We start from the raw sequence: 72089 nt of genomic DNA, 5'->3' as shown, positions 1-72089 counted from the left end.
TAAGGGTATACCCAAATCACCCTACAACACCTGGGCTTCGAACATTCAAAATACACTCAAGAGATGCAGTTTTCCTTTGCATTATAGGACATATGGTCCTTGAAAAGATGGAAATAAGTATCAGCGCTTGTTGTCTCTACTCACACCTAACTAGTGATGTCCAATGTTAGACAGTCTGCATCAGTCGAGAGGCCGGGTATGGCATAATAAACAGTACCTTGACCACCACCTGCCCTCTCCGGACAGTGTTTAAGTGCCTTTCACAAAAACATTAGCTATCTACAGAACCGTGAGGCTATTCAGTTCACGTGGACGCTGTTTAACAATTTATACTGAGGGCAAAGCGAAGACACATAATGTTTGTTGTGTGCTTTGTGCTGCTTCTGCCACACACCCCAGTGTCACGCGAACTTGCCTGTAAAATTACACTGTGATGCAGAAGTTAGTTAGCGTCCAGTTCTTTTAATGAATATGTTTTGTTTAGTTGCTTTCAATTTTATCAAACCGGGGATTGGCAGATTATATGATTTGGCCAGGATCACACTTTGCTGCTAAGAGAGAAAGTGTGAATTATTGTGCAAGGCCCTCGGATGCCATTTTCTCCCTCGACACTACTGGCCTCATTGTTATATTAGATAGCTCTGGTTGTGTACTATTAGCACTGGTTGTGTAGTGTTAGCGCTGGTTGTGTAGTATAAGATGGCCCAAGTTGTGCAGTATTAGATAGGGCGGATGTGTAGTATTACATAGAGTGGTGGTGTATCTCCAGCTAAGCTGGTAGATTTGCATTTGTTTAAACGTCAGTGAGCAGCAGATGTGTATTGCAGGAAGCACCGGGTTCCCACTGGGCGCGTGTCCACACCACTAGTCTCCATCGGTGCTGCCACGCTATCTTGCAGCCGTGGTGGAGGAGGTCAAAGGTTCTGTGTGCATATTTAAATATGCACACAAATTTTGCGATGCATTTCACATGTTGTATGCCCGGGGGCGTGGCAGATGTGTCCAGAATTCACAGATGCTACGTGAAAGTCATAAGAGAAATCTGCCAACGCCAGATAGCCACAAGAGAGCGGCAGACTGGAGCATAAGACTGACGCACCCTTGTTGCGAGAGGGAAAGAATGTCCAAACAGAAAAATATAATTTGGTCCCTAGCTTTGAAAATGTCATCTGGTTCATTTATCTGGCTGAGTAAAGCCTTGCACAGGACTCCTGATGGGACGATGCACTGCAACGAAAGCCATACTGAGTTCTCTCCTTCTACTGCAGGTCCCTTTACACAAATACTTCAGGAAGGCCTAAGCATTTATAAATGGACATCGCAAAAACATAATCCTTCACATTTCGTTTAAGGCGCACACAGAGAATTCACCCCCTGCCCTGTGTGATTATGTGCGGTGTGAAGGGAAAAGATTTTTGACTTCCTGAATGCAGGTAAAGGGTACTGACGAGCAGAGCCAAAGGCAGTTATTAACTGTCATACATAAGCATTTATATTTTATCTTTGACCGGGAAATAGCCTTTAGCGGTCTCGAAGTGGCACGTACAAAGGGCGGGCACGGACAACCGAGGGTTGAGTAGACACGTACATTGGGAGCGGTTGGGGGGGCAGATAGCGCATGCTGAGTGTAAACAAAAGGTGGAGGAGTGCAAGGGAGGAGGACACACACAAACAAATATAAACAAGCAGCAGAAACGTGGCGGGTAGGCACACGGACAGCGGGAGGGGGGCGGGGGAAAGGAACGGACAGCGGGAGGGGGGGCGGGAAAGGAACGGACAGCGGGAAAGGAACGCACTCACCTGGACTTCCTCGGCCGGCGGTCGGCCGCCAAATGGCCCAAACAAACCTCGACGAGCAAAAAAAAAGCCCCACCCACCGCCGCATGACGTGGCCAAAAGAGAAAAATTCTCGGGAACGCCCCCGAATCTGGTCCGGCCGTGACGGACAGATCCGGCACCCAATGGCTAGCCTCCATTTATGGAGCTAGCCAATGGGAGCCGGGGGACGTTCCTGAAGTCCTTATTTTAAGCAATGGATTTTGCCTGCGCCGAAAAGCTGCGCAGAGCCAGCCTTCGGCAGGCGAAACCCAAAAACCATAGACATTCATTGAATAAAATCACAGATTACAGAGATGTTTATAGTTATGAAATGGAATTTGAAAAAACGCAGAAATGCACTGGAAAAAAAACGTTACAGAGATGTTATAGTTAGAAAATAGAATTTTTAAACATGTTGAAATTCACTGAAAAAAACAAAGTTACAGGGACGCCATAATTATGCTCAGAGGTCATAGGTACAAAACCAGTGAAATTCAGCAGTTATAGTCAGGGCTACTGGAATTTTGCAATTGTGCTGCTGCAGCAATTTTCGCATAGTTGTAGATTTGCCACATAATTCATCATCTTCCACATCATCTTGAGACTTTAACAAAAAAATGTTTCTAGCTCAAAAGTTACTAAAAATGCAGCAACACATGTTGCTGCACAGTGGAAGACCTTTCCATAGCTAGACTAGTCACTTTTTTGCTGCTTATTCCTATATTTGAGTGATAAATGGGTAATAATGAGGTGCAACTTATGCCCAGACAGTGTTTCCAAGATTAAAAATGACAAATTAATGGGGTAATACTTTCTACAAAATGTACCTCATTACCCTGCATAATTTGCCTTTTTTTGCAGAAATATTTACTCAACTCTACTGCAAAATTTGGCCCACTCCTGCCGCATAATTCTAGTGGCCATGGTTATAGTGACCTAAGCTAACTATAACTTACACCCCTGCAATGCACTGATTTTGATCTCACATATTACATCACTCATGACATCTCAAAAGACATCACTGATGACATCATCCACAGAACCACCCACACACCCACTCAATCAACCACTCACATACCCATACAATCACTCACATGCCCACTCACTCACTCACTCACTCACTCACTCACTCACTCACTCACTCACTCACTCACTCACATATACAACCACTCACACACCAATAGACCTATTGAGTCAGCAATACAGCCTCTCAACAGAGTCACTTGCACACCCACACAACCACTTACATATGCATTCAAACATCCATGCAAGCACTCACACATCTACTTACTCACCCAATAAGCCACTCACACAGACATTCGGTCTCCAATACAGCCATTCACATACCTACCCACTCACCCATTTAGCCATCCACAAAGAATTCACTCACCCATTCAGCCACTCACACACCCACTCACTCACCCATACAGTCACTCACCCACACACCTCCTCACTCACCAATACAGACACTCAATCACACATACAGCTACTCAAACATCCACTTATTCACCCAAGCAGCTACTTACACACCCACTTAGTCACCCATACAGCTACTCAGATAGCCACCCACCCACACATAGTCACTCACATAGCCACTACCTAACCCATACAGCTACTCACATGCTGACTAAGACTCATACAGCATCTTACACATCGGATGTATGACGTTACCACGCATACTTTTACCACGCATACCTTTACAACGCGGTATTTACAGCGAATACCGTTACAACGCATAGCGCTTAGAGGTGCTGGATAGTGGTAAGTATAATTTTCTATTCCAACTCCAGTCCCCGTGGACACTAGGGAAGGTGTTGGATAGAAAATTAAACTTATTCTCTATCCTAGAGCGCCCCCCAGCGCAATGCGTTGTAATGGTATGCATGGTAATGCCTGCGTTGTAATGGTAGTGCGTTGTAAAAACTTTGTTGTAAACGTTGCATACCTACACATCCATCTATTCACCCATACAGCTTCTCACACAGCCACTTATTCACCCATACAGCCACTCACACAGCCACTCACAAACCCAGTTACTCACACATCCACTCACACACAGTAACACAGTAACACAGTTCCTCACATAATATATGTTAAAAATGGAATCACTCATTGGCAGTTCACGACGTATACTAATTTAACTTTTGTGGTACCTTACTATATATGTTTAATACTCAGAAACATTCAGAAAACACTCACAAGCACTGGATGATGTTATCAGTGATGTCATTTGAGATGTCACCAGTGATGTTACAAGTGATGCCACTGACCATGTCATGAGTGATGTAATATGTGAGGTCATAAGCTGTGCATTAAAGGGGGAAATAGGTTATAATTAGCTCAGGTGACTATAACTGCTGAATTTCACTGTATTTTGTCCAAGCGTAATCTGAGCCTAACTGTAACATCTCTGTACAAGAGTACATGTTAGATGTGAGATTCCCTAATACGAGTGAGGTCGATAACAGTATTTATGTGCATATGAAGTTTAAATATAAATCAGGATGCATAATGTGGTCTATAGTGCTCCCCGAGGTAATTAAGAATCATGGTCGGCAACCGCCCATTCAGGGCTGAACAACACGACCGTAAAATGTTTGAATGAAGAATATAACCTCGAACACCTATGTCCACTAGCATGGAGATATCTGTATTGCACATTGACATATTTTATTTTGTTTCAGTTCGATTATGATTGAGCCACTATAAGGTGGCCCTTATGGTTTGGACTCTGAGTCCGTCATTCATGTTTTTGTATATGCCTTTATTTACTTCTGCCTCACTGACGCCAGATGTTGACACTGACGAAGGCAGAAGCTGAAACGCGTTTGTCAATTTGTGCAATAAATCGAAGGAGATTTGATCTACTGTGTGTGCTGGTCTGGTCTATCTTTGGCCGTGGAGCGCTATATATATATATATATATATATATATATATATATATATATATATATATATATATATATATATATATATATATATATATATATATATATATATATATATATATATATATATATATATATATATATATATATATATATATATATATATATATATATATATATATATATATATATATATATATATATATATATATATATATATGAAATACCAATAATTCGCCGCACACGCCTTGATGTCAAATTGCAGTTTTGTTTATTTCAAAACGTGACAAACACCTACGCGTTTCGAACCGTAGTTCGTGTTCACCGTAGTACCGTGAACACGAACTACGGTTCGAAACGCGTAGGTGTTTGTCACGTTTTGAAATAAACGAAACTGCAATTTGACATCAAGGCGTGTGCGGCGAATTATTGGTATTTCATCAAAACGGGACACTGCCCTGGTCCCTTCGCTGGCACCGACTGAAGAGTGCTCCCGCTGCGACAGGACAAGTTGTATGCTATATATATATATATATATATATATATATATCTATATATCTATATATATATTACCTACTGGCGGTCGCCAGTAGGTATATATAGTTAGGATTTTTTCTCTATGGGATATTTGAAAATTCTATGTCTAATAACTTTGACGTTTGTGGACGGAATTGGCTGAAATTTTCAGGAAAATGGAACATTTTGTTTTTGAGCAGCCCCTGACAATTTGGGGGGGTTTCATTAAGGGGGGGCCGAGAAAAAAGGGGGGTCCCAAAATGCGTTTTTCCCATGTTAATTTCCGTAGGGCGGTTGGCCTCACTTTTAGCTCGAACGGCTGAATGGATTTGCACGAAAATTGCCAAAATTGTAGGGACTGTTAGCCCAATGTGCCTTTGCTAGGTCTCAATATATGTGCTCCAGTGGATTTTGAGTAATTTAGGTTCAAAAAAAGATATATATCTGGGCGGAGCCTAACCATACATCTGATCTGATTGGCTGTCAGCACTTCATCCAAGAAGTGTTGGCAGCCATCTTGGGACCAATATACATGATAGCACCTCATTAAAAAGCATTGTAGTTAATAGAGGGTTTTAGGACTTTAGTTACATTATAAATCATTTGTTGATGGTACCATACTCGTTTTAGGAATTGTGGTGGGTTCTAAGGTGATTTTACCATGTGAAAAAACCTTCTGCTGTGATGTCATGAATATTGTTTGAAAGAAAACTAATATCTCATGATTTTCCCACAGTGGTTTGGAAGGGGATCTATAAGCTAAACTGAAAGCATATTTTCTGTAAATTCACATTATCTTTCTCAGTCATGTGAAAATGAAGTCTGACATTCTCAGTAAAACATGTACATCCAACAAGGGCAGAGACTGTCAGTTGATTCCTTTGTGTTCTACTGCAGCCTCCTAGAGTGTTCTAAAGAACAACTAGAGCGCTAACTGTCCTACTTATTACAAAGGTATGGCACACCTGAAGCCATCTTGATTGGAATAAAGTGGTAACTCTTAAAACATTTAATTTAAAAAGAAACAACATGAGGGGGTATATTTTGCCATAGAAAGTATGATTAGTGCTGAAGAATGAAAAATTAGGGCACATTTTGAGTGACTTCTCAAATCCTTTTCTATTTCATTAAAACATTCTGACATGCAGTCTCCCAAAATGGCCACCAGAGACAAAAGAGCCCAAATGTAGCCCAAATATCACCCAGATGTAGCCCAAGTATAGCCCAATAACAGAATGTCCCAGAGTGTTCTAAAGAACAACTAGAGTGCTAACAGTCTTACTTATGACAAAAGTATGGCACACCAGAAGCCATCTTGATTGGAATGAAGTGGTAAGTCTGAAAACACTCAATTTAAAAAGGAACAACATGAGGGGGTTAATTTTGGCATAGAAAGTATGATTAGTGCTTCAGAAAGAAAAATTAGGGATCATTTTGAGTGACTTCTCAAGTCCTCTTCTATTTCATTAAAAAAATTCTGACATGCAGACTGAAACATGCACTTTGAATAACAGCAGTAGACGTCCCTGGTGAGCAGTAGCTTTACTACAGTGATCTAATGTGCAACTAGAGTGCTAACATTCAGAATTTATGGCAAATGTGTGACACATCTGAATGCCTTCTTGATGGAACCAAAGTAGAAAATGCAATAGATCTCGCCCTCGTTTAAGTTAAAGCCATTCTGTTTGTAATGAGGTGGCTTTTTAGCTTTGCTTTTATTAGTGTTTTTTCAACTTTCATGTAAATAACATGCATCTGTATGCATATAAGTATATGTATGCATGCATTTATGTTTGTATTTATATAGATATACAGATGATATATGTTTATATATGTATGTATATATATATATATATATATATTCACTGAAAAAACCATAGGTTATAGACCACATATAGTTAGGAACTAGCATTTACAAAACCTTGAAAATTCACTGAAAAAACCATAGGTTATAGGCCATATATAGTTAGGAATTCGCCTTTACAAAACCTTATTTTACTCACACAAAACCATTGAAATTCCATATATAGTTAGTTGCACTAACTATATATCGCGCACCCGCATTCCACTGCTGATGATGTCACATATTACATCATTCATGACATGGTCAGTGACATCACTGATGACATCACTGATGACAACATCCAGTGACTGTATGTTTCTGTAAAGTTAAAATATGTCTTACATATTGAAGAATGAGTGGATGTATAAGTGTCTGGATGAAGGATTTAGTAAGTGCATGACTGACTGTATGAGTGAGTGATTAAATGTGTCTCACTGAGTGCATGGATTACTGACTAAACTGTCTTAATTTGTGCATCATTATGTCTGTTGTTCTGTAAACTGTTGCATGTGTTGATAAGAAGCTATATGAGTAACTATATGGGTTATTGATTGGTTGCCCAAGTATTTGTATGGGAGACTGAGTGTGTGTGTGGGTGGCTGGGAGGTGTATGACTCTGTGCATAGATGTGTGAGCAGTTGATTCACTAGATGTATGGTTTCAAAAGTGCCTGTGGAAACAGCTGTATGGGCGGTTGACTGTGTGCATGAGTGTATTGGTGAGTGAATGGATATCTCAGTGCTACATGTCAAAGTAAGTACATATGTAAAACACAGTACATGTGAGAGTTGACATATATAAATAACTGTGCATAAGAGCCAGTGAATGTGTGAGTGGCTGAATGGATCATTGTGAACTTGTATCAGGGATTGTATAAGAGAGTAAATATGTGTTAGTATATGTTTGAATAAGTAAAGTTTGTATAACTGTATAGTTGAGGAAATGGAGGTGTGATTGATTCTTTGCATGACTGACTAGGTGTGTGAGTAACTCCATGGATGAGTGACAGTCTGTGAGTGTCTGTTTACACTGATTGTATCTAAGGTTATATTAGAGTCTGAAGAGGTTCATCGTATTATGACATGAATGATATCATCAGTGATGTGATCAGTAATGTCAAATGAGATGTCATCAGTGATGTCATCAGTGATGTCATTTGAGATGTCATCAGTGATGTCATTTGAGATGTCATCAGTGATGTCATCAGTGATGTCACTGACCATGTCATGAATGATGTAATATGTGACATCATCAGCAGTGGATTGCGGGTGCGCGATATATAGTTAGTGCAACTAACTATATATGGAATTTCAATGGTTTTGTGTGAGTAAAATAAGGTTTTGTAAATGCAAATTCCTAACTGTATATGGCCTATAACCTATGGTTTTTTCAGTGAATATATATATATATATATGTATATATATATATATATATATTATATATATATATATATATATATATATATATATATATATATATATATATATATATATATATATATATATATATACATATATTCACTGAAAAAACCATAGGTTTCACACCAGTTATAGTTAGGAATTAGCATTTAAAAAACCTATTAAATTCACTGAAAAAACCATAGGTTTCATACCAGTTATAGTTACCTGGAAATTTTACTGACATAAAACCATTGAAATTCCCACGTTATAGTTAGTTGGACTCACTATAACTTGCGCGTGCAATGCACTGCTGATGACGTCACATATTACATCACTCATGACATGGTCAGTGACATCACTCATGACATCACTGATGACACCATCCAGTGAATGTGTGTCTTTCTGAAAAATAAATATGTTTTATATATGTATATGTAAAGGTCGATGGAAGAATACATATTTAAATAAGTGTCTAAAAGGATGTTTTTTTAAAAAAAATTGATTGGTTAACTGGCTAATTAAGTGTATCTTAGTGAATACATATATTAGTGAGTAATGTTTAAATATTTAAATATATGTATCAGTGTTTCACTTTGTGTATAAGTGGCTGCATGGGTTGGTGAGTAGCTACATGTGTGTGTATATGGGTTATTAGATGTTTTTTTAGTATCAGTATGAGTGTCTGTATTGTTTGGTGGGAGTATTACTTAGCACATAGATGCATCAATGACTGACTCACTGTTTGTATGTGTTTTGAAGACAGCATATGTGCAGGACTGTATGGGTGGATGAGTGTGTATATGTGTGTGTTAGTGAGTGAAAGCCTGCCTCACTAGTGTCTTTATGAGTAACTACATATGTTTTAATCCAGTATATGTGAGTATTGATGTTTATAAGTGAGTATATGTGAGAGTGAGAGATTGTAAGAGTTCCTGTTTAAATATGTATGTGTTTCTATAAGTGATTGTTTAAGAGAGTAAGGCCTAGATGTATCAAGCATTTTGCGATTCGTTAAGGCCGAAATTCTGCGAATTTCGGCCTTAACGAATCGTAAACTGAAATTTTGCATCTTTTGAGATGTATGTGAAATTAGCAAAATAAGGAATCGCAAAAAATTGCGATTCCTTATTTTGCTTAAGCATTTAAGGAATCGCAAATTTGCGATTCCTTAAATGCCATGTATGAAGCTTTTTTTTTTGCGAATTGAGGTTAAGGACTCGCAAATTAACACGAACTTGAGGTTCGTGTTAATTTGCAAAATCCTTTAAAACAACAAAATATCACTATTTTGAAGGTGGCATGTGGCACACATACATGCCCATAGGGCATGTATGTGTGCCATATGCACACACATGTAAGTTTCAGGGGTGCAGCAGGGTGTCCATAAGACACCCCTGCACCCTTGAAATAATTCTCAAATTGCGATTAGCAAATTGCGAATTCGCAATTTGAGAATTACTGCACAATCAGTCCTATGGGCCTCCTGGCCCATAGAAATGAATGGGAAAATTATTCCTTAATTGCGATTAGCAATTTGCTAATCGCAATTAAGGAATATTAAGGAATCGCTAAAATATAGCGAATTTCTACATACATACCATTTTGCACTTCTCAAATAGCGATTCCTTAACAATCGCTATTAGAGAAGTGCAAAATGATTTCTTGATACATCTACCCCTATGTATGTGTAAGTTTCCTTAGAAGTAAGGTGGTAGTGTGTGTATAGTTGTATAAGCAAATAAATGGATGTTCAATAGTATATTTGCATGTGTTAGTATGTGTAAGTAACTTTTGGATGACTGTTGATGTGTAACAGGATGTATAGGTGTATCACTACATATGGTGAGTGAGTATATGTATGAGTGACTATATAGAACTGTTGGTGAATGAGTGGATGTGTATATAAATGCTGGAATTATAGATTTGGTTGTTGTAACTGGTATGGGTATCTGCATTGTTTTGAACATTTTAGTTTGTATTTTTGAATATGTGTTTCAAGGGTTACATTACAGTGAAAGGAGGTCTGTCACTCTGTCACAAGGATGGTATCATCAGTGATGTCATGAGTGATGTCACTGACCATGTCATGAGTGATGTAATATGTGACGTCATCAGCAGTGCATTGCACGCGCAAGTTATAGTGAGTCCAACTAACTATAACGTGGGAATTTCAATGGTTTTATGTCAGTAACATCTCCAGGTAACTATAACTGGTATGAAACCTATGGTTTTTTCAGTGAATTTAATAGGTTTTTTAAATGCTAATTCCTAACTATAACTGGTGTGAAACCTATGGTTTTTACAGTGAATTTAATTGATTTTTTAAATGCTAATTCCTAACTATAAGTCTCACTTTATAAGTACATTGGTCTACATTGGGCTACATTTGGGCTCTAACATATATATAGCCCAATGTGGCCCAATATATATTTTTTTTAAAGTTAATTTTCTTAAACAACACTTGAGCATAGGCACATCGGGCTACCAGTCCCTTCCATTTTGCAATTTTTTTTTATATATTTTTATTTTTTTATTGTGTTGCATCGGAGCGCTCCCGGTGCGCGCCCCGGGGAGCGCAATGGAAAGCGTTTTATTATGAAGCGCCCCGGAGCGCGCCCCGGGGAGCGTCCCGCAAGCGCCATTTTCGCGAACGAAAACATGATCGTGACGTATCGCGTAGCCGCGTCCGCGTGATACGCACGGCGTAAGGGCACCCGGAAGCACTCGAGCGAATACGATCGCGCAACGTAATCTTCTGACACGCTTACGTGAGGCGACCCGGGGAGCGCCCCGGTACGCGCCCCGGGGCGCGTAGCGTAAGCGCGTCGGGTCATTTGACCTGAAAATAACACTTTTCATTGGTTCATAACAGTTTTGGTTTCATAATGATGAAACCCCTGGTCATGTGACCTAAAATTAACACTTTTCATTGGTTCAGGATATTTTTTTTTCCAAATGATGAAAGCCCACACCCTTTTTTCCTTATTCTACCTTTTTGCTTTGAGAGAGGAAGACCTGTACTTATATCTGTCGAAAATGGCTACATTAGCTGCAGCTGCTGGATCTTCTGGACCACCACCACCACCACCAGGACCTCCACAACTTCAGAGTGGTGGAGATCAAGAACAGGAGTAGGATGAGGACGAAGAGGAGAGTAGATTTGTCCGAGAGGACAACATAACCTACAAGCCAAAAGAGCACATCATATGGCAATTTTTTTCTATCCCGAGTGACAAAAAAAACATAAAGTAAATGCACCTAAAGCAACCTGCCTAATCTGTCATCAGGAGCTGTCAAGGGGGAATCCCAACAGGAAATACTCCTTCAGTAACCACACAATGATTAGGCATATGCTTAGAAAGCATCCCAATAACTATTCTAGGGCAGAGGTCAGGGAACTGGCCAAAAACCCTGTCCAATCTTCTGCCAGTACCTCCCAAACTACTGTTTCCACCCCATCAGGACCGGAAGTTAGGGAGACATGCTCCATCATACAAACCAACTTTTCAAATTTTAAAATGGTTTGTAAATTTTGTGGTCAAACAATTTGCTATGGTGAGCAATGCATCACACTTATTAATCGTGCTTGGGAAAACCACAAGTGCCAAAGGAAATATTAATTTGTTGCACTTTTTTTTCTCCTGTTGAGCCCTTTTGAAATGCCTGTTTTTTGTTTCTCCCCTTAAAAAATACAAAAAAAACAAAAAATGTTCAGAAAAACCAAAAAAAGAAAAAAATGTTTAAAAACCCCCCCAAAAAATATAAAACAACAAAAAGAATAAAAAAAACAGTTCTTTTCAGAACTACCTCCCATTTATATAAAATGACTTAAATTTAAAAACTCTGCCATTCTCTTTTCTCCCTGGTGCGCTCCCCGGTGCGCGTACCGGGCACTCCCCCCGCGCAAATCGAAAAAATATATATATTTTTTTTTTGCCCCGCGGGGCCCTTTTATAACTCCCAGATGAAACCTAGGGAGTCTTTCAGACTAATACTGGGTTACCTTATTGAATGTAATAAGTGCTAATTTCAGATTGGGAGCAGATGGTGTAAGCAGCATACTCTTACTTCATTACATTTAATAAGTGTTCATTTCAGATTGGGAGTTGTTGGACCTGGCCCTTTTTGCAGGGTTATCCCATTACTTTTTGCCTTCCTCCTGTATTTTTCTGGCCTGTTTTTGTTGGCTTTATGTCTCTGGACACTTTACCACTGCTGATCAGTGCTAAAGTGCTTGTGCTTTCTCCTGTAAACTTGGTAACATTGGTCAACACCTGTTTGGCATATTTAATTTACCTAAACTTCCCTTGTACAGTGGTATCCCATATACCCAGGGCCTTTAAATTCAATGATACTAGTGGGTCTGCATCGCTGCCGTTCAAACCTGTCTCAGGCATCTGCCACTGCAGGGCCTGCATGTGCAGTTTACAGCCACAGTGGCGTGGGATTTAAACTGTTTGCCAAGTCTGAAACTCTCCTTTTACCACTGATAGGTCACCCCTAAGGTGGGCCCTAGGTAACCCAATGGGCAGGGTGTTGTATAGGTAAAAGGTAGAGCATGTGCCTGTGTTGTGTGGCACATTCTGGTAGTTACAAACAGCCAATTTGGTGTCTCACTGCTGTGAGGCTACTCCTCTCCTATTAAAGGGGTAGCATGGCCATGCCTGGTGACGTAAATAATTAATTTACTCTCTTAATTTCTATGCAGGTAAGTACTTAATCAATAATAACTCAGATCGGATGAAAAAAGACAGAGTCCGTGGTGTTAGAGTTTCTAAGGGTTTTATTCCTCATAAAGGAATGGTCATGACCAGGATATCGGATTCTGACCACCACAGGGGTGTCAGAAGGGATAGAGAGCGCGCTACATTTTATTGTCAATACATAGCTTATATACTTGATTCACATCATAAGCAACAGTGCAAGAGGCGTAACAGCTGAGAGAAGACAAGATAACAGTATACACGTGGTACTAGTACGTAATCAAGAGGCGTGAACTAGAGGTGTGTGCTAGAAACGTCACTGATAGGTGACGCAAGTGGGTGGCACCAAGGGGTGGTGCTAACAGAATTGTTGCAATGTCAGCAGAAATCGGAAGCTTGGATGCGCGCACAGCTGCATGACGTGTGATTGAAGGGGTGCAGGGGACTTGACATTTACACTGACGGAAAGAGACAGAAGTCTGGCATGTCAGATCAACTTGTACTTCTATCATATCTGATATCTGATGTTTAGGAACCATACTATCTGGGCGGAAAGGTCTCTAGGGCAGAAGCTATTCTATGCTAACTGTGGATGCGTGTATAAGCGCCTAAGTGTCTGCATGAGAAGCGTGGGGGCACGGGGCCTTCCATGGGAGCATGGTAACAGAGGCTATGAATTACTTGTATTGGGACAGGTCGGCCCTTTGGCTCTGCAGCTGGGGAGGATGTTTACTGAAGCTAGTAGGCAGGAATGTATTCTCGAGGAGCGGAACAGATAACTTCGAAGGTTATAGTCAGTCTTGGCAGAAAGCAGGCTGAGCTGAGCGCGAGGGGCCGCGCTGGAAGTAAGTCAGAGTTCACGGGTACAGAGGCAGCCTGGGCAGAGGCTGTCAGAGTCAGGAGCCAGAAAAGAGGCTCGATGGCAGAAATTCAGGGCCTACTCTGCCAAAGCAGGAAAACATGTAAAGTACACTACAAAAAGACGGTGGCATAGCATACTTAGGAACGGACTATATAATCCATTCAGGGTGGATCTGAAAGAGGACAAGTTAACGTTGGACGCAAATGTATTTGCGTCTTCATAGCTGACACAGGAGGGAAGTTACATGCACTTTAAGCTGGTACATGGAGTCGGTGGGGTACGCGCTAGGGAACCTAACATGACCAAAAATTTTATATTTCCTCACTGGTATGTTTGGAACAGTGGTAATAAATCCTGCTTATTGGTGAAAGCAGATTTGTTATTACTATTTTAGGAAAGCCACTTTTAGAAATGGGCTTTTCTGTGTGCTTATGACTCTTTGTGCCCTCCTGGTTATGTATTCACCATCTGGATTCGACTGACAGGAGCCGTGAATGGGCCTTCACTCTAGAAAGTTACAAAGGGGGGTTGAGATGTGCCCTGCCTTGCCTGGGTGACTCATAGCCAGGCTGAATAGACCTGGCCTGCATTTAAAGTGGTGGGAGGAGTTTTGCTAGCATTTGAATAGGGCTGTGCCTGCCATTAACAATGTTGTCTCCTCCCTCCAGCAGTGTGTCTGGAGCCAGGGATCGGGATTGAATGGGGGTGTTGTGTACTTCTGAGGTTTATTTGAAGTACCCCAGAACAAAGACTTTGTGAGTATAAGTACAGGGGCTGTGACCCCATGATTTTAGACACTACATGGGACTTGTGACCAGACACTGATGGCTCTAAATGCTGCACGTTACCAGAGGACTGCTGGACTTCCAGTAGTAACCGCCTTGGAAGTTTATTACTCTGTAGAGCTGATCTGCTGCCTGTTGGGTTGAAATAAGGACTGCCACTTTGCTCCACTGCACTCTGCTGGTAGGCCCCAATGCTCTCCAAGGAGTGCTGCTTATGCCCCTTGTCCTTGCCAGCATAGCGCAGGGTGAGTGTGGTATTTCTCATCTTGAGGAGAAGGAAGCTGCCTGGTGGGACAGAAAGCGCGTGGTGAGCGCTTTATTGGGCAACCTCGTTTGCAAGAATAAGCACATGTGGTGCACTTTGCTATCGGCTCTGGACCACGGGAGGGGAGAGCTTAAGAGTGGAAGTAGCCCCCTCCTCCTGAACACCCAGCTCGTCTGCTTTCACTTTTTCTTTTAAAAGTGCCCAGCACCTTACGTGTTTGGAAGTTCCTGGTGCCGGGTGTGCTGAAGGTTCATGGTGTTCATCTTCTGCAAAAGTTTGCCTTGGCCGCCTCAACATTATCAGGCTGACTCCCGCTGCCACTCCTAAGTGCAGCAAACAAGGCCCTGCCAGCCGGGCCATAAGCATCAGGGGTGGGTAGGAACATTGGCGAACAGAGCGTGGCAGCCTGCCAGCTGCGTGATCACCACGAGTCCCCAGGCATTGGCTGGTGACCCACACTGCAGCAAGGTTTCCAGCTGCACCCAGAAGCGAAAGCTAGAACCTCATTCTTGGCTGAAGCAGCCGCACCTGGCCGGGGTGCAGCTGCGCACCTAAGATCAGCAACATCAAGTTGCCAATCGCGAGCTTGGAAAATAAACCTCCCGGCGAGATTCTCAACGTGGGGAGGCCAGGTTTCTCATTGCGAGTAGTCGAGTGTGGATGCGACCGCTCGCAATGAGAAACTACCAGTCCACGTTGAGGAAGCTGCCACTCGAGTAAATATCTACTTGAGCGGAAGAAAACTACAGCTCACACTGTGCAAGATGCCCTTTTCAAAAATTGCACAGTGCCGGATAGTTGTCCGCACTGTGCAATCATTGAAAACGGCATCTTGCAAAGTGCGAACAGGGTACTACGCAGTTCGCGTAGTGCTACGCGTAGCTCGCGTAGTGCGAAGTGCAATTCACGCAGCTACGCGTAGCGTTACTTCGCAAACTATGCCCAGCCCTAGTTTTTATGATGTTCTGTTCTGACATGTGGAACTCATTAGTATTTACCTTATTGGACTAAATGTGTTATAACAATTGCCTAGTTGGCAAAGAGATGTATGTGATTGTGGTCTATGTGTTGTATAAACAATATATTTTGTTGTGTATTTAGTGTGCCGCTGGTGTGTCTATGTGTTGCGTAAATGCTTTACACATTGCCTGTGGCATAAGCCTGACTGCTCTTCTAAGCTACCAAGGGGGTGAGCAGGGGTTATCTTGGATGTGTAACTTCCGTACCCTGACTAATAATAATATGAAATTTATAATGCGCTCAGCTTACCCAGGGGCGTCCCGGCGCAACAGACCAGAAGGGGAGACTCAGCTAATCACTACTGTGGAAACAAGTGGGTCTTAGCTGAGTCTCCCCTTCTGGTCTGTTGCGCCGGGACGCCCCTGGGTAAGCTGAGCGCATTATAAATTTCATATTATTATTAGTCAGGGTACGGAAGTTACACATCCAAGATAACCCCTGCTCACCCCCTTGGTAGCTTAGAAGAGCAGTCAGGCTTATGCCACAGGCAATGTGTAAAGCATTTACGCAACACATAGACACACCAGCGGCACACTAAATACACAACAAAATATATTGTTTATACAACACATAGACCACAATCACATACATCTCTTTGCCAACTAGGCAATTGTTATAACACATTTAGTCCAATAAGGTAAATACTAATGAGTTCCACATGTCAGAACAGAACATCATAAAAACTAGGGCTGGGCATAGTTTGCGAAGTAACGCTACGCGTAGCTGCGTGAATTGCACTTCGCACTACGCGAGCTACGCGTAGCACTACGCGAACTGCGTAGTACCCTGTTCGCACTTTGCAAGATGCCGTTTTCAATGATTGCACAGTGCGGACAACTATCCGGCACTGTGCAATTTTTTGACTAGAGTGGTGGGTTCTGCCTGGCTTAGGTGCATACCCTACCCAACCAGAAACCCCATTTCTAACAGGAACACATAAGGATATGCTTCATACACTCAAGGGAATTGTAATTTAAAATCCTCTTTAATGGTAAAGTTGGATTTTAAGTTATAATTTTGAAAATTGCACTTTTAGACAGTCAGCATTATGTTGCCCAAACCTACTATGCCTTTCTGCCAGTGCCCTGGGTCATATGATTGTGAATGTCTCTGCTAGGATGGTTTGTGTATTGCTTCCAAACATTGAGGCAAAGTGATACCAGGTGTGAGGGTCTTTCTGACAGGATGGCTTGTGGTAAATTAATTTTACCGGATCATTTTTCCATATAATTATCAATAAAAGACAGCTCATTCAAATGAGAGGCAGAGTCCGTGGAATCTGAGTCATACGGGCTTTAATGGAAAATCCTCGAGGATTGGATATCATGTTCCATCACCTCGAAGGTTCAGGAAGGGACATTCAACGTTTTATTAGCATTACACATTATATATAGTAAAATGGTACAGTTGAAACCAATACAGTAGGCGTAACAGGTGAAAAAGAGAGATAAGAACACATGTGCGTAACAGGAGGCGTGTAAAAAAGGCGTACACATGGGCGTGCACTGGACATGTCAGAGAAACGTCACAAGAAACGTCACATGTGGGTGGATACAAAGAGAAAGATTGCAGGATCAGCAGAAACCTATGACCTGAATGCGCGCGCAACTGGGCATGACGTGTAACGGGGAGAACTGGGGGGCTTTGACTTTAGCACTAGTGGAGGAGACTGGTGTCTGGGATGTCAGGGCAACCTGTACCTATAACATATCTGGTATCTCATGTTTGGAAGATGTAGTGTCTGAAGTAAAATGTCTCTCGGGCAGAGGCCATTCAATACTGAATGCTAGTGCGTGCATACGTGTCTTGGTGCAACGTGCGGAGCCATGGGCCTACCATGGTAACGGGTTCAGTAAATCACTTGCAAGGAGGACAGGAAGGCCGGGCCCTTTGCTCTGCAGCCGAGAATATGTTTACCTATTTCACTAGACTGGAATGTGTTTTCGAGGAGGCTGAGCAGATAACTGTAGGCAAAATACGATTTTGGCAGGCAGTCCAGGCCGAGCCGGGCACCGCTTCGCTGGCAGGAAGTAAGGCAGGGGTCAGGGATGCATACAGCTTTCGGAGACAGGAGAGATGAGACAAAGGGGCCTCGTTTAAGGGCCTAGCTCGACTGGGCCAGGAAACATGGAGAAAACGGGTGCGAGATTCAAAAGTGCACCATGTAAAGACGTTGGCACCATATGCCTAGAAGCCTAATTAACAGGATTTCTTTGCATGACTGGATAACTGACATGTTAAGGATGGACGCAAATGTATTTGCGTCTTTCTAGCATGTACGGAGCAGAAGTTACACAACATACAAGGAACATGGGTGCATGGATAGGGTGCGAGTGGGGGGCACATTAGCTACCTGAAAATTTCTATTACCTCATTCCCTCCTTGGACCCTACTACACCCTTTAGGATATATCTATATTCATGAGACCATCTATCTGTTTGTAAAGCATCATTTGTTCTTCTTTCTTTATTCGGGAACGGGAACGTGTACTTGGACAGGGAATACAAGCTGTGGGGCACAAGCCGCAAATCGCTGGCCCACATTGCAGACAGAGACAACAACTGAATACTATGACCAATATTATTCCTAGGAATGATAACAATTTCCATCCCCAGGCGGATATTACACTCCAGAACCAACCGGACCAAGTCCAGGAGCCTGGATTCTGGTGTATCAGGTGAGCAATCTCATGAAGCCGAGTTATGGCCTAATACACGGATGGCGCGTTATTAGGAATAAACACGCAACAACTGGATCCGATGACTCTACAAGCCCCGCCCCTATCTGCCAGGATGACGTCAAGGACAGGGCGATTTTGAAGAACAACAAGTCTCATAGCAGACTGTTCCTCTGTCAGGTTACCTAAAGCAAAAGTAGTCTCATTCACTACTTCTTCCAAAGTTTGTGTTAATCTACGTATCAATTTACTGTTCTGGATAGGTCCTATAAAGAAAAAGAATCCTTTGTTGAAATCTGTATATTGCTCCAATGTTGTTTCAGTCTGGTCGACAATCGGGGTCTTGATCTCCCCTTGATGTCTTATATGTACAAGATGTGGATTTCTATGATAATCAGGCGGGGCTAGGAAAACAGGGGGCAATAGGAACGCAATATAACACGTCCCATCCCAATCCAATGGCAGACGTACATAGGCTGTCTGACCACATATAAAATAAGAATGGCGGGAAGCTATGAAAGTAGACTTTCCTTTATCACTAAATTCGACAACAGTATCACAATCACTGTGTCCTAGATGAACGGAACCATTCTTTCTGACGCATAGTTCACCTTTCACTGGCAAAACTGTAATAAACGGCAAGTCCGAATTAGTCTCAGACTGCACATTCAGGATCATGAGGTTAAGTGTAAAATTACCTAATCCATACACTTCATTTTCTAGATTGGTCCCTGTCCTTTGGGGAAGTCCTTCTTGGTCTGGGAAACATATTTTATTCATGACTGTATTCAGGTTCCCCCATATCCAATTGCCTTGGGAAACCGTGGACTTACTATCTAGGGAGGACATTAAAGTAAACCATGCACCACACGAACCATTATGTGTGAACGGATAAGGAAAGAGGGGCAGAGCTCCCTTGTATTTCTGGTAGGGAGGGAGACGGCCACATACCCAGCAATTGGTGGCATTGCTGGTTGGGTGAGAATGGTGTAACATACGGATAAATGTATTGTTGCGCATGGCTAAACGATAGAACAATTCATGGGGAGGCAGGTCACTAAAAGTGTGCTCTATAGTGTCATTAGAGGAAGCATGTACATGTGAATCAAGAGGAAAGAAAATGTGTAACATTAGACTTATGCATATAATCGTAAGACTCAGAAGAAACATAGAAATTAATGCAATAATGCATCTGCTGTGCAAAACTTTACAGTACTGTTTTCTCTTTTCGCTATGCCTATCTCTCTGACTACTTGGGTCTATCTTATTCATGTCAGAAACCTGTCTAACCGCTTCACCCAGGGGGGGACTTAAACAATTAAACGCTGTCTGACTTACTAGACCTTAATTTTGAACGATACTCCTCTTGGGGAGTTTTCTCTAGCAGGGGGAGTTTAGAGTCAGTCTCTGAAAGTGGGCAGCCCTTAATCGGGATTTCTGGACACAGTCCATGAACTTTTTTAACGTGGCTCGAGTGTAGCCAGCCCTTTCTTCCTTCCAGCTTGACTGCAGTTCTCGTGGACATCAACACCAATTTTGGCTGCTTCCATCTGGGTTCCAGCGGACTTTTCCTATCAAAGTTCCTCACGAAGACATGATCACCAGGGATGACTTCATGCGGCTTCACTTGGGTGTTGTCTGGAAAGGCAGCCGCGACCTGTGAACGACAAGATTGTAGTGCAGACATCAAGGAGGCCAAGTAATCTGTCAGCATAGTACTATCAACATCAGTTATGCGTCTTGGCATAGGCATACCCCACATGTTCGGGGGACGACCAAAAATAACTTCGTACGGAGACAATCCTGTCCTAGAATGGGCTACCATTCGCATGTAAAAGAGTGCAACTGGCAAGGCAACTATCCAATCTACACCTTTCTCTGCACATATTTTTGCTAGGCGTGTTTTCAGGGTCTGATTATGTCTCTCTACGAGACCTGCGGCTTCAGGATTTAGGACGCAGTGGAACTTCCACTGGTAACCTAACAGGAGTGATACCTGTTTCATAAGCTCGGACGAGAATGGCTGTCCATTATCAGAATACACGACACAGGGCAAACCATATCGTGGGAAAAACTCACGTACCAGTTGTTTGGCAGTGGTTACAGCAGTGTAATCGGGGACTGGATATGCTTCTGTCCATCGGGAAAGAGCACATACAACTACGAGGACATACTTGAATCCTCGGCATCTGTCCATCTGGATATAATCCATCTGGAGGACTTCAAAAGGATGGTCAGGAGGATGAAATCCACCTTGTTCCACGGGGACACCTTTTCCTGGATTGAACTGACAACAGATCATGCAGGTACGCACTTTCTGTTTTGCTGCTGCTCGTAAATGTTTGTTGAACCAGAGATTCTGTAAACTGTCTAACATGGCTTTCTCTCCTAAGTGTGCTGGACTATGTGCTGTATTAATGATGATTTGAACCATAGAGTCGGGGAGGAACCATGTGGCTCTTCCCTTTGTCATCCATCCCTGATCTGTCTGGATCCCTCCTTGTTCAGTCCATTTCTTTATTTCATCTGGGGTTGCATGTGTCTGTATGTCGAGTACATCTAGAGTGGGATCCTTAACTGTCAAGCAATGTGTCAGTGTAGGTACTTCTGTCTTTGTCATGTCAGTCGGTATGTCTGTCTGAGCTGTGTGTTTGGCTGTTCGATCTGCCAGGTCGTTACCCTGGGAAATATTGTCGGTAACTTTAGTATGTGCTTTGCACTTCATAATGGCTATGGCTGTAGGCAAGTGTATTGCTTCTAACAGGGCTTGAATGAGGGGGCCATGCTGGATCTTGGTACCGTGAGAAGTTAAAAAACCTCTCTCTTCCCAAAGAACTCCGAAGTCGTGTACGACTCCGAATGCATACTGTGAATCTGTGTATATGTTTACTTTCTTGTTCTTGCCTAGTATACAGGCTTGGGTCAGAGCAATGAGCTCTGCAGCTTGAGCAGATAGTGTGTCAATACGGTGTGTTTCTATGACTTCAGTTTCAGTGGTCACTGCATATGCGGCCACTAACTCTCCTGTGCTAGTTCTCATACATGAACCATCCACGTAAAGTGTCAGGTCTGGGTCGGTCAATGCAATGTCTGTCAAGTCTTGTCGGGGCTTTGTCACTGTATTGATGACTTCTACACAGTCATGTGGTGCTGGATCAGTTGTACTCGAGGGTAACAATGTGGCAGGGTTGAGTATGTTGCAGCGTCTGATTTCTATGTGTGGCTGGAAAAGTGTCAGTTCATAACCTGTCAGTCGTGCTATGGTCAAGTGTTGAGTCTGGGTTCGGTTCAGAAGAACTTCCACGGAATGTGGAACCTGTACTGTCAAGGGATGTCCTAACACTATTGAATCGCTTTGTCTGATAGCTAGAGCTGTTGCTGCAACTGATTTTAAGCACGCAGGCAGAGCCTGGGCTACTGGATCCAATGTACTAGAAAAATAAGCACAAGGCTTATGGTGTCCTGCTTGATCTTGTGTGAGAACAGATAATGCTGTGCCATCGCGTTCTGTGACAAAAAGTGTAAAAGGTTTACTGTAACATGGTGTCGTTAAAACTGGTGCTTGACATAAAGCTTTCTTCAAGTCATGAAAAGCTTGTGTATGTTCCTGAGTCCAAGGGAGGACAGTCAAAGTCGCTGCCTCCTGTGTTGTCAACTGTATGAGTGGCTTGGCTAGAAATGCATACTGGGAAATCCGTTGTCTGCAGTACGAAGTGAGGCCAATAAAGGCCCGTACTTCCTTTTGTGTCTTGGGTTGTGGCAGATGTGCAATTAACTGGATACGATCTGGTGTCAACTGTCTACCCCTCTTGGACAGCAAGTGTCCAAGGTATACCACTTGCTGGGCACAGAACTGGAGCTTCGAAGGGGATACTTTATGCCCCTTTTCGGCCAAAAAGTACAAGACTGTCAGTGACGCGCGCTCGCAGTCACGTTCGGTCCGTGCTGTGATCAATAGATCATCAACATATTGCAGCAGAGCAGTGTCAGTAGGCATGTGAATACTGTCTAGTTGTTGTTTCAGTGCTTGGCTGTAAATACTAGGACTTTCCGTGAACCCTTGAGGTGCACGTGCAAATTTGAAGCTTCGGCCATTTAGACAGAATCCGAAAAGGTATTGGCTATCGGGATGAATGGGGACACTAAAGAAGGCGTTCTTAAGATCAATTACAGTAAAGAACGCAGCTTCGGAATCAATAGCAGTCAATAGTGACAAAATATCTGGGACTACTGGGTACTGTGGTACTATGCATTTATTGAGTTCTCGAAGATCGATCACCAGTCGGTAGACTGGAGGTGCATTCGGGTCAGTTCGTTTAAGAATTGGAATGATCGGGGAATTACATACATTGGAGTCAGTTTCTACGACTACTCCTTGAGCAATGAGCTCGTCAATAATTTTCAGTAAGGCTGGTACAGCCTCGGGGGGCAATTTGTATTGTCGGATTCTGGGCAGTACAACACCTTGCTTGAGTGTGACACGATAGGGAGTAATATGCATACAACCTACATCAGTTGGACCTTGCGCCCATAAATGCTGTGGAACATTTTTCAATCTTACATCAAAATCTCTCAACACATAATGACCCTTAAAGTCACGTTAAAACAATCTCACTCCTTCCGGAGAACAACATATAACAGCTCCTAGAGCTTTCAGTGTTTTGATACCAAGCAAGTTTTCGGGACATGATTTCGTAAGTAACAAGTCTGTAGTACGGGACAATGGACCAACTGCAAGGGGAACTGGCTTTGATACTTCGTTAACAATAGGCTTTCCTGAAAATCCAAGGGAAACATTCTGTGAGCCTGAGAGGGGTGCCCCTGGAACCTCGTCATGACTAATGGTAGTTCTGCTCGCCCCTGTGTCAATCAAAAATTTTCTGTCTTTCCCTAATACCTGACTATGTACATAGGGACCATCTTGATCTACAGGAACCTCGATAAGGGGCAAGCCAACCTCCCTCTCTAGGCTGTTTCATGTGTACTGCTGATGATCGGGGTAATCGGACTGTGCATACTGGTACATTTGCTGTGTGACATGTTGTGTTGCGGCAATAGGTTGGGGTTGGGGTACAGCTACTGTCCGTTGCTGTGCATTCTGTGGAGGTTGCGTATTCTGGGGAATATTCTGTGGAACGTGTTCTGGTCTAGGCGGACGTGGTCTTTCTTTAGTTTTGCCTGTAGCAATATTGTGTCTGAGAACGGCACATTCATTTATGAAGTGACCTGGCTGTTTGCAATAATTGCAATTCCCTATAACAGGAGCTGCAGAATGACTAGTCTGTGTGTTCTGCGTGTTACCTCTTTTCTGACCATCTGCTGGGACGGACTGGGCAACTAGTACTTTCATTTTCGTGTCTTTCATACGTCTCTGTTCATGATCGTGTTCCTCTCTGATTCTGCTCTGGTGGTACTGTAAAATCTGTAACATTTGGGAAGGCGTATTAGCTTGCCATGTGCTTTCGACTTTCAATACTCTGTTTTTAACTTGGGGTAAGGAATTCTCGACTAATTTGGTCACAAAAAGATGTGGATATGATTCGCTACTTGTTTTCAGGCCACTAATAATAATAAAACATTTCTCGACTCTGGAATAAAAATCACTAGTGTCTTCGTCTTGTTTCTGTTTGCAGGCTGAGATTGCATCCCAGTCTTCCTTTTTAACTGTCAATAATCTAGGCAAAACCTGTACTAATAATCCTGGTAATGCTTTAGTTTTGTCCCCAAGACCTAAACCTGGGGTACATGTCTTTTTCTCGTCTTCTAATTCAGCCCAAATAATCTTTTTTATCTCCAACCTCCCATTCTTTCTCTTTCAGTTTTTCGTAAATCCCTGCTGGCAACAACACTTTTAAAATTTTAAGAATGTCGGAATACGTGTAATCTCCCATCAGTAACATGTCTTTTAATTCACGGTGGAACCCTGCAGGGTCTTTATCGTGACAAGGCACTATTTTCTTCATTTCCAATAATTCCATTTTGGTCAAAGGAGTGTATACGAATACGCGTTGAAGCGTACCCCCTGTAGTCTGGACGGGATGAACTTATCTTAAGGGATTCTGTCTGTCTAGGTGATATGGCTGTCTTACTGGGGGTGGAACAGAAACAAAATGTGGAGTCAGGAAAGTTCTGTATTTGTGACGCTGTTCTAGAATGGTATTAATTAAATCGGTACCTAGGCCTCTCCATCTTCTCAGGAGTAAGTCTTGCAATATATTATACAATGGACCTGGATCGGATTGCTGATTTTCATATAATGTAATGAGATGTTGGATCATGTATATACAGCTAGTCGCTGTTCGTCTGGAGTAAGGCTCAAAAACGTTTGTGCTACTGAATCATCTTTATATATACTGTCCTTCCCAGCCCATTGGACTGCTGACCGGGCTAGTTCCTGATCACGCATGGTATTAAGTTCATGATAACCTATTCTTTCTTTCAGTATTTTATCAGTATCTTGGAATACATGTTCAGGAGAACATTGTTCTGGTATGGGGAAAGGAAACGTTTCTTGTTTTCTAGATGAATGGGTCTGTCAAAAGGTCTGTCAAAAGAATACTGTTTAGGGAGCTTCACTCTACCTACGTATGCCATTGTACCTTGATTCCCTACTGGATTCTCTATTTCCTCCTCCTCTGAGGATTCATTCTTGTCTGACTCGGCTTCCTTTTCAGCCTTCTGTCTGTCATGCATCGTTACTATTTCTTTACGGATCTTTCTGGACATGGCATCTATACAATTCTGTTTATCATGTTTACAATCTGCAATATTCTGACTCCATTTTATTAGTGCATTCATCTCTTCTTTGACAGTACCTGGCCGATCTCGTTCCCTTATCAAACAATTAATCAAGAATCGTAAGATGAAACTTTGTGTCTCAGTCTTTTGATATGCCATGGCCTCACGAACACATTCTGGTCTCTCCCCCGTTCTAATAAAATGATATATATTGTCTAGATGATTTGTCATTTCTGGTAATAGCATCAAATAACCTGTAACACGTCATAGACGTAACGAAGCTAACATCATGTCTCCCTCTTTGCCAGGTACTGGATCATATCTACAATCTGTAATATACTGTCTAAGGTTTTCGTATGCAACCGCTTTCGGTGTACGTTGCAATGCTAATTCTCTGATTGTCATTCGTTTCACTTGTGGCGGGGTGCAGAGGTGACCTCCTGTGGCACCTCCTGAGGCGGAAGCGAGGGCATGAACTGACTGGGTTGTAGCTGTTGAGGTCATGGCGGGTAGAAGAGGTATATGTAATGGGGGTGGACTCTGGGTTGCAGCTGTCGCAAAAGGATTGAGAGGACCAATAGTAGGGGGAACAGTAGTAGGGGGGCCAGTAGCAGTAGCAACAGCAGTAGGGAAAGTGACAACAGGCGTGGGAAGCGAGTCTTGGAGACGTGGAGGGGTCATGGCTTGAACAGACGGAGCAGGCTGCTGTACATTATTAGCGGGTGGTACGGGTACATTGGTATATGCTGGAGCTACGCCATCTAAATAGGAAGAAAGAAAAATGTCTGCTGCGGTCTGTTTGTGACGGAGTTTAGTCGGAACCAATGGTGGTGGCAAGTTACGGGGTACTTCCGGGGTCGCCTTGGGCAGGCCCTCGGCAAGAACTGGATACATGCCTGTAATGAGTGCGTTTTTTTGACGGTCTAATTGTTCTAATCTGACTTGTTCCCCTACTTCTAGTAACTCTTTTTCTCTAGCTTTTTCAGATTCTTCTCTACTTTTCTCTGTTTTTCTGATTACTTTTTCTGTCCTTCTATGCGATTCTTTACGCCACAATTCTATGGCATCTTTCTGAGATTGTCTGGCTTTCTTTTTCCACAATGCTTCTTCTACTCTCATGATGCATTCAGCATCCCATGTCCCTGAGACAGGCCATCTATACTTCTCTTCCAGGTCCTTGGTGTAGTCCACCCATAAATCTAAATACAGCACGGCATCTAAGCCATGCTTGTGGTACATAAAATATCCTGGAGTGTCCCTAGGTGGGACGGGAACTGCTTCTTCGAGTATCCCTTTCCTAGTACCTATCTGACGTAATTTCGAGAACAGTGGCATGTTTGGAGTGATTCGGACGTGAACACAATAAACACAGTAATAAACAGCAAACAATCATTCACCCCACGACATTAAAACACATTAAAACATTTCAGACTGACATTACCCAGTACAAAGAACACACATATTCTGAAAATCTCGAGATAATACTGAATAACTAGATGCACTGCTAAAACAGTACAGACAATACCGGTCCCATAAAGAGACACGTCGGACCGTATTCACCTAAGTGAACACGTCAGGACCAGGTCTGTGTACCCAAACCTGTCTTGACCGGGCACAAATTAATGAACCCGTCTAGATGCGCTCCCAACAACGGTACTCACCGGGAAGCAAGAAACTGAAGGCCTCGGAATCAATAGCAGTCAATAGTGACGAAATATCTGGGACTACTGGGTACTGTGGTACTATGCATTTATTGAGTTCTCGAAGATCGATCACCAGTCGGTAGACTGGAGGTGCATTCGGGTCAGTTCGTTTAAGAATTGAAATGATCGGGGAATTACATACATTGGAGTCAGTTTCTACGACTACTCCTTGAGCAATGAGCTCGTCAATAATTTTCAGTAAGGCTGGTACAGCCTCGGGGGGCAATTTGTATTGTCGGATTCTGGGCAGTACAACACCTTGCTTGAGTGTGACACGATAGGGAGTAATATGCATACAACCTACATCAGTTGGACCTTGCGCCCATAAATGCTGTGGAACATTTTTCAATCTTACCTCGGACACCTCGGACCTTGCTCTCTCGACTAGGGCTCTGGTCGGGATCCTCCGCATTCCTCACCGCCTCGTCTGGACGTCGGACCGCAGTCTCCGTCTCCCCCGTGAGCCCGAGGGAAGATATCAGGAAAACCCGCAAACGTGCACGGTTTCCGTTGCGGCTGTAGAAGGGGTCAAAGCCTACGTGACCTCCCCGGCGAGTGGGGAAGGGGGGGTACCTGTTCGGGCTCCAAATTATGTGGTAAATTAATTTTACCGGATCATTTTTCCATATAATTATCAATAAAAGACAGCTCATTCAAATGAGAGGCAGAGTCCGTGGAATCTGAGTCATACGGGCTTTAATGGAAAATCCTCGAGGATTGGATATCATGTTCCATCACCTCGAAGGTTCAGGAAGAGACATTCAACGTTTTATTAGCATTACACATTATATATAGTAAAATGGTACAATTGAAACCAATACAGTAGGCGTAACAGGTGAAAAAGAGAGATAAGAACACATGTGTGTAACAGGAGGCGTGTAAAAAAGGCGTAGACATGGGCGTGCACTGGACATGTCAGAGAAACGTCACAAGAAACGTCACATGTGGGTGGATACATAGAGAAAGTTTGCAGGATCAGCAGAAACCTATGACCTGAATGCGCGCGCAACTGGGCATGACGTGTAACGGGGAGAACTGGGGGGCTTTGACTTTAGCACTAGTGGAGGAGACTGGTGTCTGGGATGTCAGGGCAACCTGTACCTATAACATATCTGGTATCTCACGTTTGGAAGATGTAGTGTCTGAAGTAAAAGGTCTCTCGGGCAGAGGCCATTCAATACTGAATGCTAGTGCGTGCATACGTGTCTTGGTGCAACGTGTGGAGCCATGGGCCTACCATGGTAACGGGTTCAGTAAATCACTTGCAAGGAGGACAGGAAGGCCGGGCCCTTTGCTCTGCAGCTGGGAATATGTTTACCTATTTCACTAGACTGGAATGTGTTTTCGAGGAGGCTGAGCAGATAACTGTAGGCAAAATACGATTTTGGCAGGCAGTCCAGGCCGAGCCGGGCACCGCTTCGCTGGCAGGAAGTAAGGCAGGGGTCAGGGATGCATACAGCTTTTGGAGACAGGAGAGATGAGACAAAGGGGCCTTGTTTAAGGGCCTAGCTCGACTGGGCCAGGAAACATGGAGAAAACGGGTGCGAGATTCAAAAGTGCACCATGTAAAGACGTTGGCACCATATGCCTAGAAGCCTAATTAACAGGATTTCTTTGCATGACTGGATAGCTGACATGTTAAGGATGGACGCAAATGTATTTGCGTCTTTCTAGCATGCACAGAGCAGAAGTTACACGACATACAAGGAACATGGGTGCATGGATAGGGTGCGAGTGGGGGACACATTAGCTACCTGAAAATTTATATTACCTCAGGCTGGAGAAGAGTTGTCGCCTGCCCTGATTACATTTTAAAGGGCCCCGCCTGTAGCACACAAAAAAGAACCTGACACTATGCCCGCCCAGCCTTTTGTCACCCTTGACAGTTTGGAGCCAGAGGAAGAACTGGGCCGAAACAGTTTTTGGGTAGGTAAGGGATTTCATCCACACAAAGGCTGGCACTAGGCAAAAAGTAGGAAGTTCAGAACCACTCTTTACAACATTTCTGAACCTGTGAAAGATTCAAAAGAAGGGCTGCCCTGCAGCTGGAAGGACTGCCCTGCCCCTGAATGTCTGCACTGCTGCTGGAAGGACCGCCTTGCTGTCTGAAGAAGAAAGACTAAACCAGTTTGCCTTGTGGCACACATAAAGGAACCTGACACTAGGCCTGTCCTGCCTTTTGTTACCCTAGCCAAGGGAGAAACTGATGAGAACCAGTTTTGGGGGTAGTTCAGGGAATGCCCCCACACATGGCTGGCACCACGTAAAACATATGACCTTTAGAACCACTCTGTGACTTCAGGTGTCAGTTGACTGACCTGCTGTCTAAAGGTCATGGACTCAATAGAATCCTCCTGAAGAAAATCTGAAAATCTTGAGGTTTTGGTTTTGGTAGTCTTCTTCTGTAGGACTAGATGTAGTGCTCAGATCTTTGTCCTGGTCATGTTTTCTCTGCAGTTGTGACCTTCTGAGAGGCATAGCAACAGCAATGGGAAAGTAAAAGTCATCTGACCTCATGACTGATGACGCCAGATCGAATGGTTATTGTCTTGCCCACACCCTCATAGGCAAACTCCAGGAGCTCAAAGAAATGTATAGGTAGCCCTGGGAAGCATAGAGCTGGAAGCTTAAGTGCTTGTGCTACATCTAAAAGTGACACTGGCTGTACACAATCTAGGGTTGTGGCCCTGGGAAATGGAAGGCCAGGGTTGGCTCAAGGTAAGTTCTGGCTTAGCCAACAAAGAAACAACTGATGGCACACACTCACTAGCGCATGTGCCAGTGAAAAAGTGCCTGGCTGCCTTTCCCTCTCTCCAGCGAATGCAAGAAAGTGACAATTAGCCAGGCTTTATTAATTATCTACAATATTTTAACATTATTTATAATATTATGGGGCATATTCACAAGGAGTTAACACCACATTTACGGCACCTTTCTGCCGCTAATGCAGTGATAATTGTATTGCCCTATTACCAAGCGGTCGCTAACAGCCGTTAGCGACAGTTTTTAGGCGAAACGTCCATTGTAAAGATCACCACTTCTGTTAGAAATAATTATATCCTGGAGAGACATTCCTCTGCAAAAACGGCAGCAAACCCCACTTCTCCATATTCACAAGGAGATCCTTGAAGTTCTGAAGACCAAAAAACTGTCTCTAACTGCAGTTAGAGCCAGTTACTTAAGATCAGAAAATAATTGGTCTTAAAAATGGGGATAACACTTAGGGCATCATCTCAGCAGGTTTTGGTGCTGGACAGCGCTGCACACTCGTGTACCTTTGGCACACGAGTGGTACGCCCACTGTGCATGGGTGCATGGCGGCCACCATTGAAAAGTTCTGGGGGTGGGGCTGGCCAGCTGTGTGGTGGTAAATGCTGGGAAGAACACTGGATAGGGCGTGGATGCGGGATGTGTGTGTAAGCGAGTGTAGTAAAAAGTTTAATGAGGGAAGTCTTACCTCAAAGCCGGGTCCCTTGTCTTCGTAGCTTCTGCTCTCCTGCATCTGCATCCAGGAAAAGGAAGTAGGCTGCCAGGCTCCCTCTCCTGAGTCAATCACATGCTGCGATGCAACTGTGGGATTGGTTATTGGCAACGAGACAAGTGATGCAGCCAGGGGCTGGAGGGGTGGGCATTTTTTCCATGCAGGCTATAATGCAGCCTTCATTGTGAACAGGAAAGTGTGCATGACTACTTTGAGTGGCCTGTGTGGCCCGACCAAACAGTCATTGCGCATTTGAGTGGGCATGCCAATATGCCCATGCCTTGCTCCGTGGTTGGAGCAGTTCTAAACCTGAGGATGCATAGCATGATTACATCAGTTAGTTATCCCTTGTTTTTCCCTTTTGAATGTGTTTTTTTGGCTTCTCTGAGCCTATGCTTCCCGCTACCTGCCGATGTTGCCCCTGCAACCTCGTCCCCTGTCCTCACACGTTCCCGCTTCCCAGTCGATTGTTCCTCCTCCCTCCCCTACTTAATGGCAGCTGCTGCCTGGTCGTACGCCGCTGGTGCGCCGAAGGCATGCCTAAGGCAAGCCCGTCTGCACCTGTCCACGACCCATCAGCGACAGCGTCATGAAGCCTGGATCTCGAGCCACCCACTGCTACAGCATAGCCACCCTCCAAGCACTCAACCCCGCAAAACTCAGAGACTGCCTACAGGCCTCGCCAAACAAGACCCACGGCCATTTCTCTTGCCTCCACTGCTGCCAAACCTTAACCACCACTCTGCCTCCAACACAGCTGAGGCCAGCACCGGCGACACCCTAAGTTGCATCCTCCTCAATGTGCGATCCGTGCACAAACACTCCATGGAAATCTGGAACCTACTCGACTCTCTCTGGCCCAACATCGCCTTCTTCACGGAGACCTGGAGCAACGCCTCCTCCACCTCCGACATCAACACCGCCATCCCGAACGGTAACAAGATCCAGAGGAAGGACCACCTCAACCACCCAGGATGGAGCCTCGCCATCACCCACATTAGCACCCTCTACCTCACCACCTCCAGCGGAACCTTCCCCTATGCCGAACACCTGCACTTCCAGTTCCAGACCAGCCACAACTCCACACTCTGAGTAACCCTCATCTACAGACCCCCTGGACTTACTTTGCCACCACCATCACCAACTTCATCGCACCCCAAACCATTGCCTCAATGAACTACATACTCATTGGAGACCTGAACTTCCACCTTGACAACCCCAGAGAACCCAACTCCACCATCCTTCATGACAACCTTGCCAACATCAGATTTAAACAACTCATCACCACACTGACCCACAGAGCAGGGCACACCCTCGACCCCATTTTCGCAGCAGGAAACAGCATTCACTTCAGCCATACAATGCAACAGCCATGGACCGATCACCACTGAGTACACTTTGTCGTTGACTAATGCAAGGCTCCCAAACCAGCACCATCCTCACAATGAAGGAACTAGAGCAAGTCATTTGATGAGCAACTCAACTCCACCCTCCCCCAAGACAACCACACCGGGGCAATTAACGCCAACTTCGCAGCCAGAGAACTCCACACTTGGGTCTCCAAATGCCCAGACAAGCTCGTCCCTCTACGCAACCCTGACAAGCAGCGTCCCAGGAAAGCCGCCTGGTTCACCACCGATCTCCAAGAAGCAAGACGCACCTGCAGACGCCTGGAGAAGAACTGGAGAAACACCAAGACATCCGAAATCTACACCACCTACATGGACGCCATGACAGACTACCACAACCAAATCAGAACATCCAAGAAGAACTTCATACACAACAAAATCCTCTCCAACTCCACCAACTCCAAGCAACTCTTCAGTGTCATTCAGGAACTCACCAACCCACGCAGCGAAGCCACAGACATCACCCCATCCCAAGACCTCTGCAATAAGCTTGAAACCTCCTTCCACCTCAAGGCCAAAAATCTCTATGACAACTTCGCCAACCATCCATCAGACGCCACAGCCGGCACTCACCCTCCAGACACACCAGCCAGCCCATCTTCTTCTTACCTGGACATTGACACCGTGGCACAATCCACCGCACTCTCTCCAAATCTGTGCCAGCAGGAGCCTCAGCCACGTGCGATTTGACTAGGCTGGGTACAGCAGTAGCCGCCACGTCCGCTAGTGGTCCTCCTGATGCAGTTGATGCAGCAGGGCCCCCTTAGACGTGAAGTTGCAGCGCTCATGCCACACATGTTCGGTGTAGCACAGGAGCCTCACCCTCCACAGCGTACGGCCAGCCCAACATCATCCCGCCTGTGATGCAGGGAGACTGCACACACCATTGGTAATCTCCCCGTGCGCCTCGGTGTGGTGGTGGATCGTAATATGCGATGCGGACCTCACTACGTTTGTGCGCTGGGGCTTCTCCACCATTAACATCTACAAGGGTCGCAAAGCGGTCTTCTCACACACGTCACCAATGTGTCTCCATCCAACCTGCCATTCTTCACCACCAGGTAAGGGAGATCATCCCGCCTGAATGTCTACCGCCACGACTCATCGACTGAACAGCTCTTCCACATCCCACTCCAAGCTCCAGATGCTGGTCCAGCAAGGCATCCAGGCTCTGGACGCTTGTAGAGCAAGTTATCCAGGCTCCAGACGCAGGTCCAGCAATGCATCCAGGTTTCAGATGTAGGTCCATCGAGGCATCCAGGCTCCAGGCGCAGGTCCAGCGAGGCATCCAGGCTCCAGTCGCAGATCCAGTGAGGCATCCAGTCTCCAGGCACATGTCCAGCAAGGCATCCAGGCGCCAGACAGAGGTCCAGTAAGGCATCCATGCTCCAGATGCAGATCCACCAAGGCATCCAGGCTCCAGACGCAGGTCCAGCGAGGCATCCAGGCTCAAGGCAAAGGTCCAGTGAGGCATCCAGGCTTCAGACGCAGGTCCAGTAAAGCACCAGGCTCCAGGCGCAGGACCAGCAAGGCATCCAGACTCCAGACGCAGGTCCAGCAAGGCATCCAGGCTCCAGACACAGGTCCAGCGAGGCATCCAGACTTCAGATGCAGGTCCAGTGAGGCACCAAGGCTCTCATCCTGGATGTTGGCAGGCTTGCAGGGGTAGTTAATGTGTGTTGGACTTGGCCTTGGCTGCTCCATTCTGTATGTTATTGTTTTTATGCCTATTTTCTATTGGAGGTTGACTTATAGGCAATTTTGTGCATTACAGACAAGAAAACGCACGTTGGGCTGACTAACCTGAGTTTTTTAGTCACTAAATGGCCTATCACTAGTTATCGCCCGCTAACACTGGATTTCCCACCTCAATCGTGCTGATGTTAGCTGCAGTTTTCACCGCCATTCCCTGACACTATCACCATTTAGCAAGGGCTTGTTACTACACTGCTAACATGGCCATAGGTTTCAGAGTTAGGCGGCGATAAAAAAACTGCCGCTAACTGGCGTTTGGAATAGGTATCGCCGGTCCTTGTGAATATGCCCCTATATGTTATAAGAGTATTTAGAAAATGATCATGCTTTTGGTGCAGGAAATTGGGTGGGTAGAGCCCCGAGGATCCAAGTAACAATCCGTCCTCGAGAGCTATGCATATCACAATGTTTCACAGTAAACGATGTTTAGGCTAATTGCTGCTGTCCTGTGTGTTGTAGTCAGTCTGTTTTTTGACAGGAGAGACAGGCCTGCTGTTCTTGAGGTGGACAGGTCTATGCTTTGATATATTATTATTCAATCTCAGATTAAATTATCCACTTGAAAACAAATAATTTTCCAGAAGCCTCTGAAACTAGCAGTATCATAATACATTTTTTAAATCTCTGGTTAGACACTGTAAACCAGTGGTTGGCATTTCTGCTCTCATATTCCGTTCATGTTAAAATATTTAGGTGCATCCCATGGGAAATACCATGCTATACCTTGGCCAAAGCTGTTTACATTCGCAAGTGAAAGTCTGCTTTTGTATCCCGCTGGCCTCAAACACAGCCTGCCCTCGTAGTGCCACTCCCCCAGGGAGTTCCAAGTGCTGAAACATTTTTTTTTTTACATAGCGTGTCTCTTCTGGTGCGAAAAAGCAATTCAGAAGGCTAACAATATCCCTGCATATGCGATGCAGGCAGCTGTGAAACGCCAAAATGGAAAAAAGTGAAGAATGCCACTTTGGAATAGTGTTCAAGTAAAACATGGCCACTGTTCTGATTTGTAAGGAAAAAACACAATAAACAATGCGTATCTTTGGATATATGCGATATGTTTCTGTAGCTGAACATGCACACTGGTTATGTTAAAGGTAGTTGTTGTTATGTTACGGTGGGTCAAACATATTGCCCTGAGACCACATACCTTGCATTCGTTGTACCCACAGCAGAGACTGAAAGTCTGGACCATTCTAGCCCTTATTAGATGGCAGCGCCCGTACACTGCACAGGCTGATCTCTGTATTTGCTTGGAACAACGATTTATTAGGACAAAAATGGGGCACAGCGGCTACACCAAATGGTACATGCGTATGGAACCAACCAGCAAAAAGAATAAATCCCCTTGTCCTTTTAATCAACTCACATCCTCAACAGTCAGTGTTAATAAAGATCACACAATGCAACCTTTGTTTGATAATGCCAGCTTGGGTTGTAAAGCCTATTGTTAGATGTCCACTTTAATAGTTTGTTAGATGGAATAAACTGTGGTTGTCCAGCTGTTATTTGTGGGGTGGGAGGAGGCGATTACTTTGAGTTAGAAATGATGACAGCAGTGACCAGCCGAGACCGCAAGTGGCAACATAAAAAGGACAGGACATTAGTGAAGGTGAGCAGCATGCTTCTGCTGCTTTTGTTACTAGTGCTAGTTCAATTTTTCTGCCAAAGACAATCTTGTGCATGATAAAGGTTCTGGCAGAATTGACTCTGCCCATCCGGGACGCAGAGGACAGTACATCCGCCCCCCTGACAGACAGAGCGCCGCCACATTTAGAGATCACCTCTGGCCAGCGCCAGAGCCAAGGGGGCCACTGCCATGGAAATCTGACATTCCATCCAATGAATAATAGGACGGATCTCCGTCGTGTGTGAGTACTTGTCTTCCAAAATCTAAATCCGGCTACAATTCAAAGTTCACCAGTGTTCAGCAACATTGCCAAGAGTCCCCAGTGACTGATTAGATTTGCAGCATTTACATTGTTCAATTGCACTTTCCATGAGTCTCTGGTGTGGATCATAAAAGGTATGTACATCAGTTGCAGTGATGCATTACTGTGATTACCATGTTATGGTTTGTATAGCCATGGAATGCAGCAGAAGAGGAAGGGCTTAGTGGCGGAGAATAAATGGATGGCAATCTAGCATATATGTATGCAGTAAATAAATGGGTAAATGTTATGTTATGTTAGAATAACTTGTAAAGTGCGCAGCTGCCCCAGCAAAGGGGGGTCCCGGCGCTAAAATCAGTAATAACAGCTAACAGCAAGAAACCCAACATGATGAGAAAAGGAAAAAAAAGACCAGTGGGCCATTAACCCGTTCCCTGCTCCCGTCGGCCAAGCACTATCTCGCGGTTGCTGGCGTCGGCCAATGGCCGGCAAAGCCCCTCCCACTCTGTAGAGAACCCGCACCGCGGCGGAAAAACTGACGCGGTTAATGCGTTATGAGCCATAGAGACAGACGGATAGGCGGGGACTGCAAAAAACCTAAAGAGAAGGGAAAAATGTGTCTTCAGTGTTTTCCGAAATGCCAGATAGTTATCCATACACTGGATATGTACAGGAAGGCCATTCCAAAGCTTAGCTGCCAGTGTGCGAAAGGAGCACCCACCAGCGTGTGCCCTCCTGACCCAGGGGACAACTACCAGGTGTTGACCTACTGAGCGGAGACGACGAGTGGGAGTGTAGGCGGAAAGCAGGCCCGCTAGGATGCCAGGGGCAGGAGAATTCAGGATCCTAAACGCAAAGCAGAGAGACTTGAACTCCACCCGTCTCACCACCGGCAGCCAATGTAGCTGACGAACGGCCCTGGATGTGGGGCAGCGTCTAGGCATGTCAAGAAGAGTTCTGGCGGCTACATATTAGACGCTCTGCAGTCTTGAAATCTCCGTCTTGTTGGCCCCCAGGTAAAGTGAGCTGGCATAGTCCAGTCTCGACAGCACAGATGCCTAGACATCATCTGTCGGATGGAAAGGGTAAAAAAACAACAGCAGAGGTTTGAGCCTGCGCAAAATACCAAAGCATGCTGCCGCCACCTTCTTAGTTTGGGTTTGAAAACTGAGCGCCAAGTCGACCCAGACACCAAGGTTTTTCACCACCTGTTTGGAGGCGGGTGCACGGCCCAGGGTGGTAGGCCATAACTGTTCGCTACATAGCTGAGGATATTTCCCTAACAGTAAGACCTCAGATTTGCTGGCATTGAGCTGGAGACAGTTTTTTTAACAGAGTTTTATATAGCGCAAACTTGACCCAAATCGGGTATCAGAGCGCTTTACATAGCACCGGTTGCGTTACATGAGGCCACATTAATTTGTTAGGGATGGGGAGATTAGCCCCTTCCATGCTCATGACGAGCTCAGCTGAGCTCGTCATGAACAATGGGATTCATAGATCATCAGCATAGAGGATGAATTGCTGTAGCATTGATAGTGTTAAGTGATTTGCCAAGAATCACAGAATGTTCAGCGTCATTGCCGAGACTCGAACCCAGTTCCCCAAATTCGAGGTCGACCACCCTAGCCGTTAGGCCAACTTCTCTCCCCAGTTGGCAGTCATCCACCCTGCAACGTCCGCAAGACTGCTCCATAACTTAGCAGCATCATTCAGACAGTCACTGGAGAGGGTGACTACTAATTGTGTGTCATGAGCATATGATACAATAGTCAGCCCTCTCTAAATAAGTTGTGTTTAGTGAATGTAGATTAGCCACAAAATGTCTTTTTGTTATGAATATTCAATTTTCTATAGGTAAATATTATGTATCTACATTCCCCATGAATTAGTATTTTTTAAAAGAATTGTTTTTATTCTTGTTAAGATGCTAATGTAGTATGGGTGTCTAGTATTTTGCATTTTTACTATGGTTTTATTACCCAGACAATAAACAATTGAATTGTTTTCTGGTGCCCTGACAAGCCCAGGCAGAATTGGAAGACTGGAACAGAACTGAGGATCTTTGCCTAATGAATCTGATGGCAACACCAACTATTTTGCCTTTTCTAGAACTCGACAACTAAGTTATTGATTTTTCTTCAAAGAAAAGTTGAGGTATCACATTGAAATCTGAACACTTTAAAGAAAAATCTGTGTTGTAGGATGCCACACTGACACCATGGTAACTGGTGGCACTTGGAGAGTGTTATAGTGTGATTTCTTCTCTTCTTTCTTTGCATTGATATTCTCCTTTCTGTTCAGCCTGAATGCCTTTAGAATATAGGTTGATGTCATGGAATGTTGGAGTGCTTGGTCTTGGTTAGAGTGTCAGTTGAAGATTGGAGTAGTATGGCTCTTCCTTGTAGGGGTGCCTGAGGCGTCAGCATATGAGTGTTGTACGTGCTTTTCTTTCTTCTTGGTTTATTTATTTGCTTTTGTGCGTATGTGTGTTACTTTTAGTGGCATTTCTGGGCACACGTTCTTCTTAGTGTGATGTGTGCTTTACAGCGCAGCCTTGCGTTTCTACTTTTGGTTTACTTCATGCTTTGCCTGATAATGTAGTTCTCTTCAGGTGTGCGTATTTCATGGTTTATGCTTTACCTTTGGGTTGTGCCTTTCCTTTGTGAGAAAAGGGGATGGTGTGCGTGTGTTTTATTTTTTTGATGTCTGTCTCTTTTCATGCCAGTGTACGGCAATTTTATGCCATTGTATTATTGTATTTCTCATGTCATTGTTTTACTGCGTTTAGGCAATTTTTTTGCCTTTGTATTGCTCCAATTTCCTGCCATTGTATTATTGTATTTTCATGTCATTGTACTTTTGTGTTTAGGATAGTAATTCATGCTATCTTTTACTCTGTTTTATTTTCTTTCAATTGTTGAATTTACATCATTGACTTTCTTTATTCATTTTTTCTTTCTTCAGTACGTTTATTTTGTTGATGTAAAGAAAGAGGATATGTTGTAGTGTGATATCTTCTCTTCTTTCTTTGCATTGATATTCTCCTTTCTGTTCAGCCTGAATGACTGTAGAATGTAAGTTGATGTCACAGAATGTTGGAGTGCTTGGTCTTGGTTAGAGTGTCAGTTGAAGATTGGAGGCTGAGAAGCAGGGAGGCTGCTCCTTCTCTCTACTTACCTGGAACTGAATATATTAAACTACTTTGTTGGAACCTACTACTCGGCTTACATTTGGACTTCTTTACTTAGTACAGAGAGCTATTGGTAGCACTTGGAGATCTATAATCATTTGCATGACCTTGCATCATAATGCAGAGGGGTGTGCAATCCTGTTTTGCATAAAAAGAAGGTCAAAGAAGCTGATAGTTCTTTTATATACAGAGTGCATAAGGGCTGCACAGAGGATGGTGGTGCAGGAACTGGATAAATACATGCTTTTTGAGAAATGTACTGGGGTGAATGATTGACATTGTTTAGTGTTCCGTCCAACAATTGTTCTTTTCACAATTTGAGAAATTAGGACACAAATTACTAGCATTGCGAACATGGTACTGGGACTTGGCCTCTGCTCTGTGGTGGTCACTGCCTGACAGTGGTTTGTTCATGCTCACCCCTAAGGACCACATACGTAGAGCATCCATATGAGAACTAGTTTTTTTGTGACAATTACCTTTATAGCCTCTCTGAAACACACCACCTTCAGCGATATTGACTTGGTGGGGTTTGATGCTAAGTATAACGTATTAAGAGTCAATGAAGAGAAACTTTCCTCACCATTTCTAAATGCAACATTTATAAGGTCAACAAGCAGTTTCTTGAGGGTGAAGTAGGTAAAGGACAATTAATGGTGCATGTTTTACAGAACATGGGATTGACATCAGTCTCGTCATTCTCGGAGATTGGTCGACTGTAAAGGCACCTCTAAGACATTATTTAGTTCATGGGAAGCTACTTCTAAACCCTAATCTCAGAGTGGCCATTATAAATTATCAACATCCTCTGGAGGGGTTTATCAGGTCTCAGCTGAACTAGATGCACCACAGGACAGGGGGGTGGGTTTCATATTCCATCTATAGGTAGGTCATGTGACAACCTTGAACCAGGGGAATGTGCATTTTTTCTTGATATGAAGAAAATAACTACATCATTCTAAAATTGGATTTTAATAATTTCACTCCATTTTCTTGCACCCATCTTTCTCAAATTTTCTCATGATTATCTCTAGCCAGAACTCTAATTCAACCATATATCCAAAATATACGCCCTCTACTGGTGCACTTCATGAAAACTACATTGTACAGTAATGACACAGTATCTTTGTCAGATCTAGCTAGAATAATTCGACATTGAAGCGACTTACAAAAATTCCCATAAAAGCATAACCAAAATTTATCTTCAGATTCTGCTACCGATACACCCTTACTTCACTCACCCCTTGGATTCCCTTTCTGATGGAGTATCGCTAGGTGAATGTTGAAATTCTCAGGGGCATATTCACAAGGATGGAACTCCGAATTATCCCCACTTTAACTCATCAAAAGTTGTGATCTAATTAACACCCCATTCACAAGCTGGTGCAAACTGCAGACAACACCAGTATTGCCGCGATAACTGTCCCCAAATGTATCTCCACAGTGGACACCACCAACTAACACTAATGAGATGCAGAGTAGGCGTTCCCGTGCAAAAACACACGAGAAAATAATAACACCACATTCACAACGAACTGCCAGATCTGCAAAGCGAAGGAAAAACTGTGATTTTACACCTGCCTTTTGCTGGTGTTAAGCAGGATGACTACCTGCAGCATGGAAGGGAACAGTGCCAGGAGACTATTAAGATGCAGGTATTCCAGAGGTAAGGTGTCTGCCTAAGTTAACGCCAATAAAATGACAGTATTGTTGATTAAAACAAATGGTCAGACTTCAAAGAAGCTGATTGCTGTGGTCCGATGCTGCCAGTATCACAGTGACACCTGACTTCCAGCAGGGGCAGTGTTGGGCAGAGAGATAAAAGTTGTGATGATGGGACTTTGTAGCCGATTATCGTCCATTCACAACGTATCGCCGGCTAACGCAGTATTTCAATGTGCCATCGCGATGAAAAGTACGTGGGTTTTGACACCCCTTCCCTGTACTATCGGCATGTACCACAGGCTTGAAAATAGCCCGCGAACATGGCAATATTAATCAGGGTTAAGCAGCGTTAACAATTCTGCAGATACATTACTATGGCTATAGTTATCGAACGTTCTTGTGAATATGGCCCTCAGTTTCTCTTTCTTTGGCTACTTCTGAATTCTCATAGTATTCAGACCTTTTTCAACTACAGATCACAGTTGTAGTGGAACACTTGCAGTATTCAAAAGTTGATCTATTTGAGGTAGGAACAATATTGAATTTAGGGGAAAAATAAAATGGCCACTGTATACTCTATTTGTTTTAAGATAAGAATATCCCCGAAAACTGGTAGTTCGTTCGTGTAATTACCACAAGCTATAAGATATAAGGCCAAGAATGTTCTTCAAATTTTTGAAGCTCCCAGCCACCTACTAGTAAAGGTAGTAAATTCTAGTGTAATGGTACAACAGGTTTAAATATCTGATGAAGGTCCATGATCCCACATTCCATCTGCACTGTCCTGCAGCCTGTGCTGCAGTCAGTCTGCCTTTGGATTGTCAGCACTCCCGCCACAACCCTGAGGCCAGTTCCCAGAAGCAGATCCCGTACCATGCACAGCAATGGGACCAAACCTCCTATTGTTTTGTCCTCTAAAAGTAATTTATTACTTCTTTTCAAGTGCTTGTAAAGTTCAAATGACCATAAAATCTGAGGTTCTTTGGGGCATATCTGAAGGTTGCTCTACAACCATCACACAATTAATTAAAGATAATTTTCATATAGTGTGTGAATAGCTCATAATTACAACAGGTGTTAGAAACAATATTGTCACTTAAAGAAAAGATCTGTGTTGCTTGTATGTCCTGCCCATTCTCTGATGAATACTGAAACATGAAAACTTTGTATTCCACCTTCACTTTGGTTTTTGATTTCTTGTAAAATCCCACTAAAATATTGAATAAAAAAATTCATGATACAAAAATATTGCGTCACAGATACTGTCATCTCGGTATCAGTTGCGGCCCGTGGAGGGAGTTTCATGGGGTGGAAAGGCGGGATAGGGGAGGGGCATGGTGGGAGTAGTAAACACCGGAATACGGATGATTGGAGGTAAGTAATCTATTAAATAAATTAAATGAATTTCATTGTGCGCCCAGCATCGCAAAATGCGATGCAGGGCGCACTACGAAATTTGTTGTATTTATTTAATTGCTTACTTACCTCCAATCATCCATATTCCGGTGTTTAGTACCCCCCTCCCTGCCCCTCCCCCGCCCCGCCTTTCCACCCCACGGAACTCCCTCCATGGGCCGCAACTGCTCGGTATTAAGATAATGATAATAATTGCTTTTAGTATAGTTTGCAAGTTTTAATAGGTAATTATATTTTCTTAAATGCCATTAGTAATTTTGTATTTAGGAGGAATTTGTTGGGCTTGTAGTGGATTTGGAAGGGATGTTATTTCAAATATAAAAAATTGTTATTAATTTTTAATTCATTTTGATATGAATAAAATTATTAATTGGTATTAAAATATGTAAATTATTTAAATAAATATTTGTCATTTGAATTTTTTTAGAATAGGTTACATTTTCTAGTGTGTTATTTAAACGTTTTATAAATTAAATTTGTAAATTTAAGGTAGTAGTGGGTTGTTGGATTTAGGCTTGGAAGGTATGTAAAATATAAATAATTGTTTTTTATTTGTAATTATTGTTTATGATAAATAACTTATTTTAATTACTCATCTGAATTATTTAGTTTATTACTTTAATTATTATTTTAGTATAGTTTGTCATTTTAATGTGCCATTTGAACGTTTTTAAATGTAAATAGCAATTTTTAATTTAGTAGCGGACTGTTGGGTTTGCAGGGTGTATATGTGGAAAGTTATTTTAATTACAAAATTACAGTTCTTTAATTTTAATGATATTTTATTTCAATTACATATTATTTATAATAATCTACATGTAATTGATCCATTGTCATTTAAAATATTTGGTGTTTTTGTTAATTAGTAATTATTTTCCCTGTTTATTTCACTATACATTTTTGAAAAAGTGTTTAATATATTTAGTAATTGATTAGATTTTGATAATTATGTTTATTAATTAATAGAAAATTAATAATACTACATTTATATGTTGTATTCTTTGTATTTGTTGTGTGTTCTGTAGCAGGGAGGGAAATGAACTCATTTTAAGTATGTTTTTGATTTGTTCTATATTTGTTAACAATAATTTATTATGTGAATTTTGTTTTCCATTAAATTTAATTGTATGTAACTGTAAGAATTATATTTTTATTAACGTTTAAATAGTCTTATTTTGTTATTTATTTGTTTTATTAAAAAAATAGTTGAGGGATTGGAACGGTATATCTAACTCATCCAAAGTCCAACATTTTTCTGGCTTCTAATAAGTTGGAGTGGGAATATTAAATCTACCCCTCCGAAGTCCAACAAATTCCCTACTGTTGCTTAGATTGTAGCAGGAATAGTAACCTCAACTCCTCCAAAGTCTAAGACTTTACCTGTTTGTGTTACGTTGGAGTGGGAATATTAAATCTAACTCCTCCAAAGTCACTTTCCCTACAGTTGCATACATTGTAGTGGGAGTAGTATATCGGACCCAAGCAAAGTTGAACATTTTCCTTTCTTTTGCTTGCGTTGGAATTGTAGTCGTAAATCTAACCCATCCAGAGTCCAACACTTTCCCTACTGTTACTTAATTTCGACTGAGAATAGTCTATCTACCCACTCCAAAGCCTTACATTCTCTGGGGCTCATTTATGAGCCCTTGTGTAACTTTTGCACCACTGGTGCGTCACTTTTTGTGACGCACCAGCAGTGTAAAAAATGCGCCTGGTTGCACCATATTTACAAAGTGACGCATCTAGGTAGATGCATCACTTTGTAAACCCCTGCGCTACATTATACCTGCGCAGGTATAACATATGAAGGGGGGTGTTCCCACACAAGAAACTGGCATAGAAGTGACGAAGTGAAATCTACCAGATTTCACTGCGCCACTTCTAGGTCTCAAATGTGTCAAAATCTTATGCCTGCCTCACAGCAGGCTTATGACTGATGCAAGCCCTTTCACATGGGGCTTGCCCCAATGTGAAAGGTCACATTGCTGGAGTTGCGTCAGTTTTGTGACACACTCCAGCAATTCGCCACTTTTACGCCATACAGATACGTCAGAAATACTGACGTATCTGTAACTTCTTGCGACATGATGCGCCATACAGTAAATATGACGCATCAATCATGTCGCAGGGAGGGCGCAATGAGAAGTGACGCATCGCTGCTTTCACACAGCGATGCGTCACTTCTCATAAATGATGCCCTCTGTTTTCTTTTACATTGGAGTGGGACATTACATTTCACAACTCCAAGGTCCCACATTTACCATACTGCTGCCACGATTGGAGTGGGAATGCTAAATCTAACTGCTCCAAAGTGCATTACTTTCTCTGCTTTTGCTTATGTTAGAGTGGGACAAAAATATGAAACCCCTCCAACCCTTTCCCTACTGCTGTTCTGATTGGAATGGGATTAGTAAATCTAATCCCTCGAAAGTCCAACGCTTTATCTAATGTTGCTCAGTTTGAAGTGAGGGTAGTAAATCTGGGCCTCCCAAATCCAATACTTTCCCTGCTTTTGGTTACATTGTAGTGGTAATAGTAAATCAAACCCCTCCAAAGTCCCAAAAATGCTCCTGTTTTAGTTTTCATTTGAGTTGGATTAAGTAAATCTGGCTCTTTCAAAGTCCAACACTTTCTGTGGTATTGTTTATTTTGAATTATTATTTTAAAATGCTATATTAATTTTAATTATAAAAAATAAATTGCAATTTGTAAATAAAATTATTTATTTGTTGGTTTAGTATTTTTTGAATTACATTTTATGTTTGTTTTTGTTTTATCTATCTATCTATCTATCTATCTATCTATCTATCTATCTATCTATCTATCTATCTATCTATCTATCTATCTATCTATATATATGTACATATATATATGTGTGTGTGTACATATATATGTAAATACATATAAATTTTGCTTTGCGGGAATACAAACAGAGAGTGATCACGGAAAAGCAGGAGTATTTCACCAATATTACAAGTTCTCTAACCTCATCTAGAGAACTCTTTAAAATTGCTGATTCGCTATGCTCTCTCCAACTTCCAGATCCAGTGGTGAGTTCACAAGATCTTTGTAATAACATCTCGGATTTCTTTTATAGTAAAATCACGGATATCCACACTTCTTTAGAAGCTCAACGACATTCCCTGGATGATGATGTTCCTCTCAATATAGCCAACCTTGATACTCTGGTTGAAGGCTCCTCTGAATCCCTCACCCAATTTCCAACACTCTCACTTGAAGGGCTTAATCTCTTGTTAGACAGGACCAAATCTTCCTCCCCAATGGATCCTGTACCTCTAAAAAAATTAAAGGAGTGTAGAAACAGTATCCTTCCGCCCCTGCTCGAAATTATGAACGGGGCTATTGTCCAGGGTTCTTTTCCGCCGGTCTGGAAGAAGGCCATAGTGAAGCCTCTCCTTAAAAAACCATCTCTGGACCCGGGCCACCTTAAGAATTTTAGGCCTATCTCTTTACTGCCAGCCCCGGCAAAGATGTTAGAAGCGCATCTTAATATACATCTTTCTACTTTTCTTGAGACTAGTGAATATCTTGATAGCTCGCAGCACGGATTCAGAAAACATCATAGCACTGAATCCGCTCTCACTGTTGTGGTGGACAACATTCGCCGCAAAGTTGACCTTGGCCAAACCACAGTACTGGTCCTATTAGACCTCACGGCTGCGTTCGATACTCTGTCTCCCGCCATTTTAACATCTCGGCTCAGGGAGGCAGGGGTTACTGGACCAGCCCTGAGTCTTCTTAACTCCTTTCTCCATGACAGAGAACAGAGAGTCATGCTTGGAGATTTCCTATCCCCTGCCAAGTCATTGCAATGTGGGGTGCCACAGGGGTCGCCTCTTAGTCCAACCCTATTTAACATCTATGTGGCCCCCCTTGCCAGACTAGTAAGATCGCAGGGGATGGAGGTGGTATCTTACGCCAACGACACCCAGATCATGGTGTCACTGGCCCACTCTGTCAATACATCCGCATTCAGCTTTAGGTCATGCATGCAGCATGTGGCGGAGTGGATGATCCTCAACTCCCTAAAGCTGAATGGCGATAAGACAGAGGTCTTGGTCTTTGGTAAAGACCAACACAATTGGTCGAGCGAGTGGTGGCCTTCATCTCTTGGTATCTGCCCCACTCCCTCCCAATCGGGCAGAAATCTCAGCGTCATTTTTGACACTTCACTCTCCATGACGCTCCAAGTGAATAGGACCGTGGCCACCTGCTGGGGTGTTATCAAGATCTTAAAAAGAATTCTCCATTATCTCTCCTTCCAGGCGCGCAAACAGATTGCAATTGCTCTTGTTGGCTCCAGGCTTGATTATTGTAATTCTCTCTATGTGGAGTCCAACAAGGGCCTTATCCATCGATTGCAAACTGTACAGAACGCCGCAGCGCGCTTCGTTCTGGCCCTTCCCATAGCATCATCTGCCACCATTGCTAGGAGAGATCTCCACTGGCTCCCTGTCCAGTTTAGAATCTCTTTTAAGCTCCTATGTCTCACATATAGAGCACATGCGGCTGGCCCTCTAGAAGCACTTGGTACCCTGCTCACCCGTTATGTACCCACGAGATGCCTTCGATCGGCCGGGTTACATCAATTGGTAGTGCCTCGCGCTAGGTTGACCAGATGGGGAGCGAGAGCTTTTTCTGTTGCCGCTCCTCAGCTCTGGAATTCTCTTCCGATGGAGATAAAAACCTTACCCTTCATCGATCTGTTTAAAAAAGCCCTGAAAACCTGGTACTTCATCAGAGCCTACCAATGAGATACTGCTGTCTGACCTGGCTTGTTTCTTTATTTGATTTAGGCGCCTTGACGTCCATTGGGCTAAGTTAGCGCGATACAAGATATAATTCATTCATTCATTCATTCATGTATAAATGTGTGTGTTTGTTGATTTTATTATATGATTGTCAATAATTTAGGGTAGCTAATGTTTTTATTTGTTTAAATATCGTTTTTTAAATGTAAAGCATACATATATTTTATATATATAGATATATAGATATATATATATACTTGTCATTTACATCAACAATTGAATCTAAGTGCGTTTAATTATATTATTATTTTATAGTTTAATATTCATTTACTTGCCTGATGCTGTATGTATATATGTGTATTTTGATATACTTAACTTTTATTGACAACAATAAAAAAAATGATATTTTGATAGTTTACACTTTATATTTTTGTTAATGATATTTTTGACACAATATCCTTGTGTCATGATAACGTTGTAAACACACACAAGGAGATGAAGGACGGAGCGCAGAAACTCTACAAGCACTCCCCCCCCAGTGACTACTAGATCTGGGTTGAATCCATCATTGTTCTTTAGCTCACTTCATCACCCCAGTTCAGACCCAAACATATGCAAATCATTTGTGATGCTGTTCATCATAGGAAGAGTCTAGCTCAAACTGTCAAGCCAGGTCTTTCCTGGAATGGAAACAAACATCCTGGGACCAGTTTCGGGGTACCACCCCTCATCAGCCAGGCTAGCTTGAATTCAGATGTAAAGTGAGCAAGGGGCCCACGTCTGGGCATAACCTGCCAACTTAGGGTGAACAAAGCAAACACAAGGAGATGATGGATGGGACACTGAAACTTTTCAGGCACTCAACCCCAGTCACTAATAGATCTGGGTTGAATCCATAATCGTTCTTTAACAAACTTCACCACCCCAGTTCAGACCCAGCCATATGCAAATCAGTCCTTGCCCTTGATCTCTCACTCATACTGTTACTCATTTACTGGGCAATCTCCCTCGTCCACTTTCTTTCTCTTTCTTCCTTTTTGCTTTCTTTTTCTTTCACTCTTATGCCCTTTCTTACAGAAGTACTAGTTCCAAAATTATGGTAAAGGGTGACTGTTAGACCTGACATCCTTGGCGTGGTTTTTCCCCCATCTTTTTGCCTCTGACTCATGTATTTTTGATGCTGTGCTGGATTTCGTTTTTGCTGGTTTAGATGCTTTGGACCCTCTGCCACTGCTGATCAGTGTCAGAGGGTAAGTGCTCCCTCTGTAAATTGTCATATTGATTGGGTATACCTGATTGGCATATTTGTGTCACCATGAAGTCCCTAGTAAAGTGCACTGTGTGTGCCAGGGCTGGTGATGACAGATGCTACTAGTGGGCCTGCAGCGCAGATTGCGCCACCCACATGAGTAGCCCTAAAATGATGTCTCAGGCCTGCCAGCGCAGGGCCTGTGTGCAGTCAGTGGACTGCCATGTCCGCCTGGCCAGTGTCCCCACTGGCTGGGCCTAACCCTTCCCTGTCTGTGCACACCAGTCACCCCTATGGAAGGCTCAAGGTACCCCCCTGGGCAGGGTGCAGTGCATGGATAAGGTAGAGCATGTACTAGTGCAGGTAACATGCTCTGGTAGTGAGCAGCAGCCATTTTGTGTGCTCACTGCTGTAAGGCTATCTTGCTCCATGGAGTAACATGGGGGAGGCTGGTCCCATTGGATCCCAGCCTATCTTCCCATAGGAACAAGATGGGACATAAGTGAAAGATATCCCTGAACTCAGAATTTAATAACACATCTTTTAGTAAAGGTTGTTTTTAAATTCTGTGTTTGAGAATGGCACTTTTAGAAAGTGGCTGTTCTCTTGTCTAAACCTTTCTGTGTGCCTGGGACTGTTTGTGGATTGACTGTCTGGGTTGAGGATGACAGGGTCTGCAGAGCCCCGGGGGGTTATCTGAGCCAGCCCCGTGGATGAAAGGCAGCATCTGCTGCCAGGGAAGTGGGAGGAGATAGCACCTGATAGTGAAGGGCTGTGCCTGCCTAACCACAAAGCTGGCTCCACCTCCTGCTGGGCGACTGTCACCTCTGTCCCCGGGACAGGGAGGAAGAAGGAAACCAGAAACACCCCAGACCCCCAGAACTGGTTTGGACCGGGCTCAGGGCCCCCTTTGCACAAAGACTTCAAAAGACTTCAAAGGACTTCAAAGCCTTTTTGGGGTATAAGAGAAGGACCCCTGACTACAGAAAATCAGATTCTACAATCAAGGGGAACCTCTGCCAGAAGAAGGACTGCTGAAGGAGCTGATGGAAGATTGCCTTGCTGTGTGCTTTAAGGGCTGACCTATCCTGCTGTCCAACTGAAGGAGAGGAGAAGAAAGGGACTTTGCTGTGTGCTGTGACCCTGCCTGCTTGAACTAAAAAGACTTTGCTGTGTGCTGTGTCTACAACTTGAATCTCCAAGGGCCTGAGAAGAGCTGGCTCCCTGTCTGCAACCCAGGAACATAAAGGTTGCCCAAAGGACCACAAGATTCTGCTGCGCCCCCCCCCCTGAAGCTGCTGTGCAGTGCAGAGATCGTGAAACACTGCGTGGGGCTGTGTAGCGCACTGGCTGCTCTCTAATCTGAGTGAGGGCGCCGCGCTGAACCAGCCTGCCGTGTGGCCGAGATCGACGTGTTCATCGACACGTAGGGAGCGAAGATCGGAAGCTTGTGGGCCTTCCCAGCGTAAGGAGCGCTGAAAAATAATTGCTGGCCGTGTCACCGTCGCAGCCCGGGGTCAGTAACCCCCGCGAAAAGTGCCCCGTATCATCCCGGTGGCTGTGTCCTGAAGATCGAGCCCGCCGCGCTCTGATTGGGCGAGAGGGCCGAGCCCCCTCACCAGAGTCGCGACGGGATTGGTCCTTGTGGCGGAGCGTCATCAGCGAGGCCGCGCTGCCATTGGTTGGCGGCCTCGCGCTCAAGAGGGGCTCGACTCGAACGCCGCGACGGGATTGGCTGCCTCGACTGGAGCTGCCGAGGAGCCGAGGAAGCGCTGAAGATCACCGCCGGGCCCGGGGGAAGACTGACCTGACCTCGCCGAGGGATCTATGGAGTGTTCCAGCCCCCGGCCTGCCGTCTCTGCTCCCCGCTGCTCTCTGAAGGACCGAGAGCGGGCGGAGAGCGTCCTGAGACCGGCCAGGCTGGAGCGCGAGTAAGCGTTCACCCGCGAGGTGCGCCTGAGAGCCTGTAGAGATACCGATCACGGGGAAGGGAGTCCCCCTCCCCCCAGCTACCGGGTGAGACGCGCTTGAAGCGCTAAGGGTCCCTGACGCCAGGGGCTCATTGTGACAGATCTTTTCAACGCTGGCATTGTTTCTTGGCTCATTTTGAAGAGCGTTTCTTTTAGAAAACATTGGCATGGTTCTTGGCTCATTTTGAAGAGCGTTTCTTTTAGAAAACATTGGCATGGTTCTTGGCTCATTTTGAGAGCGTTTTTGATCACACAATCATTGGCATATCTTTTTGCCGATTAAAAGAGACTAGAGACATTTACTTCGAGAACTTCCTGAAATTTAGAAACACCAATTAAGATTAAGTTCATCATTGCTATACTGAAGTGATTATCGTGCAACTGCTTATTTACATTGCTGCAACCAGATAAAAGTTATTTATATTTTTATAAAATACTTACCTGTGTGGTCTCAGTTTGTGGTGGATTGGGGATTATTGTTGTGTTGAGTGCAAATATTATACACATTGCCTTGGGGATAAGCCTGCCTGCTCGCGCCAAGCTACCTAGAGGAGAGCGGAGGTTATCTACTGTGTGTATTCCTTCACCCTGACTAGAAGCAAGGGTCCCTACTTGGCCTAAGGTACTTATCTCTGCCAACTAGAGACCCCCAGATCTAACAGTGACATTTGAGTGCTAGCTTCTAATATCTTGGCTAAAAAAAAACTGATGACAAAGGAGAAACCAAAGTTTGGGAGACAGTATAGCAGACATTTTTTAAACCTACTTAAATCCTTCTTGAGAATGGTCGCAACCAATTCTCTAATTTAATTTTGTTTTCATCTTGGTAATAGTTACTTGATTAATTGAACCCTTAACCCCTTGACCGCTGCACAAATTCTGCCGCGGTGCTGGGCAAATAATGTGTGGGCGGGGTTCGGACGGCCACTGGCTGTCCTTCGCCCACTGTGACGTCGGATGGCCGGGGGCCGTCCGAAGCATGCAAGGTGTTAATGCATCTTAGGAGAATTCCTAAGACAATATGCCTTGGGAGTCAGTAGGACTGGAAAAATGTTTTTAGAGTACAAAATGCACTAGTCAACAGAAAGAGCTGAAACTGTGAATCATACTGTTCCGTAACGTTTTAAGAACTGTTCTCACCACCTAATCGTACACAGGTATGGAATGCTAGAAATATGATTTTGAATATGTGAATATATTGCAGTGTCAAAAAAAACTCTAGAACAATCCAGAGAGTTTGACAACCCAACGTATTCTCAAAAAAAAACCACAAAACTAATTCAGAAGCAGTGAGGGTCTCATATAAATAGTGTAGGACCGCTATCAACAAACGTAGTGAAATTTGTGAAATCGTGTATCTGTCATTAAACTTCCACCTCCATTATACACTTATGCCAGAATGAAGCTCATGCTATTGAAATTTCTATGCTCTGCAAAACTATATTTTGCAAATATATTTTACCTCACATTCAAGTATCTGTAAATATACTTATTGTAAATTTTGTCGCACAAATGTCAAGGTACGAAAAAACGTTTGTCATGGAATATTTGAAAGACAAGTTTGAAATTTTTCAATAATTTGAAATTGCAATGATAGAAACTGTGCAAACGTTTGAAGGGTGGAAAAAAGATTTTTCTGACCCAAATACATTCCCCGATTTCTCTCTAATATGAAGGAATTAATCGAGTTAAGGAGGTGTTTTGCTAACCTCCAACTCATTGGGCCACATAAGCAAGTTGTTCTGCATGACAATGTTGAAGGATGCTGATAAACCTTCAAACACACAAAAGGTAATGGGAGAAATGCTGGCAATTTGTCTAACCTTTGCCAATCACTCAGGGGAGCATCCCTACCTATCATTCTATTGCTCAACATATCATGTCAGTTTGGACCAAGCCTTGTGCACATCATTCTTGACCCAGTTATAATAGGAACAGTCAAGTCTAAACTGCCAGGCACGGTCTTCCCTGAACCGGAACACAAGCAACCCAAGACCTGTTTCTCATCAGTTGGGTATAGCTTGGTTGCAATTGCACAGTGAGCAAGGGACCCACATCTGGGCATACCCTTGCCACTAAGGGTGTTAACTTAAACACACAAAAGGTTATGGGAGGAATGTTTGCAATTTGGCTAACAATTGGCAATCACTCGGGGTATCATCCCAACTTATCATTATTTTTCTTACCATGCCACCTCAGTTTGGACCCATGCTAGAAATGGGGTTTCTGGTTGTCTATGGTATGCACCTAAGCCAGACAGAACACATCTCTCTAGTCAGGGTAAGGGATATACACACACAAGATAACCCCTGCTCACCCCCTTGGTTGCTTGGCAGAGCAGTCAGACTTATCCCAGAGGCATTGTTTAAAGCATTTGCGCAACACCCATGCACACCGGTGACACACTATGCACACCACAAAAAGAGACTCCACTCAAGGTTATATAGAAATATCCTTTGTATTGTTCATAAAAACACTTTGTAGTATGTAAAGCACATTAGCTAACAAATCACATAAAGCACTTTACCACTAGGCAATTGTCATAAGCATAACAGGTTATAACTCACGTTGACAACCAGGCAAGTGTCATGACATCACATGTAGTGCACTGATGTAAGTACCTGTAAAATGCACCAGTCCTAAAACATTGTAAAGCAACATTACTGCACATAGTATGCTGTTCCTGCAAACGACTTTAATTATTGGATCATAAGGCATAAAACAACAGCATTCATAATGTCAGGGTGTGAAATGAAGGTTTAGGCCATATATAAATCACCAAATATTATTGCACATATATCACCAAATCCATATCCCCATCACTGCATATATTGCGCAGTGTGAAGTAACCAGACACAAGGATCAACACATGTGGGCAAGGAAGCAAGGCAGTTTGTGACCCAGCACTGAAATGACTGGATTACGATCCGAGTATAGGTTGCAGTGCCTCTGCACACCTATTATGGGATATACAGTACTGGAACCACAAAGGAATGGCTCAGAGGCACAGGCATGCCTACTCTTCAAAGCACAGTAAATAGATATGTTTTAGGGAGCCCTACATTGGGGGCAGACCAAGCGATTCCTTGGATTAAGGATTCCTTCCTGCCCGGCCATGGGACCAACAATGCCCCCAATGATATGCGAAGATCTGCACTTCACCAAGATTCAGTCTGGGAGGCCTCTGTCGAGGACTCTCCCTGGAATGCCCCCAGGAAGACAGTGCTCCCAAAGTAATGAGGGAGACTGTGCTGGGTCCCTCTTCCTAGAGCAGCACCCCGCAGCTGCCTGCATCCACATGGTGCACCGGCCACAATGCTGATGTAGGAGCAGAGACACTTCTCTGGCCTCTGACTCTGCTAGGTCACACAGCAAATGCTGTGCCCCAGGCCCAGCTCGAACCTGGGGCCTTCAGGCAGTGCCTCATGTCGGATATGCAGCTGCTGACTCTCACAGTTGCCATGTTGATGTCTCCACCCGTCTTAATTCTGGGGGCGGATGGAATTCTGCAGGTTGCGGCTCATTGCCAGGCAACGCCTGGAGCTTTTCCTTTGTGCGCTCATTTGCTGAGTGGCCACGTTCCGCTCTGTTCTCTGTGGTCTATTTTTCATTCTGGATCCCCATGGCACGCCCAGAGGTGCCTTGGTACTGTACACATCATGGTGGGAAGGGGAAATTGGACCCAGGCAATCTCCTGTGGAACAGCACCAGGGAATTCCAAATACTGAAATTTCTAATGGGCAAAGCACTTGGGAATTTCCAGTACATGAAGCATCAGAGAATTTCAAATAAAATAAAAGCACTAGGAAATTATTTTTTCTTTAGATGGACAATACAGCGCTCCTCACGCGATGTCTTGCAAAAGTGGTGAATGAACAATCTAGTCCTCTCTCCTGCTCCAGGCAGGAGCAGCAACTGCAGGCCATCCCACCCCATGCAAGTCAGTGTCAGGGCTCCTCATACAGTTTCCATCCTTCCTTCCAGGCAGAGTACATTGAGTTCCAGCAAGGATCTTTCTTTAAATCTTTTGTATCCTTGAGACTTGCAACAGGAGGCCAGCACACACAAGCCCTTGGAGATTCTTGACAAGCAGAATACCACAGCAGGGCAAAAAGAGGTGGTCCTTTTCCTCCACCACAGACAGAAGCAGCAACTGCAGGTCAACCCACCCCTAACACAGTAAAGGCAGTGCTCCTCACACAGTCCTTCCATCCTTCTTCTTGGCAGGGCCCTCTTGTTCCTTGAAGTAATCTAAAGTCATGGGGTTTTCGTCCCAATGCTTATATCCCATTTGGTCATTGTTCTCTTTGTGGCAAGGGTTTCTGAACCCAGTCCAAAACAGTCCTCTCCTCTCTAGTGCAGCATGACCACAGGGGATGGAGACAGCATTTTGAAAAGGAGACACAGCCTTTTCAGGTGCAAGCAAAACTCTTCCCACAATTCTAAATGCAGACCAGGTCTATTCAGGCCAGCAATGAGTCACCCAGTCACAGTACGGTACACTCAAACCTCCTCAGTGACTGTCTAGAATGGATGCACATCCCCAGCTCATATCACTCCAACACCAGACGCTGAATACAGAAACAGTCAGAGACACACAGGATGGTAAAGTAAGAAAAAGCCCTCTTCCTAAAAGTGGCATTTTCAAACACAGAATTTAAAAAAACACCTTTACCAAAAGGTGCATTAATAAATTCTGAGTTCAGAGAGACTAAATTCTATTTCTCTCTCTTGTCCCTATGGAAAGTTACACTTGTAAGATGTTACAAAGCAACTCCCATGTTAGCATATGGGGCAGATAGCCTTTCAATAGTGAAAACCGAAATACACAGTATTTCACTATCAGGACATGTCACACACACCTGAATATGTCCTACCTTTCATATACACTGTACCCTGCCCATGAGGGTATCTTGGGGCTACCTTAGGGGTGTCTTACATATACGGAGAAGGAATGTTTGGGCCTAGCAAGTGGGTGCACTTGCCAGGTCACATGACAGTTTACAATTGCACGTGCAGACACTAAAGTGGTAGGTCTGAGACACATTTACAGGGCTACTCATGTGAGTAGCACAGCCAGTGCTGCAAGACCAATAGTAGCATATGATTTACAGATCCTGGCACACACTGTGTGCGTTACTAGGCACATACTAGTAAATCAAATATGCCAATCTTGGATAACCAATCATATCACAATTCATACAGAGAGCATATGCACTTTAGCACTGATCAGCAGTGGTAAAATGCCCAGAACCCTTTAGCCAACAAAAACAGGGTCAGAAAAATAGTAGGCAAAAGGCATAAAGTTCTTGGATAAACCCATCAAAAGGGCCAGGTCTAACAACCCAACTATATGCAAATCAGTCTTGTCCCTACTCCAATAGGAACAGTCCAGCCTGAAAGGCCAGGCCAGGTCCTCCCTGAAATGGTTTTGTCCTAAGTAGTGCTCATCAGTCGGGTATAGCTTGATTGCAGTGGCACAGTGGGAAAGGGACCCACGTCTACTGATAGACCATAATCAAGTCCAAAAATTGTTTTATCCTCAATAAGTATGAAAACATACTTTGTTGAGACAAAAGCTGGCTTATTCTCTCTACATAGCTAAAAGCATCATAGGTGTTGGTCAGAGGTTTTAAGTAAAGGCTCATTGATAATGGTATTCAATGCCTGTGATTACATGGCTTCAATCACAAGCAATTCTGCGTGATTAACTTAAAATTTTGTGTGAAAACATGCCATCTGCACTCATGAATTCTAAGTTTCTGATTTGAAGATCTATAGATTACTTTAAGCAAAAGTATAACTAACCACAGTAGTAACACCACAAACTTGTGTATTTCTTCAGAAGGCATAGACAGACATATATCCACAAACACTGTGGGTTTCTGCAACCCTAAGCTTTGAGTTATGGGTGGGATAGAGGGCTGTTGGGGGCTGATTGCACAAAACACCCACAAAATATAAGTCTGTGAGTTTGCATTAACTATTTAAAAGGGGCAAACAGGACGATATAAACCTACCCTCGAAAAAGACAATGAGACAGTTTGATGAGTACAATAGCGAATGTAAGTCAAATGTCCACAAGCAAAAAGCTCAATGTATTAAAAGCAAGGTATTCACAATAGGTGACCTTGTATTCATAAAATTGTTTACTTATTTGCTATGTTACTACACTGTGGAGTAATATTACCCATGAGTACGTTTCACTCAATAGGTAGGAATGGGCTTTCCCTGGTAATGTTGGCCTGGAAAGTTTTGTAACACAAAAAAGTTGATAGCTTGTGTGGATTATCAAAATGTTCTTGGATCAATTCTCATCCTGGAAATTGGTGTAGATTTACTATTATTAATTAATTACAAGGTTAAATTATTTTCTAGGGCTGAGATAGAAAATAGAGCAGCCCAAAACTGTATTTGTATGTCATGGAAACAGTGAATTCCTGGGGAAAATATTTGTCCTAGGAAGAAACAATCCACTGCACAAATTCAACAGCATTTTCAATGCACAATTGTGCACGCCATGAAGGCATGCCTTTGCATGGTCGCAATTGAATATTCACTAACATTGCATGTGAGGTCTGGTAGGTCAGAAGACTGATGCATCCATTGCAGGATACAGAATTCATTTGATCACAAGGGACAGGTTTCAAACCTGGTTGATCTAGATAGCATTTCTTCCTTCAGAGGTCAATAAAACGAGTCCTTCGAGAAGTGTAACAATAAATATCACTTATTCAGCATCAAGCTGCCCCCTTGAGTGAACATGTATTTACTTTTGGTAATGCACCTGGAAATCTGAGGCTGTTGCAGGTTTCGAGACCTACTGGAAAATGTGGATTCTCAAAATGGGCACATCTACAGCCACTCGAAGCAGGGCCGGCACTAGGGTAGTGCAATCGGTGCCACCACACCGGGTGCTGACATGGGGTGGAGGCGTCATTTTTGCAAGTATATTATCATTTTTAAAGCACCTGCTGCCTCTTTCCCATTCTCCAGCAATTTTCAGGCATCAGTTAAAATGTCATGTTAACTCTGGTTATTAATCGTCTACCTGAAAATAGACCAGAGGTTTGTCTGGTGGAAGTTTTGACTCATCCCATTGCAGTGCAGAGGGTTAAAATGCCTGCTGCTATTAACATGTACTACGCAAATAATAAAGTGCATACAATGTGAATAGGTCAATGAGTAACTGTTTCTGCAAGAGAGCTCCTAATATAGATCTTTGAGATATTAACTGTCATCAAAGCGCACTGCATGCAAATTGCAAGGTATATGTTAGAGCTATATGTATTTTTGCCCAGTTTTTCATCATCCTAATCTTGAGAAAAGGGTTATTTTGTGTAAAAAATAAATATTATTATTATTAAAGAGATCCCCTAACTATGATGTTACCTTTTACATTCTGAATTAGGGTTTTTGCAGACTAAGGACTCTTAAACTATATTGCCTACCAGTATTGGTGACATGTCACTTCTACACTTCTACACTACACCTTGTAGTACTGTCTGATGTAACATTTCCTATACACTGATTTACACACATATGATTGTCTCTGTGCAATGTGTGTGTGATGTAAAGTGCTCTGAATCCATGACAGAGGTGGTCATTGGGGTGGGGCAACAGACATTGGCGCACAGGGCACGCCCAGTGTTAAAGCTGGCCCTGACTCGAAGTCATACTCCGTGAGGTGTAGAGGCATTTGTGTTTTGTGGTACCTACCCCCTTAGTCATCCAGGGTGGAAAAGTTAAAGGAAGAGCCTGAAATTTCAGGAGGGAAGAAGTTCCACCTTATAGAAAAATATGCTCCTGGTGAAAATAAGAAGCACGTTAAGTACGCACATTGCTGCACCAGTGCGGTTGCTGACATCATTTTTGAAGATTTCCACGCCTGCTCCTATGAATATTTATAATCCTTCGGGAAATCGGTACTCTAGCCACATCGCGGGCATAAAAGTGTAACTACTATTACAGTTCCCATACTGCTGTTAGAAATTCGGGCCATTTTGACATTTGTGGTACAGGGTTACTGGGTAGAGAATGAACAGCAACTCAGTGCTTGCTGAAATAATGCTCGTATGTAGCATGTACTTGATGATATATGACAATGCTCTTGGATAATTTAAAACAACTATGTTTAGATCGTGTGGCCTTCGGAAAGAACAGATGTTCACAGTTATCGGCACCATATCAGTAATGTGTGTCTAGCAAGGCTTCACTTCATCAAGCAAGAGAAACGCAAGAGAGCCGCGTGAGGCAAGCTCGTCCTTTGAAAGAGACGCAGGGCCAGAGAGCCTCTCTCCCCCTCATTAATGGGCAGTCCCGCCAGACCGCATCTCAGAGTGGAGATGTATAAACAAAGCGCTGTGGGAGACAGGTGCCGCTTTGTACCTGGCCAGTACGTAAACAAATCATTTAATTGCATCGCAGGGGCTACCCCTGGGCACAGGCTGGTTTTTGTCACAGAACAGGCTAACGAGTTAGGTGAGCACATGGGGCAGATTAAGTGCCGCGTTAAACTGCCGAGCAAGAGAGACAATTGTGCGGGTGTGAAAGAGACATACGGGCTAATTTATCAGCCATTTTATTTTCATTCTCTGCATTTGAGGAAAACCAAAATGCCTGCTAACCAGACTGCAGTTTACTTTAATTCGATGCCGCTGGGCATGGAGTTCAATGTATCTGTCACCATGGGGTACTTCACACAAGTGATGGGATTAAAGGGCATTCGCTTTGGAAAATCCGAGGGTGCCAAAAACGTCCAACAACTGACCTAGCACTAACGAGGCTGGCAGTTCCTGTCAACAGTGGGAATGCTGTGGGCAGAGGATTGTTAGTTGCTGCCTCCTCAAAATGTCGCATTGAAGAATGTGCGGAGCGAGCGCAGCACAAAACTGTCGATAAAAGAGGGCACGCTGCAAAGGAAGAGACAGAAAGAGAAACCGTTAAGAGTTAACAGAGGGAAGGAACAGCTGCTGATGTTCAAATGTTATGTAATGTGCTATTGTGCTGTTACTTGTTTATATACTGTTTCCCCTTTGTTGATCTGGCCTCTTCTCTTGCCAAAACAGGTCATCATGTAGATGTACTGCGCATTGCAGTGGACTGGAAACACAGACAGACAGTCGGATGATCGGAGGGAGGGATGGATGGATGATGAGGAATATTGAGATAGACGAGAAGAAGAGAGAGAGGTAGAGAAAGAGAAGGAGATATACATAAAAAAACAGACATGGAAGGAGTGGGAGAGGAAACTCAAAGCAGGAGAAACATACAAATGACAGAGCACATAAAAATATTGAGTAATAAAATAAACAGAAAAAACTAAATGACAAATCGTTTTTAACAAAGGAAACATGGAGGATTATGAAAGGAAAGAGAAGAGCGCTGTTTCCGAAATTCACCCTGACGGAAAAGATTGGCTAGCCCGAGTTCTGGCGGAAATGAGGGAGCTCTCGCGGACTCGCCGCCGCTAATTGGAGAGAATGTTCTGACAACATAATGGCGCGGCACACTGCAACAATGCGAGCCAGGGAGAGTGCACGTCGCTCCTTTCAGGACCGGAGGCCTAGGTCCTCCGGCTCAGCAATCAAATGTGAGCTGACACGAGTCCTACACGAATGGGAAATAACTGTGTTTGTTTCCATAGCGAGTGAGGTGAAACCGAATTAACTTCTGACAGGCCGGGAAGAAAATGGGACATACAAGCAAAGATTAAAGAGTATCAAATGACAAATCAATGTCCACCCCGGAAAAGTCCATTATTGCATATTCCTAGACCACTAAAATGCACAAATTAAATAAAAAGAGAAAAGAAGGTGTTAAATTACAAGACAAATGTGCCTGGTATGAGCGACCGGAGAAGCATTTCTGAGATAATAGCAGTGGAAGTGCACCCCGAGGAATTCAGTGGGAATTAAGGTTTATAAATCACCCTTTTGATTTAGTGTGATATAATCACAGCATTCCCTGAAGTCCTGAATATAGTGCAGTACATATGGACCTGCCATCAACTGCACAGCTCTAAAGTGTCTAAGGATGGATCTTCACGAAAGCACTCTATATAATCAGGCTCTTACCTTTGCAGTGTGATGTATGACGCTTTATTCCCCCAACAAAACCTGGCGAAGTTCACGGTTTTTCACCCTTTTGGAAGGTCACAAACACTTCCGGCTTCCTTTATTCGTGCACATTTTGTACTCAGACCGTTAAATCATTTTGATTGGCACTGTCAAGCCATATACAACAGCGTCCAGCAAATTCATGCTAAATGGAAAATTGTATTATAATTTGATGCTGTAAAATGTGCTCAACATTTTTCTCAACAAGATCACATTTTGCAAATATTTTCTATGCAAAATTGCGTTGTGGAGAAAAATAATTTTATTTTCTGCACATTCTGTAAATCCAGGACTAGTTATTTTCATGTTAAACAAGGATTATATGTAACATTAATTATCACAAAGCCACACTATTCATGCGAATGATCAGGAGCCAAAAACTTTGCAATACATACAGTTAGTACATTTCTATAAACCTTCATGAAATTTAGAAAAAAACATCATGACTTTGCACAGAGCTCTACCTTACATCTGGATAGTGATAAGAACTCGGGACACAGGTCCCCCAATGGCAAGTCACTGTACATTTCATGCGAAAAGTGGACGAAATCCTGAGTGTTTGATCTTGACTTATTTGAGTAAGAGCTTTTCATGCATGTGCTACACAAATACTACTGCCTGCCTCATAACCTGGGCAACCACACCTCACTCAGTCACCACAATAGTCAGTGGAATAATTCCACTCAATAACCATGGAACCACACAGTGCACACTATAACAAATGACACTGTAACTGTGCGAATTGCGTCTGCAGTATTTTCCGCATAAAATGGATTTGCAGCATTGCCATGTATTCCATTATTTGTTGCATAATCTACAGATTTTAACAGAAAAAAATTAGCTCAAGCGGATCAAACATTATTGAAAATGTGGCCTACAGAAAGATTAACTGACTACCTTCCTGTTGCGTATTTGTGTATTTTGGAGGCAAACTGGCAATAATAAAGTGAAACATTTACCCCAATAGTTTTAACATGGGTAAAAATGAAATAATAATGAGGTCATACAATCACAAAATGTGCTGCATAATTTGACTTTTAGTGACTTATAAATATAATTTAGGCAACTGTCTCAAAATTTGCTCCTCCCCAGCTCTATAATTCCAGTGGCCCGACTATGATCCCCTATAGGCACTTGTCACCTACTAAATTCTGGATCTACCTTAAAGATAAAATCGCACTCCAGGTGTGCAACACACACATAGGCACACACAAATTATAGAACAACAAAGGTAACAGGACCAAAATTGTACACTAACGATAGGCAATAGTAACTCCTCACAACCGTTACCTGTTCGTGGCTGCTGCCCGGTGAAGGAGGGGAAGACCACAACCCCCAGGCATGCAAGTGGCGCACACGCAGCCACGTCATCGCCCTAGCGCCAGGAGGCGCTCAAAGATCGGCTGGGGCTCCCGTAGCTCGGGAGCTAGTTACCTGTTCTTGGCTGCTGCTGCCCAGTGAAGAAGGGGAAGACCACAACCCCTAGGCATACAAGCAGCGTGCACGCCACCCAGGTCATCGCCCTAGTTCCAGGAAATGCTCAAAGATCGTCTGGGGCTCCTGCAGCACGGGACGCGTTCGGGCATGCCCGGGCCAAGGGCGGGCCAGTCTGTGCCCATCAAAGCCCAGATTAGGCTGGGCTGGGCCTATTCTCTTGGCTTTGGTCTCTTTTCTTTGCTCATCATTCCCCAAAATTGGACTGAGTGAACTAGTAAGACCTTGGTGAAAAGAACCTTATCAAGTAAGCACGTCAGACCTTTTTTCATTTACTTCTGCCCTTAGTGTGAATTGAGTTAACCTGGACTATGGCAAAAGTAAGACGGATCGGGGTAAGGGAGAGTACACCCAAGTCCCTACAGAACTCAACCCTTTACTGCTTCCTAAAGCGAGATTCAAAATCTATAGATGAAGAAATACTAGTAATTCAATGTTGCTTATCTATAGAGGGGGTCCCACTATATGTATGAACCCGAAGCGTCCTTAGGTGCTCAAACAAAGGCTATGGACCTAGAGTGTAATGCTCTTGACCAATCTGTACAGGATTTAGTCACCTCTGTGCGGACTCCACATCGACTTCAAGCTTCTCCAGTACCTTGTCCCACAGCTAAAAGGAAGAGGAAGCAAAAGCCATTAGAGCCTGCATCAGTAGCTTACACCTGATCAAAGAGAAAAGCTAGACAGTCCCTTACCGGGGGCAGTAATAGTCCTACTGTAGCATCACCAACTAAATTGAATCCCTACCCTGTGCCACCTCTCCCTGCAGCCTTATCCCCGCTAGACATCAAGCTCTTACTGGATGGGTTTGGAAAAATATTACAAAATAGTTTGCTACCCATTATGAACAGGCTAGATAGCCTAGAAATTAGTGTGTAAAATGTAAAAAAGACACTCTCCACCCTAACCGTAGGGACAGACAATCATGGCTCCCAATGTCCTGGGTCTGTAGAACAACTGGGGGGTGAAAACCATAGGAAAACCAGCATCATGGTGGAAAGTCATCATTGTAATCTAGTACAACCCACAGCTGTGACCAATGAGCAAACAAATGATCACGACACACGGGAAGATGCCCGTAGGAAAAAAAGTCTGCATAAACCTTCTAATTATTCGGGTTTTAACACCATCTGCCCGCCTTTGAATAGGAATGAAAAAGCAGCATCGAGACAGTCCAATCTACGATTGGGTGATGTTTCTTCCGGTGGAGATAATTGCAATGACGTGACTCTCCATCTTCCCCCAGATTGCTGCCCATATGTGGTGATCTTAACCAATGTGCCATCACATATGGGCGAGCAAAAGGAATCTTTCACTCAACTAAAGAACAAGATCTGCCATTCGCTAACATTGAATACTGATTTGTCTAGCTCCTGTTTTCATCATATTTTGTTTGTCTGTAGAGTGGATTGGGTTGGTCCACTATGGAAGGTAGCAAAGGTAGATTGCATAGTAATCAATAGCAGATCTCCAGATCTCGCAGGTTAGTTGCTCCAAAGTGGGGGGAAACGACCTGGGTGTGGCCCAAGACAAGGGATCGAGTTAGAGCCACTCCGCTTTTTCTATTGGCATCTTAAGCCAAACTGGGTTACATCCCCCACTGTATGTCCACCTAAACCAGAATACACCAAGTAGGGAAGTCCACTTTCCACTGGAAGTCAGCATTAGATATGAAGCCCTTACTGACCTGGATAGCCCTGACTTCACTAATTCAAGGGAGAGGAGTGTTGGCATATGACGTAGCCACAACCATCCAAGTAGAGGGAATAACAACTACTGATAATATACTATGCAATAAGACAGTTAACACATCTCCCACCCAATTAACCTCCCACGAAACATCCCAGAAACCAATACACTCTAACTCTACATTTAGTTCTAGGCAACAGGGAAGCGTAGGTGACAAATAATTATTACAGATTGCTTCCTGGAATATTGCTAGAATTAAATCTAAGCTAAGTGACCCTGAATGGGTTAGGATGGTTGATAGTAATCATGTATGGCTGTTTAAGGAAACATGAGCGACAGAACGGGTACATAAGGTGGGGTTTACCACATTTAGTATCGAGGCTAGGCCATCAACAGCGGGTCGTCCGGCTTGAGGGCTGTTAATTTGGGTCAGGATAACATTGGCTTGTGAAACTAAAATACTTGGGGTAGACTCCCAGGAGATTCTTGGTATTGATTTGATATGGCCAAAACAGAACATCCAAATTAGATTGTTTAACATTTATAACAGGTTCAACAGCCATTGTAGGCACTCGGAAACTATAACAACGCTAGTTAACTACCTAGAGAATTGTAGTGGTGGGCCCTATCTAATTCTTGCTGGCGATTTTAACACGACCTACGTGCCGGTAGATTATGTGCAAGAGCTAATACAGAAAGGAGAGCAAGCTAGGGGTGTTAATAAGCTACATACTTCTTCGATTAAAAGACTCACTAAAGTTGGGCAGCAGGTATTATCTCTTACTTTAGCTCACGGGGTGCAAGCCTGTAATGGGCAGACACCATCCGATGAGGCAGCCAAGTTTACTTTTAAGAGGGGGAGTACTAAAAGTAGTACAGACTACATCATGGTGGACCTTGATATGTGGCCATATGTTAAGGATATGACCGTCCAAATCCGTGAGGACAGTGATCACAAGGCTCTCTTTTTGGAGTTAATTGGCCTCCCAATTTTTGATAACCAAACCTCTCAAAGTACTGCCCCAATTGTAACTACGAACAATAACATAAGAATTAAATGGCCCAGGGTAATAGCAGACGGGAAAACACTCCCAAAAATTTACGAAGAAGTGGCTCAGACTCTCATAGTCTTTAGTGTTCTAGACCAAAAGGAGGATGATTTTACCTTAGCCAGTTATCAGAAATTGATGGGGAACAGCCTTTACGACGCAGCTGTTACACTGCGTGCCGTTACAACTCGTTTTTTTCAACGCAAGTCGTTACCACGACTCGCGCTGGAGGGCGCTGCAGGACAAGGAATTTTTTTATTTACTATCCAACACCTTCCCTACTGTACGTAGGCTGGTGTTGGAATAGTAAATTAAAAAATTCCTAAGTCCGCACCCCCTCCAACGCAAGCCGTGGTAACGACTTGCGTTGAAAAAACCGTGTTGTAACGGCACGCGGTTTAAAAGCACGCGTTGTAAAGCCGTACAACCAAAATTGACCAATAGCATTAAACAATATTTTAGAAAATCATCTAGTTTAAATACGTTCAAACGAAATACTGCTCCATGGTATAATGAGGATTGTAGACTAGCACACGTTGATCTACTGGTGGCAGTCAAGCAGGGAGTACAAGAGGACATTAAGAACAGAAGAATGATGTACAAGAGGGTCCAGGCTGGAGCAAAAAAGAGCTGGGAGGCTGATAACTGGTGTTTATTAGCCTTTAAAAAGCTTTACACTGGAGGGGACCCTAATCTCGAGGAGGGAATTGCAGTAGTCATAGGGGAATGCACCCTAGTGTCAATACAGGAACATGTAGAAGGCTTCTCCCTAAAGGAAATCATGGTAGCAATTAACCAAATCCAGGCTGAAAAAGTCCCTAGCTTAGATAAACTCCCAGGAGATTTGTATAAATCTGAGCCCAATATGTGGGGCCTACTGTTCCAAAAGGTTTTTAATGCTATTCGACGTGACGGGATATACCCCCAACCTGGAAAGGAGCTGAAATAATTCCCATTTTTAAAAAAGGAGCGAAAAGGGATCCCTCAAATTACAGACGGATAATTCTTATAGACGTCTCCCAAAAAGTTTTTTGCAAAGTAATTCTGCTACGTCTTCAAAATTGGATGGAGGAGAATAACATTATTTCCCACCAGCAGGCAGGCCTTAGGCCATCTACAAGCACCCTAGAACACGTTTTTAGATTTTTGCTGCCTATTTGGAAGGAAGTGAAGATCTGGAAGTGCCACCTATATGTTGTATTCGTTGACCTTCAAACAGCCTTTGACTCCATTGATCGTAACAAGCTGTGGGCTACACTTGGAAAACTAGAACTCCCAAGTGACTTACTTCAGTTATTGGTTTGCCTACACCATGATAATTATGCCAAAGTCAGGTGGAAGTCAGATGGCAGTCTTTCCAATAGTATTGCAATTTCTAAAGGTGTAAACCAGGGGTGTGTGCTCGCCCCAACCTTTTTTTACCTTGCACATTAATGGGTTGATACAAGAGCTATATGACTGTGGGGGTGATTTCCCACAGATTAGTAGGCAGTCCTTTGCCTCCTTGCTATTCGCAGATGACACATTGGTTGTCTCTAGGACCCCAATGGGTATCCAGAATATTTTAAACAAGTTTGCTGAAGCTTTCAAAGATCGGGGCCTTGAGATCAACTGCTCTAAAACAAAGTATATGGTTTATAACCCCTATAAGTCCTCCAAGGGGAAACTGATGCTGGGTACCCAACATATAGAGCAGGTTAAGGATTTCAATTACCTGGGAGTCAGAATTAGTGACAACTTAGCTTGGACTCCCCAAATCCAGAAGAGTGAATTGTCACTACAACATGTGGACTGCGCAATAGCTAGGAGGGTAAGATGCTCAACCTTTCGCCCAATATCCCCCACACTTAAAATATACTGGGCCAAAGGAATAGGTGCATCCCTATATGGAGCCAAATTGTGGGGTCTGGAGAATACGAAACAGTTAGAGGTAGTGGAAAATACATTTTTAAGGGCAATCCTCAATGTCTCAATCAATACACCAATATTGCCACTACACCTCCATTTAGGGATCAAATCCATTTCACATTCTGCTGTCCTCAAAGCATTGATGTTCTGTGTTAGAATTTGGACTACAAATACCAGGATCCCCTTAAAAGAGGCAGTGGTGGAATTATTAACACTCCAAAGCCAGAATGGCGAATTGCCGTGGTTTAATAGGACCAGGAAGTGGTTGTATCAGCTGGGTTTGGATATGATGTGGGAGACAAAACAAGTGTAAACATGTTTCTCACCTGGTTGAATAGTCGGAATACTTACCTTAAATGTACAGTTGAAGTCGATAAGCACAAATTAGCATTTTTAGATCTACTGATCGTGGCCTTTCCTGCTTGGCTCCAGACAGAGTTATATACAAAACTGATGGCCAGGAATTCTCTTTTGAGTTTCAAAAGCCATCATCCGGGAGCAATGAAAGACAATTTGCCATATGGCCAATTCTTGCGTCTCCGCAGGAATTGCTCTACAAAAGACAGCTACGAGAAACATGCATATATTCTCAAATCTCATCTAGTTGAAAGAGACTATCCGATCAAATTGGTTAAGCGTGCAGCCAAACGCACTGATAACAACAATCAGGATAGTTTCTTGGAACCCAAAATTGCTAAGGATGCAACATCAAGATTACGTTTGTCAACACATTCAGCACAGCATCCAATGACATCAAAAAGATCGTGCAACGACATTGGAAAATTCTGAATGTGGAAGGTGACAGTCTGCCTGTACCCTTGTTTGCGTTTAAGAGAAACAGCAACCTGCGGGACAAACTTGTCCACACTAGACCACGTTGTGCAATCCCTGAGACATCAGGAACAATATGGGACTTACCACCAGTTCAGGGTCACTTTCCCTGTGGGACATGTAAAGTATGCCCTCTAACCAAGAAATCCAAGACAGTGGATATCGGGACCGATCGTCCATGGGCACAAAAACAGTTCACCAACTGTAATAGTGAAAAGGTGATTTATCTGATTATTTGTCCCTTCGATTTGAAATACGTAGGGATGACAACCCGCAAAATCAAGCTGAGAATTATGGAACACATGAGTACAGTGAGGTGTAAAAAACAAGCTACACGCCTTACAGCACATTATCTTGAACTGAATCATCGTCCTGAGGATATGACTTGGACCATTTTGGAACAACCATTCATCCCACCACACATTTCTGACATGTCAAAGTTTCTTTTACTTAAGGAACAGAAATGGGTGTTCAGATTAAAAAGTGATACTGCTAGATTGAACGATTCAATCCCTTGGACTAGTTTATAGTAACATCATATAACTAGCCTATCTCTTGATTGAGGGCTAACTCTACGTCATGACATGCTATTTTAGCAATAGAGAGACTTCTGCTGATATAATTATATGCCACATATTCCTCTAATTACTGGGTCTAAATAGCAAGCCACACGAGCCCACTATCCCTGTGATAATTATAGTTACTTTATAGTTATATTTCCAGTAGACTAGCTCGACATTATCAATGGAGCTTTTCCTCAATACAGTAGCATTTACGGAACTACATATACCATGTTTGTAAGATATTTCTGTAGTTCTGAGCGAACTCTCGCGGGAAGTCGCATGAATTGCTTTGTACGAGTCCGGGATCCCTGTGACAATTAGAGTTTTATTGCAGTTACGCTCTCTAGTAGATTAGCTCGACATTATAAGAATCAAGGGAGCTTCTCTCAATGGAGTAGCCTTAATGGAACTACATATACCATTTTTGTAGTTCTAGGCGTACTCTCGCGGGAAGTCGCACAAAATCACGCGCGACTCCCGGAAACGCCGGTGTTCGAGAGAGAGAATTTCTCGTGATGGGAAAGGCTTATAAGTAACAGGATACCCCCGTTCGGCACCCCTCCGACGGCCCAGATGACCACCAGAGGTACCGATGGTTAGGTGAGTGGCTAATAGACTCAGTGAGTCTGTAAGGATAGAGAACTGATTATTCATGTACTCGTTTTTCTTAGACTTACTAAGATGGTGGGGAGCCTCGGTTAATTGCAGAGCGATCCTTGTGAGAGTGTCCAGGGTTACTTCGGATTACGGGGCCTCTCTCGCTTGACCATAAAGCTTGAAAATATGGAAAGGGAGGATAATGCATAGTAATGCTGGCACATTTTTAGTGTGCCTCTTGATGTTATATACTACCAAAACATCAGTTGACAATTTAGATAACAGCAGAAAAGATAGATGTAGCATACCAGAGCAGGGAGAGTTTCACATCAGCCTAGTGGGCGTTAAGGTTGTAATTTGTATGTAGACAAGAGTCAGAACACGGTACATATACTTGGTGTTGTTTGCCTCCCCTTTAGAGCGGTGCCTCCTTCTCCCTGAGCTGTTGCCAGGTGGGGCGAGGGGACTCCTCCACACCCTTAAGGTAAGGCTCATTGGAGTGATATAGTCATGAAATGAAAACGATTTGATGGCTAATTATAGCCACAAAAGATTGTCTATAGGCTGCGTTTACTGTGATCCAAGACTGTATTATGTACCACACTTATCTCTTATAGATTTTTCCAAGAGGCAAGAGGAGTGGTTTGAAGATTTCGCTCAAAGCGTATCCTTTATTATTTTTCACTTCACTGAAATGTGTTTTGCAGTAACATTTTATATCTAAGGAGGTCCTGATGAAAGTACTTGGTTTACTTTTCACCTGGTTGTGCTGAAACATGTTGACCAATTCTTACAAATGGACGGTTATTTGTTAAATCCGGCCTTTCTGCACTGTTTTTAATATTTGTTCGGATCAGACACGAATAAAGTTATTGTCTGATTCCGCTTCAATTTTATATTCACATCACTTTTTCTGCACTGCACTCTATTTCCCATACACTTTCTCGCACACACTACGTGCTCACATCTGTATAAACCCTAATTTTGAAAACATCCTTGGGCTCCTCCATCACTAGGGTGGAGCGTTAGCCCTATAAAGGAGACCCAGATGATGAAGCATGTCACCGGGATCGGTAAGTGATGGGAATCCGTACACATTTTTGTATTTTTTTGATCAGTCTTGGTATCTGTTAGTTATTCGTCATCCTTTGGCATAGGACCGCAGGTTATTCTTTGTGTATTATGATGTGAGAGACCCCTTGTTTTATTACAAAAAGAATGACTTCGCTGTTAAAGAAGAGATATTGGGATTTTATAAATTCCTCCTGTAATGACGTGACACTTGCAATTTTTAAATGTTAAAAGCCGTTTTAACTTTGACATGTATATGGATGAAATAGAACCACCCAAGGCACGAGCACTTTATATTCAGTTCAGGTTAGGGACTCTTCCATTAAATGCATGGAAAACAGCTAGGCAAATGCTTTAATTTCTCCCGTGTGCCCAACCTGTCAGACTGCACAAGACTGCACAAGAAACCATAGAGCACTTTATTTTCTTGTGTACTGCGTATGGAATCATAGGGAAAACAAGGATTATCACAGCCTGCCGACTGCTTTCTTTCACACGACCCTCCGAAGCACTACGCATATTCCGTTAAGACACAACAAAGTGGCTTGTCTTTGCAATAACTAGATACCTGTTATATGCTTGGTAGCAGAGGTTGACAGCTTTGTCGCAATAAGTGCTGGGGTCAGATTGGTGTTAATATATGTGTCCTTATATCTGTATCTCTACTTTTAGAATTGTAACACTGTAACTTTTTATGTCTAATTGACAGTTGCTTTAAGGAAGGTTTAAATCATTATTTTAAGAAATGTTTTTAATGCATTATGTGATAATGTGTATATTTTAGATTTTATGCCGGTTATGATCATGCCATTGGTCGATCAATAAAATAATAATAATTCCTCACAACTGACAAATCTAGGTTGCCTAATGGCCAAAAACATGTGGTAAAGTACAATTCAGAAAGCAACAAATAACCCTGACAGGACAACAAAGTGTTTATGAGTGCAGAGTTCAAACAGTTTACAGCATTACAGGACTATTTTAATGGAATACAAGCCTGTGCCAATACCAATAGCATAACCAGTGCTTTAAGGGCTATGAAAATTGGTGGATTTTCTGAAAAGTGCATGTTCTATTAAGCATCCTTTCTAAGAGATGTGGCCCATGCAGTCAAGGGTGTGGCTTAAAACATGCAGTCAAGGGTGTGGCTTAAAACATGCAACCTAAAGTTCTCTACTTATAGAGTGCCATCGCATCAGTATTTATTCTGCTACAGGTTTCTGTTACTGCATGCCTGAGTTGGCGCACACACTGTGTCAGTGCAAGGAGGGAGCATAAATGCTTTATATATTTGTGAATATGAATCATTTCTGCTCTCTCCCTTTCATGCAGCACAGCACAGCAAGTTCCCTTACTGCATTGCATTTCAAGAAATAATAGTAAATATGCTTCATAGAGGAAAGTCAGTTCACAGTAGACACTATACAAGAGTAACACACTGCACGAAAAAATATAAAGACACAATATTCTGGAGAAAGCAAATACTCATAGGGATCTCAGGATTAAAACAAGTTAAATGTAAATAGAAACTGCATCACTGACTTGGATTTCCTTAAATATTTTTACAGTCACTGTTGAGAAATAGATCAGTGTTTTGCATTTATAGTTGAGGACATGAACCTAGCAGTAGTGGCTGCTACTGAACGGCGGTGGTGAGGCGGGAATGCCGTTGGTTGTCGCCTCTCCTTCTTCATCTTCCCAACAGGTAGCATACAGCCTCTCAGAATCCCATGGGCAATCACGATGCTGCCTTACAGCAGCATTGTGATTGGTCTGAACACTGGGGTACAGTGCTCAGAGAGAGGATGGGAGGCTGTGCATGTTCCCCATCAGATTGTGCATCATGGACTGGTAGGGAACATGCAAAGTGCGCATGACTGTTTGGCTGCCCCAAGATGGCCGTCCAAAATGCCATGGACACTTTAGAGTGTGCTTAATACTCCTCCCCTTGGCCATGCTCTGGCCAGCTCAACCCCACACTTAAGCAGGGAGGAAAACAAAATTGATAATAACATCACTTATTATCATTTTAGTTTTACTTTTTAAACTGCTTGCAGAGCAGTGGGGCGAGGAGCTGCCACCAGAACCTAGGGCACTATAGTCACATGTTTCAATGTCAATTTATATTTAATTCTGGGTATGAGATCTGGAGGGGCACAACCCACAAGAAGTCTTGAGCGTAAAAAAACTCCTACAAGGCATAACTAAACATATAACATAACATAACATAATCGAAGAACATAACATAATGTAACATAACATAAATCACGTTTGGCAGAACACCTCATTACAGCCTGATTGCTGGAGATGCACAAAATCTGCAGTGTTTCATTCAAGAAAAACTTGGGACACAATGTCAGGGGCCTCCTCTGTAAGGAGGTGATAAGATGAAAACACCACTCGGAGTGTAACAGAAGTGCAGACCCTGCCCCTTTAATTAATACAATAGCACCCAAGAAAGTAGCAAACTCTTGAGTCACAGTGAGACATTGAGGAAGGAACTCGGTCTGAAGAGGCCTGACAAACTGAGGCTGGAGGGAAATGTTTACAACACAATTTACCTAGGACTGGCTATCAGCTTGACAAGACTGCAGGGATATACACACAGAACTTAAACCGCTCCGCTGGAAAATGGAAGTACGTTCATTTCCAAAACAACATGCCCCAGGATTAGCTGCAAGCAGCACAGTTACTAGAGTTCGGTGACTGCTTGGGCTATTACTGCTGCAGGAGAGCTCCCGGACAACCTTCA

The sequence above is a fragment of the Lissotriton vulgaris genome, chromosome 3_1 (genome assembly GCF_964263255.1).
Source record: "Lissotriton vulgaris chromosome 3_1, aLisVul1.2, whole genome shotgun sequence".
Taxonomy (NCBI): Eukaryota; Metazoa; Chordata; class Amphibia; order Caudata; family Salamandridae; genus Lissotriton; species Lissotriton vulgaris.
The sequence above is the reverse complement of the archived record's forward strand: the minus strand, read 5'-3'. Positions refer to the sequence as shown.